The following is a 72,089-nucleotide window of genomic DNA, read 5'->3' on the forward strand; positions in this document are numbered from 1 at the left end:
TCCAAACTTTTCCTTTCTTTTTCCCGCTTTCTGCGTCTTAAAAAAAAACGTTGCTTTTAAAACACATATTGTTTTTTAAAAAAATGATTTCGAAAGTAATTAACTTATCTAATCTCATTAATTTTCCAACCTTTCCCCGTTTTTCCAGGTAGGCCTAGACGCCTCGGCGTCTCCTCCGCACCCACGCCCGAGCTAGGCACCTCCCGGCCCCACTCGAAGGCTGGAGGGCCGAGCCTCAGCCCAGCGCTGCTAGGGTGTGCGCGCAGCAGGGGCTGAGACGCGGCGTCTCTCTCTGGCTCGGCCGGGGGGCGGGGCTTGCTGAGCGTCAAGCGTTACCCTGGCAACCGGGCCCGCCGGCCATCTCGCACAGCCGCAATCGGCGGTCTTCACCTCGGGGGGGGCCGCGACCCTCGGGGGGGGGAGGCCGTGCGCGCAGCAGGAGCAGCTGAGACGCGGCGTCTCTCTCTCTGGCTCGGCCGGGGGGCGGGGTTGGTCAGCGTCACAGTTACCCTGGCAACCGGGCCCTCCGGCCGTCTCGCACAGCCGCAATGTTGAAGCCAGTTTGGGAGGCCAGTGCTCGGAAGATCGCGCCTCCGGAGTTCGGTGCTTGGTTGGTGGGGGGGGGCGAGTCTTGGGGGTGGGTGGGTGGTGGGCGAGCCTCGGGGATGGGGGTGGGTGGTGGCCGAGCCTCGGGGGTGGGGGTGGGGGTGCGAGTCTCGGGGGGGCCAACCTCTGGAGTTCGGGGGTTGGGGATCAGGGGGCTCGGGAGTTTGGGGGGACGGGGATCAGGGGGCTCGTGGACTCTCCCCCTTCCCCTCCCCTCCCCCCCTCCTCTCTCCTCCTCCCTCCTCCCCTCCTCCCCTCCCTCCCCCCGCCCCTTCTTCCCCCCTCCTCTCTCCTCCTCCCTCCCCTCCCCCCCGCCCTCCCTTCCCCTCCCCCCCTCCCCCTCCCCCTCCCCCCTCCCCCTCCACCCCCTCCCCCTCCCCTCCCCCTCCTCCCCCTCCCCTCCCCTCTCTCTCTTCCCCCCAGTCGCTCTCTCTCTTCCCCCAGTCGCTCTCTCTCTTCCCCCCAGTCGCTCTCTCTCTTCCCCCAGTCACTCTCTCTCTCTCTTCCAACAACAACATGCTCTCGAAAAAGCCTCGGCACCGCCGGGCACTTCAGCTAGTCTATATATATAAATCGGTCCATCTGTCTGACTGTCATTCTGTCTGTCTGTCATCGCGTGTGCGTCTGTCGGGTATGCGCTCGAAAGCTACAGGGCGTACCTACGCGCGCGTTACCTCCAAAGAAAGCTTACGCTTCCGAGACGGTTTTAAGCGTATTTACGTTTCGGCCGGCCTAAAATCGCGCCCGCGGTATCCAAAAAACCTTAACATTCCGCTCATTAGCATCTCATTATCCGCTCATTAGCGACAGAGTGACCTCGAGCTCGACCAATCATACGCCGGGTTGCTGGCGTGTGCCGCCGGGCCAATCGGTGCGTGTGTGGCCGGGCCTTATCCTTCTGAACCGAGGTGAGTCGCCGCCATCTTGATTCCAAACTTTTCCTTTCTTTTTTCCGCTTTCTACGTCTTAAAAAAAACGTTGCTTTTAAAACACATATTGTTTTAAAAAAAAATAATTTAGAAAGTAATTAACTCATCTAATCTCATTAATTTTCCTACCTTTCCCCATTTTTCCAGGTAGGCCTAGAAGCCTCGGCGTCTCCTCTGCACCCATGCCCGAGCTAGGCACCTCCCGGCCCCACTCGAAGGCTGGAGGGCCGAGCCTCCGCCCAGCGCCGCTAGGGTGCGCGCGCAGCAGGAGCTGAGACGCGGCGTCTCTCTCTGGCTCAGCCGGGGGGCGGGGCTTGCTGAGCGTCCAGCGTTACCCTGGCAACCGGGCCCGCCGGCCGTCTCGCACAGCCACAATTGGCGGTCTTCACCTCGGGGGGGGCCGCGACCCTCGGGGGGGCCGCGACCCTCGGGAGGGGCCGCGACCCTCGGGGGGGGGGGCCGCGCGCACAGCAGGAGCAGCTGAGACGCAGCGTCTCTCTCTCTGGCTCAGCCGGGTGGCGGGGCTTGTTCAGCGTCACGGTTACCCTGGCAACTGGGCCCGCCGGCCGAGCCAGAGAGAGACGCCGCGTCTCAGCTCCTGCTGCGCGCGCAATCGGCGGTCTTCACCTCGGGGGGGGGGCCACGACCCTCGGGGGGGGGCGCGACCCTCGGGGGGGGGCTGCGACCCTCGGGGGGGCTCCCCGCCCTCCCTTCCCCCCCTTTTCCCCCCCCGCCCTCCCCCCTCCCTTCCCCCCGCCCTCCCTTCCCCCCTCCCTTCCCCCCTCCCTTCCCCCTCCCTTCCCCCTCCCTTCCCCCCCGCCCTCCCCCCCACCCTCCCCCCTCCCCTCCCCCCCGCCCTCCCGTCCCCCCTCCCCCCCTCCCCCTCCCCCTCCCTTCCTCCCCCTCCCCTCCCCTTCCCCTCCCCCTTCCCTCCCCTCCCCCCTCCCCTCCCCTCCCTCTCTTCCCCCCAGTCGCTCTCTCTCTTCCCCCCAGTCGCTCTCTCTCTTCCCCCCAGTCACTCTCTCTCTCTCTTCCAACAACAACATTCCCTCGAAAAAGCCTCGGCACCGCCGGGCACTTCAGCAAGTAGAGTATATTAGGGACGGGTTCCTTGAGCAGTATGTAACTGAACCAACCAGGGGGCAGGCAATCTTAGATCTGGTCCTGTGTAATGAGACAGGATTAATAAAAAATGTCCTGGTAAAGGATCCCCTTGGAATGAGTGACCATAATATGGTTGAATTCCATATTCAGTTTGAGGGTGAGAGAGTTGGATCTCAAACCAGTGTACTAAGCTTAAATAAAGGAGACTATGAAGGTATGAGAGTAGAATTGACTAAAGTGGACTGGGAAAACAGATTAAAGTGTAAGACGGTATAAGAGCAGTGGTCTACATTCAAGGAGATATTTCACATCTTTCAAGATAAATATATTCCACTGAGGAAAAAGGGGAGTAAAAGAAAAGACAGCCATCCGTGGCTTAGTAAAGTAATAAAGGATAGTATTCAACTGAAAACAAGGGCATATAAAGTAGCCAAATCTAGTGGGAGGATAGAAGATTGGGAAGCATTTAAAAGCCAGCAAACAATAACTAAAAGATTAATTAAGAAAGGGAAGATAGATTATGAAAGTAAACTAGCAAAAAATATAAAAACAGATAGCAAGAGTTTCTACAGCTATATAAAAAGAAAAAGGGTGGCTAAAGTGAACGTTGGTCCCTTAGAGGATGGGACCGGGAAACTAATGGTGGGGAACATGGAGATGGCAAAGACGCTGAACAAATATTTTGTATCAGTCTTTACAGTAGAGGACACTAAAAATATCCCAACACTGGACAAACAGGGGGCAATGGGGGGGAGGAGCTAAACACGATTAAAATCACTAAGGAGATGGTACTCAGTAAAATAATGGGACTTAAGGCGGATAAATCCCCCGGACCTGATAGCCTACATCCTAGGGTCTTGAGAGAAGTGGCGGTAGGGATTGTGAATGCATTGGTGATCATTTTCCAGAACTCCCTGGACTCAGGAAAGGTCCCGGCAGATTGGAAGACTGCTAATGTAACACCCTTATTTAAGAAGGGAAGTTGACAAAAAGCTGGAAACTATAGACCAGTTAGCCTAACATCTATGGTTGGCAAAATGTTGGAGTCCATTATTAAGGAAACAGTAACAGAGCATTTGGATAAACATAATTTAATAGGACAGAGTCGGCATGGTTTTACGAAGGGGAAGTCATGTTTGACAAATTTGCTCGAATTCTTTGAGGATGTAACATACAGGGTGGCTAAAGGGGAACCAGTGGATGTAGTGTATTTGGACTTCCAAAAGGCATTTGACAAGGTTCCACACAAAAGATTACTGATCAAGATAAAAAATCACGGGATTGGGGTAATATACTGGCATGGGTGGAAGATTGGCTATCTAACAGAAAACAAAGAGTTGGGCTAAATGGTTCGTTCTCGGGCTGGCAATCAGTGACTAGTGGTGTTCCGCAGGGGTCAGTGCTGGGACCCCAATTCTTTACAATCTATATTAACGATTTGGAGGAAGGGACCGAGTGCAACATATCCAAGTATGCCGACGATACAAAGATGGGAGGGAAAGCAGTGAGTGAGGAGGACATAAAAAACCTGCAAAAGGACATAGACAGGCTAAGTGAGTGGGCAGAGATTTGGCAGATGCAATATAATGTTGGAAAGTGTGAGGTTATGCACTTTGGCAGAAAAAATCAAAGAGCAAGTTATTATCTAAATGGAGAGAAACTGCCAAGTGCTACAGTACAAAGGGATCTGGGGGTCCTGGTGCATGAAATGCAAAAAGTTAGTATGCAGGTGCAGCAGGTGATCAGGAAGGCCAATGGAATCTTGGCTTTTATTGCAAGGGGGATGGAGTATAAAAACAGGGAAGTCTTGCTGCAGTTATACAGGGTATTGGTGAGGCCACACCTGGAATACTGCGTGCAGTTTTGGTTTCCATATTTAAGAAAAGATATACTTGCTCTCAAGGCGGTTCAGAGAAGGTTCACTCGGTTGATTCCGGCGATGAGGGGGTTGACGTATGAGGAAAGGTTGAGTAGGTTGGGCCTCTACTCATTGGAGTTCAGAAGAATGAGAGGCGATCTTATCGAAACATATAAGATTGTGAGGGGGCTTGATCGGGTGGATGCGGGGAGGATGTTTCCACTGATGGGTGAGACTAGAACTAGGGGGCATAATCTTATAATAAGGGGCTACCCTTTCAAAACTGAGATGAGGAGAAACTTCTTCACTCAGAGGGTAGTAAATCTATGGAATTTGCTACCCCAGGGAGCTGTGGAAGCTGCAACATTAAATAAATTTAAAATGGAGATAGACAGTTTCCTAGCAGATAAGGGAATTAGGGGTTACGGGGAGAGGGCAGGGAAGTGGACGTGAGTCTAGATTCGGATCAGCCATGATCCTATTGAATGGCGGAGCAGGCCCGAGGGGCCGTATGGCCTACTCCTGCTCCTACTTCTTATGTTCTTATGTTCTTTGTCTGTGATTGGACCAAGGCTGTAATGAGGTCAGGAGCCAAGTGCTCTTGGCGGAACCCAAACTGGGCATCAGTGAGCAGGTTATCGGTGAGTAAGTGCCGCTTGACAAAACTGTTGATGATACCTTCCATCACTTTGCTGATGATTGATAGTAGACTGATGGGGCGGTAATTGGTCAGGTTGGATTTGTCCTGCTTTTTGTGGACAGGACATACCTGCCAGTTTTCCACATTGTCGGATAGATGCCAGTCTTGTGAAGGAATAAGCCAAATAACCGATTCAGAAAAAGACACCATCTTATGAAAGAATTCTGGCCTTATTAAAACAGGACACACTGGGTCTGGAAATCGAGAAACCCAACGATGAAATAGCTGTGAAAGTATTCTGGCTATTGAGATAAGATAAGTTGTTGACACTGAATCAATAACTCTATTGAAACAGAAGGTTAAAGGCTCCCGACAGGCTGACCTTTGGGAATGAAACAATGGTTCACCCTGGATAAGGTGTTCTAATTTACACTTCGTAAAGAAGCACAAATACCTGCCTTCGTAAAAATGACATCAAGTAAAAAACACATCTGCCGTCACACCGTTTTTTATGGTAAACTTAGAACACCTAGAGAGGAGACATAATTCTGTAATGCTACCAGCTGAGGTGACTGTAAAAATTGCAAGTCAGCAGAAAAATGACTAGAGATAATCAGCTTACATCAGCAGTAAACCTTAAAGGAAATACCACTGGAAAAGGATATAAATATTGAACTCTCAAATGGGATAACAGACTCGCTTTAATTGGACAAAGCGATTCTCGGCTTCAGAGGTGGCTCTGTAAGTCTCCAAGTCTTTGTACCTTGGGGATCAAAGGTATTTGATTTTGGTGGATATCCTGTAGAACACTAAAAACTGTAAAACTGTAGCAAAGTTAAGATTTGAGAGTAAGGTTCTCTGATAATAAGATTTTGGAATTATTAATGTTGCAACTGACTCACCAACTGTAAATTACATTTCAGTTCTTTAATAAATCTATATATTTTTATAATTGTCTCACATAAGACTTCTGTATCAAAAACTCGCAAACTCAATCTCTGTACACTATTTGGTGAGGAGTTGCAGAATTCTGGGGGAGTTTTCCAGACCCTCATAATATTCGGAACATTACAGTCTAGCTAAACTTATAAAAAGTGCTATCTGGAGGACAGTAACATTTTCAGTTTGTTCCTTTCCTTTAGGAAGAGATAGTCCCGAACTTTAGACCCAATTGAGCGTCTTTAGGATTCAGCTACCTCAAACTTTAGTTGAAAGTGAACGTCTGAGAAATACGCCTGATCCGGGGTAGCCCTAAAGGGGCTAGGACTAGTAATTATCCCTTCAGTGTTGTAGCTATACTGGAACAGCTTGGCTAGAGGCGTAGCTAGTTCTGGAGCACAAGTCTTCAGCACGATAGCCGAGATGTTGTCGGGGCCCATAGCCTTTGCTGTAGCCAGTGCCGTTTCTTGATATCACGTGGAGTGAATCGAATTGGCTGAAGAGACTGACTTCTGTGATGGTGGGGACCTCAGGGGTAGGCGAATATGGATAATCCACTCAGCACTTCTGGCTGAAGTTGGTTGCAAACGCTTCAGCCTTGTCTTTTGCACTCATGTGCTGGGCTCCACCATCATTGAGGATGGGGATATTCTTGGAGACTCCTCCGCACGTTAGTTGTTTAATGGTCCACCACCATTCATGACTGGATATGGCAGGACTGCAGAGCTTTGATCTGATCCGTTGATTGTGGAATCACGTAGCTCTGTCTATAGCGTGCTGCTTCCGCTTTTTAGCATGCATGTAGTCCTGTGTTGCAGCTTCCCCAGGTTGGCACCTCATTTTTAGGTACACCTGGTGCTGCTCCTGGCATGCACTTCTACACTCCTTATTAAACCAGGGTTGGTCCCCTGGCTTGGTGGTAATGGTACAGTGAGGGATATGCCGGGCCATGAGGTTACAGATTGTGGTGGAATACAATTCTGCTGCTTCAGATGGCCCACAGCGCCTCATGGGTGCCCAGTTTTGAGCTGCTAGATCTGTTCTGAATCTATCCCATTTAGCACGGTGGTATGCCACACAACATGATGGAGGGTGTTCTCAGTCTGAAGACAGGACTTCATCTCTGCAATAACTGTGCGGTGGTCACTGCTGCCAATGCTGTCATGGACAGATGCATCTGCAACAGATAGAATGGTGAGGATGAGGTCAAGTAGGTTTTTCTCTCTTGTTGGTTCACTCACCACCTGTCGCATGCCCAGACTGGCAGTTATGTCCTTCAGGACTCTGCCAGCAGTGGTGCTACTGAGCCACTCTTGGTTCCATTCACCCTACGTGATAACAAGAAACGGCTGAGCGCACTGGATACAGCAAATGCTATGGGCCCCGACAACATCCTGGCTATTGTGCTGGAGACTTGTGCTTCAGAACTAGCTGCGCCTCTAGCCAAGCTGTTGCAGTACAGCTACAACAGTGGCATCTATCCGACAATGTGGAAAACTGTCCAGGTATGTCCTATCATCAAAATGCAGGACAAATCCAATCCGGTCAATTACCGCCCCATCAGTCTACTCTCAATCATCAGCAAAGTTCATTGACAGTGCTATCAAGCGGCACTTACTCACCAATAACCTGCTCACTGATGCCCATTTGACCGAGTGTGTCATCAAGGAGCCCTAGAAAAAGTGAAGTCAATAGGAATTGAGGAGAAACTCTCCACTAGCTGGAGTCATACCTAGCACAAAGTAAGATGGTTGTGGTAATTGAAGGTCAATCATCACAGCCCCAGGACATCGCTGCAGGAGTTCCTCAGGGCAGTGTCCTAGGCCCAACCTTCTTCAGCTGCTTCATCAATGACCTTCCCTCCAACATAAGTTCAGAAATGGGATGTTTGCTGATGACTGCACAATGTTCAGTGGCATTCACAACTCCTCTGATATTGAAGCAGTCCGTGCCCGCATGCAACAAGATCTGGACAACGTTCAGGCTTGGGCTGATAGGTGGCAGGTAACATTCGCGCCATAGAAGTGTCAGGCAATGACTATCCCCAACAAGCGAGAGTCTAACCACTGCCCCGTAAGATTCAACGGCATTACCATCACTGAATCCCCCACCATCAACATACTGGGGTTCACCATTGACCAGAAACTTAACTGGACTAGCCACATGAATACTGTGGTAGCAAGAGCAGGTCAGAGGCTAGGTATTCTGCAGCGAGTGTTTGACCTCCTGACTCCCCAAAGCCTTTCCACCATCTACAAGGCACAAGTAAGGAGTGTGTTGGGATACTCTCCACTTGCCTGGATGAGTGCAGCTCCTAAAACACTCACAGCTGCCAGGGATTTTGGCACACGCATGCATGATGATCTTCCTATGGTTGCAGACCAGCTGCACATTGAGGGAGTGGAAACCCTTGCGGTTCACAAACACTCCTCGGTAATGATGGGGTGCCCTGATGGCCACATGTGTGCAGTTGATGAGACCCAGCACCCGTGGGAGAGCCAGCCAGAGCGGCAAAGCCCAGCACCCGCTCAGTAACACTGGCATCATCAGTGGCAGAGTTTATATTGGTTGACTTGTTAAACAGGGCATCGGTGACCTGTGTGTTGCATCTGTGGGCGGCTGACTGCTAGATGCCGCAAACGTCTGCAGCAGATCCCTGGAAGGAGCCTGAGGCGAAGAAGTTGAGGATGCTGGTGACTTTGACAGCCACTGGTAATGCGTGTCTACCAGGCTCTCTGGGCTGCAGCTCTTGCTCCAGCAATCTGCAAATGTCTGCGACGACCTCGTGCGATAGCCTGAGACTCCTTTGACGCTGCTGCTCAGTCATGTTGAGGAAGCTCATCCTCTGCCTGTATACCCTGCGTTGGGGCATCGCCTCTGGTGCGGTGCAGCCCTGCGCTGGTGCCCTCTGTCCAGTGGAGCAACAGTTGGTTGAGGAGAAGGTTGGTGGTGTTGTTGTTGGTGCTGCTGGTGCGCCTGGTGCTGCTGGTGTTGGGCTTCATCGTTGTCCGATTCTGAGGACCAAGTTGAGACAGATATGCTGATGTAATAGATGGCAGGTCAAGCAGAGATGAGAGAAGCAATCTATCAATGGTGTGATAGGTTGTAGCAATGTTACAAGACAGTGTTTCCCGAATTTGCTGAAAACAAATTCTAGAAATCTAAATCTGTGCGTAAAATGCACTCAGCAACAGCATTTCCCTTAGGAAAGTAAGCAGGTGTCAGGTGGCAGTAATTGTTATGCTTTCCATGCTCTGCATTAATGAGCTGGATCAATTGCCACTGAACTTCCGCCTCAGCTTGAGAGATGTGGTTCCCGAGCTGCGTGATGCCTGTGGTCATGTAGTGAAATTGCAACGGCCTGGTTAAAAAGATGTTTAAGGGCCTGACAACAAGCTAATAATTATCAAAATTAGGTTGCCCGCCTCTACCGCTCGGGTTGCTGCCGCGCTGGCAAACGCACCCAAGTTAAAGGCGCGTGGAGGCGGGGTGACGGTGGGCTCCTGACCCACTCCGATTTATTTCCACTTTCACTCCTGACCAGCCTCCAATCCTGCATGCATGGTAGCGAGAAAATTCCGGCCATAGAAATTACATAGGCCTAGAAATTGGATATAGCCACGAAACGGGCAGTGTTAAGGCCTAACGCTGTTAAGCTGTGCCACCTCAAAATGGTCTAGCACGCAAAATTTGTGCTCACTCCTCATTAACATGATTACAGTCATGATTTCAGCACTAAAACTGCTGTTCATTGGCTTAACGCTCAACAGGTGGACCAATATCGCAGCCAGTCTAATTCCCAGTTATGTATGGCACAGGCTTTTTCCACTAATAAAGGGGAGATGCTTTGCTGCTACAGCACCTCATTGTCAGGGCAGTTCCAACTGCAGCTGTCACAAGAAGAAGAAGCAGAAGAAGGAAGATTAAGGAGCTCCAATGCAATGGCAGGGTGCCCTCAAAGAGAGAGAGCCAGGAGATTTTTGGACACAGCTCTGGAGACACTGGTTGTGGCCATGGAGAGCAGGTGGGCTGTTCTGTTCCCCCAGACTGGCAGGAAGCCCTCACCATACCTCCCGAGTGATGTGGCATGAGGTAGCCGCACATATGACGGCCAGCACTGTGGCGCCAAGGTCGGCCATCCAGTGCCGAAAGAAGTTTAATGAACTCACATGGGTGGTCAAGGTGAGTGAAGACTTCAGCAAATGCCATATCCCACCATCTGCACCACCAGCCTCACACACTGCTCAGTGCATCACATCCCCATCACTCACCTGCCAAAAACCTCTATGTATCACCACACACAGCTCATAATCCTAGCTTCTCTTCACCCTCACAACCTTACCACTGCTGCAACACTCACACCTACATCTCATACCTTTCACACACTGACAGCTATTCAACTATAGCAGGGACATCGCCCAAACACATTGCACCAATCTCACTCACACATTTCTCTTTGTCTTGTAGGTCAAGGTGGCTTGCAGCAGCAGACAGGCAGGGCAGGGGGAGGCTGGAGGAGAGAGTTGTGCAGATCATTGGGCAGCACATCGTAGAAGCCGTGGCAACCAGTGAGGTTGAACCCCTTGGGGACAACAACAGTATGATCATTCCTACTCCTTCTTCTCACATCCCACTTCTCCCTCATCCGACAATCTCTTCTCACTTTCAAGCTACTGATGCTGTATACATGAATATTCCCTCCCCTCCTCCCCTCACCATAACCCGACTCTTGTGCCTTTCTACTTTCAGATAATCAACAACAAACATTGGACCAGCCTGTCCCCAAGGTGATGCAAGAGAGTGAGGAGAGAGAAGAAGAGGAAGAAGAAGACAGTGCGTCACTGCATCTGTCACTCGCAGACACCAGCTCAGAAACTGGCATTATGCTTACTTTAGAGGCTAGTTTAGCGGGATCTGCACAGGGTGAGACACCGGGGATGAGTGAGCTGCAGCAAGGCAAGGGAGAATGGGTAGCTCAGGGGCCAGCTCCCCGGAGGGTGAGTTTGCGCGAGAGTTCTGCTGCACAGTACTCAGATGAGGACCTTGATGGGGTGGCCTTCAGAAGAAGGGTGATGGGCATGCACACCAAATTGAAAAATGCAATGGCAAGCCTGCCAGAGAGCCTCGTGGCAATGTTAAGGAGCATGGAGAAGTCTGCCTCCACCATTGCACGGGGCTTTGCGTAGAGTTTGGAGCCCAAGATTTCCATGATGGAAGACTCCCAAAGAGACCGTGTTGACTCAGACGTGATGATGAGTGTGATGGGCGATGTGGCTGCCATTGCAGCACAAGCGGAAGCAACCCAACATCTTATTGCGGCAGTGGAAGCGCAGACTGCTCTCATGCAGTTTCAGCATGATGACACCCAAGCTCTGACTGCTGTCATCAGTTTACCACTGTTAACCAGGGCTTTGTAGAAAAGGGGGAAGGTGGGGTGTGGTTTTGGTTGCCCCTGGGGTTTGTCTCTGGCCAGTCAGAAGTATCTGAGCTGCTCCAGGCCCCGTGCGGTTTCGAATCGCTCCCCTTTCTGGTTCTGACCGCCGGACTTATTTCAGTAGCAATGTAGACAAAACGAGACTCGTGGTTGGGTGCAAAGAAGACCAGTATTTATTGAAATAAAAAAAATGAATTGAAAATAATGAATACAGCACACTTTTACTTAATACAGCACACCTTTGCTTAATACAGCACACCTTTGCTTAATACAGCACACTTTTGCTTAATACAGTACACTTTTGCTTAATACAGCACACTTTTACTTAATGGGGAGGAGAAACGGACACATCGAGGGAAAATTGACTAAAATTACAATTTAACAAAATTCCCCTTTAATTCCCACCCGTAATACCTATCTAGGTTGCCTTGTAATGGGCCAGAAAGATTATACTCACCAGTGAATGCCTGCTCCGTGCCCCTGCAGTCTGTCTTAGATTCTTCACTGCCCCGAAGTAGAGATACCCCAGTAATTCAAAAGTAACTGCTGGTATTCCACTTCTTTGGGCGGGCTGCTGAGCTGTTCCTCTTGTAGGCAGGGCATCAGAGGGAAGGTGGCAGAGAGAGAGAGAATGGCTTCCTGAGGGGCTATCTTTATACCCCATTGGGAGCCGTTATCTTCGCGCCCAAATCTGGATGTATCTAGGCTATACAAAAGCGACCGATCTGTCCCCATTGACTGTAATGGGTTTGAATGTGTTTCCCATTCATTTAAACTGGTTGGTGCTCAGTTTAAAATGTCCCACTGATCTCTCAAGTGCTGGACAAACAAATCCTTAAGTGTTCAGTCAACAGCACTCAAGTGCTTTGTAAACAATCCATTGTCCTGCGGTCACCGCCCAACCGCAACTGATTGACAGCTTCAAGTGCTTAAGCCCTTGAGTTAACATTGTAGAGAGCTCGTGTAAACAAACAATCCTTTTCTTCCTCTGTTGAACTTCCTAAACCGCAGTTGATTGACAGTTTCAAGTACTTCAACATATTCACACAGGCTGGTATTTTTTTTCCAATTCTTTGTCAGCCAGTGATGGGAGATATACAGGCAGGCTGTCTTTGTCCTTTGCCATGAGGCCTGACAGCCATTTTTGATGCCCTGGGTTTTTAAGGTACATTCCAACCAGGTTTTCTTTAATCAAATAATCTTCAGGGGTCTGCCGAAATTTTGCGAAACCTTACAACTTGCAGGGTGTCGCAGCAGCCCAGCAATCTCTGCTCCAACAGATTACTGTTGTAAGATTCAGAAAAGTGTAATAAAACTGCTGCTACCGTGTGGAGATCGAAATTGCGACGGATTTAAAATGTAAGAAATCAGCATGTGTTCTTTGTTTGTGAAGACACAAAATGGTGGTCAGTATGCCTTCATTGTTTGGGAGGCCACCTGGACAAGAAGGGGAGAACATACATCTCACAGGAACAGGAATGTGTCATGCGGATGGAACTCCAATCAGGGAAGGTTTGGAGTGGACAGACCTATCCGAGGGAGGCAGAGAGTAATTTACAATCAATGAGGCCTTATAACCCAGTGGCAGGAGTTTTCAGAGATAAGGAAAACAGAGAAGACTGAGTAGGAGGAAGATTGAAGTGAGAAAGCTGGCCAGTTCGTGTTTTGACTTACAGTTTCCTTTGACCGATCACCCAGAAATGGAGGAGTATATATGAGAATTGGACATGGGCTTAGAAATAACTAAAAGGGGGTACTTTTATGGACATTTGAATCATTAAAGGGGCACTTTTATATACTTTGAATTGATAAGTTGCAGGCATATTTATTGCCGGGAGTTCTTTGAATTTATTGCCAAAGGTGCTTCTATGTACACTTTAATTTTGAACTATTGTGGCAGAGCCACCAAGGGGACTCTGATCTTATGTACATAATTATCTTTAACTAATTGTTAGCTACAGAATGAATCTGTATCTCTGTTCATATTATCGCATGTACATAGCGCAGTCCCTTTAAGACTGAGACCCAACGCAATGACGTCATCACGTTGATCACGTGATCCTCCAGCGGTGGGAAAACGTGATGACGTCATGACGTCCAACCAGGGAGGGGCTCTAGTCAGTCCTCATGGAGCTAGCAACCAGTACAGGCCTGTTATCCAGCTTTTCATTGTTTTAGTGTTAAACTCTGTTTATTAGTATTAAACATCGTTTGTTTAATAGACTGACTTGATCTCAGTCCTTTAGTTAGGAATCTAGCCATTCCTACAGCGGTGACCCCGAATTTTCGTGGACAATTTTCGCGAAAGAAGCGTAACGAAACATGGAAGCACACGCCGTGGCTTTGAAGCTCCCACAGTTTTGTGAACAACATGCTGCCTCCTGGTTCATCCAAGCAGAAGCACAATTCAAACTCCGTAACATCGCCGCGGATCAGACCCGCTACCTCCACGTGGTCTCCGCACTCGACAGCTCCACGGCCGCATGGATCATCAGCCTGCTCGAAAACCCCCCAGAGGCCAGCAAGTATGATGCTCTTAAAGCGCGATTAATACAGGTCTTCGGACTCACGAAGGCAGAGCGGGCCCGCCGGCTGCTCGCTATGCCCAGCCTGGGCGATTCCAAGCCATCTGAGTTAATGAGCCAGATGCTCACGCTCCTGGGCTCCGAACCCCAATGCTTCCTTTTTCGGGAGTTATTCCTGAGTCAACTCCCCGAACAGGTTCAAGCCGCTCTCGCTAGATCGGACACCGCGGATTGCGCAGCACTGGCTGCAGAAGCAGACACAGTTTATGCGGTCATGCAGCAATACTGCTCCGCCACGAGACAACCCTCCTCCGCAGACGCCGCCCCGACGCCTCCATCCCCCGGCTTGTGTTTTTAACATGCCCGTTTCGGCGCGAAAGCCAGAAGCTGCCGCCCTCCTTGCAGTTTCACGCCTAACAAAAAAAATACAGCAACCACGGCAGCAGCCCCAGAAAAGGAGGATCGAGTTTAAGGTACGGGCTGCGGCTGCGATGGCGATTGGGAATTCCGGGAAGCTCCTCTACATTACCGATTCCCTTTCGGGCCTGCGCTTTTTATGCGACACCGGGGCGCAGTGCAGCATCCTTCCCGCCTCAGCACTTGACATCCAGTCTGGGAGGCACGGTCCCATCCTCGAGGCAGCTAATGGCGGGGCCATTCGTACCTTTGGCAAACGGCAGGTTCGGCTGTGCTTCGGCGGACAACGGTTTCTGTGGGAATTTATTACAGCCAAAGTTTCACAAGCCATCCTCGGTGTGGATTTCTTATGCGCCAACAGCCTCTTGGTAGATGTCCGAAACTGTTGACTGGTCAACGCGGCTACCTTCCATTCCATTCCGTGCTTCCGCAGTTCCGCACCGGCCCATACTCTCTCCTGCGCGTTACCCTCGCCGGACGAATTCACCTGCCTACTAACTGAATTCCCGGAGCTGACCAAGCCCACTTTCTCCACCTCGGCAGCTAAGCATGGTGTCCAACACCACATTACTATGACTGGCTCCCCAGTGTACGCACGAGCTCGGCGACTGGAACCCGGTAAGCTCGCGGCAGCGAAGGCCGAGTTTGCCAGGATGGAGCGGCTGGGGATTATTCACTGGTTGAATAGTCCCTGGTCCTCACCCCTACATATCGTTCCAAAGCCCGGCGGCGGATGGCGGCCATGTGGGGACTACCGTCGACTGAATGATGCTACGACGCCCGATCGGTACCCGATCCCGCACATTCAAGACTTTTCCGCCCATTTGGCGGGAAACTCAATCTTCTCCAAGGTCGACCTCGTCCGGGGCTACCATCAGGTCCCCGTACACCAGCAGGAAATCCAAAAAACTGCGGTTATTACTCCCTTTGGACTGTTCGAGTGCCTCAGAATGCCTTTTGGGCTGAAGAATGCCGCGCAGACCTTTCAACGACTCATGGACTCGGTCCTGCGGGATCTTCAGTTTTTATTTGTCTATCTGGACGATATCCTGATAGCCAGCTCCACCAAAGCGGAGCACGTCGACCATCTCTGCACCCTTTTTCGGCACCTCAGCCAGCATGGCCTCATAATCAACCCGGCCAAATGCCAGTTCGGCCTACATCAGATTGACTTCTTGGGCCACCGCATTACCCAGGAGGGTGCAATCCCGCTGCAGTCAAAGGTTGAAGCATTTTCGGCATTCCCGAAGCCACAGTCCACCAAAGCCCTCCAAGAATTCCTGGGCATGGTGAACTTCTATCACCGCTTTGTGCCGAAGGCAGCACAACTCATGCAGCCCCTCTACGAGGCCCTCAAAGGCAAGATGGGAAAGGATGCAATGACCTGGACGGCGGCAATGGACGACGCTTTCGACAACACAAAAATCGCTCTAGCCAATGCAACTATGTTGGCGCACCCTCTGCCAGGAGCCACCATCGCCCTCACCACGGACACTTCCGACTGTGCCATAGGCGCCGTGCAAGCACAGTGGGTCAATGGGTCGTGGCAGCCACTGGCATTCTTCAGCTGCCAACTCCGGTGCAACGAACGCAAATATAATACTTTCGACCGTGAGTTGCTGGCACTGTTCCTGGTGATTCGCTATTTTCGTCTCCTGTTGGAGGGACGTCCCTTCGCCGCATTTGTAGATCACAAACCATTGACTTTTGCAATGGCCAAGACCGCCGAACCGTGGTCGGCCCGACAGCTAACTTACATTTTGGAATTCAGGACAGACATCCAGCACGTAGCTGGCAAGGACAATTTGGTAGCCGATTGACTTTCTCGCGTGCCCGTACGGGCAGTCCAGTTGGGCATCGATTATGCCCTCGTGGCCACCGACCAAGCATCAGACCCTGAAACGCAGTCGTATTGCGCCGACACCTCTAGCCTCCAACTGGCCGATGTGCAATTCCACGCAGCAGGCACCTCGTTGCTCTGCGATGTCTCCATGGGGGACCCTCGCCCGATCATTCCAGCTGCCTGGCGCCGCCAAGTCTTCGATGCCATCCATGGGCTTTTGCACCCGGGTGTGAAAGCATCCCAAAAATTACTGTCGGCTAAGTTCGTCTGGAGAGGAATGTGTAAGGATATCCATGACTGGGCTAACGCCTGCATCGTTTGTCAAAAGTCTAAGGTGCAGCGCCACGTCAGGGCCCCATTGGCCACGTTCACTGTACCAGAACAGCGATTCGACCACGTCAACGTGGATCTCGTCGGACCGCTGCCACCGTCCCAGAGTTTCACACACATTCTAACCATGGTCGATCGTTCAACAAGATGGCCCGAGGCAGTACCTTTGGCATCGACTACGTCTGCCGATGTAGCCAGAGCGTTCCTCTCCTCGTGGGTCGCACGTTTCGGCCTTCCGGTGGATATTTCTTCAGACCGCGGTCCACAATTCTCGTCAGAGCTCTGGAACGCTGTGGCCCAGGGTCTTGGCACCAAACTCCACCGCACTACGGCCTATCACCCACAGGCAAACGGTTTGTGCGAACGTTTCCACCGATCATTAAAGGCATCGCTGAGAGCCAGCCTCCAAGGCGCCGGCTGGGTGGATAAGCTTCCATGGGTCATGTTGGGGCTGCACATGGCACCCAAAGAGGACCTGCAATCATCTGCCGCAGAGCTCGTGTAAGGTCAGCCGCTCCGCGTACCGGGAGATCTCCTGCCGCTTCCCACCGCACCATGGTCTGCGGCCGACCAACTCAGCAACCACCGGGAAATGGCCAAGGCTTTCGCACCCATTCCGACTTCGCATCATAGCCTGCCATCTTCGCACGTTCCAGCGGAGCTAAAAAATGCTAAATTCGTATTCATTCGGCATGATGCCCATAGCGATCCGCTCAAGGCTCCCTACACAGGACCTTTCCACGTAATAGAGCCCGGCGACAAGAGTTTCTCGGTTGACATCGGTGGTAAACCAGACCACATCTCCATTGATCGTCTCAAACCGGCGCATCTGGACATCGACCGGCCAGTAGAGACTGCACAGCCGCCACGCTGTGGCCACCCTCCAGCTGCACCCGCACCAGTCCGAAGGCTCCCATCCGCCAGCCCGCCCGCTGTTCAACAACGTTCACTCCGAGAATACAGGAGTCGCTTTGACAGGCTTGTCAGACCTCCTAGTCGATTGACTTTTACTGTTAAAGACAATTCTGGGGGGGCGCATGTGGCAGAGCCACCAAGGGGACTCTGATCTTATGTACATAATTATCTTTAACTAATTGTTAGCTACAGAATGAATCTGTATCTCTGTTCATATTATCGCATGTAAATAGCGCGGTCCCTTTAAGACTGAGACCCAACGCAATGGCGTCATCACGTTGATCACGTGATCCTCCAGCGGCGGGAAAAAGTGATGACATCATGCTGTCCAACCAGGGAGGGGCTCTAGTCAGTCCTCGTGGATCTAGCAACCAGTACAGACCTGTTATCCAGCTTTCCATTGTTTTAGTGTTAAACTCTGTTTATTGGTATTAAACATCGTTTGTTTAATAGACTGACTCGATCTCAGTCCTTTAGTTAGGAATCTAGCTGTTCCTACACTATAGTCTGATTAAAAGACCATGGACTCAATTTTAACTCAGCCGTCAGGCGGGCTTTGAGGCACGTGGGAGGTTAAAATCGCAAAACCTGGGGGTCGGGACCCCCGCCGCCGCCTGGTTCCCGACACTTAGCCATTTTAACACAGGCATGTCTGATGGTCCCGAAACAGTCCCGCCTGCAACAGGTGGGACTGGTCTTTAGGGCCCTTAAACAGCACTCATTGGCCTTTATAATCCCATTTTAACAGGCCCTTGCCTGTTTAACCCTTTTCCCACGTAAAACACGCCTGGTGGGGATCACGCCTGTAAAACCTGGCGTGAACACTATTGGCTTGCTGATTATCAGCTGCAGGCCAACCATTAAAGAGGAGATTTGATCAGTCACCATTTGCAGGTGGCAGGACTTTGTTGTCTCAGGCCTGGGGCAACTTTTACCAGGCTTAACCACACCTGTTGAAGGTTGGAGCCTCACACACTTCTCCAGTGTGACCTCCTGCGAAACCCCTCTCGCCACCCTCACTCAGTGCTTCCTCAACTGAGGCATCTACCAGAAGCATGGGTGGCCTTTTTTTCCTTCCCTTCTTGGCATTAGAGGACCTCCAGCACCAGGCGCAGCAGCAGCAGAACCAGGAACAACAGCAGCAACAGCAACAGCAGCAGCAGCAGGAGCGACAGGCTGTTGCTCACCCACCTGAGGCAGCACAGGCCAGAAGGGGCCAGCGCATGGAAGCCCGTCGGCGCAGGAGATACCCCCCAAACAGGGTCTACAGACACAGGGTCAGCTACCTCAATATGACTGAGCAGCAGTGCCAAAGGTGGCTCAGACTTTCGTGACAGGTAGTGACTGACATCTGCGCAATGATACAGCAAGACCTGCTGCCCAGAGGACCAGGTGGACACTCCTTACCAATGGCCATCAAAGTCACCACCGTACTCAACGTTTTGGCTTCAGGCTCATTCCAGGGATCATCAGCAGACATCTGCGTCATCTCCCAGGCGGCCGCACACACTTGCATCACGCAGGTAATCGATGCCCTCTTTGCCCTCGTGCACAATCACATCCATTTAACCAGGGATTGCGCAAATGTGACGGAGCGAGCGGTTGGATTAGCTCATCTGGCCGATTTCCAAGGGTGCAGGGCGTTGTTGACTGCACACATGTGGCCCTTAGGGCACCCCATCACAATCCAGGTATTTTTGTCAACCGCAAGGGCTTCCACTCCCTTAACGTTCAGCTGGTGTGTGACCACAAGAAGGAGATTTTGCATGTTTGTGCCAAGTACCCTGGCAGTTGCCAAGACTCCTTCATACTGCGCCAGTCTAGTGTGCCTCTGCTATTCAGGCTGCCAGACCAACTTCACGGATGGCTACTTGGAGACAAGGGCTATCCCCTGAGGACTTGGCTAATGACGCCGTTGAGGAGGCCAGCCAACAAAGATGAGGAGCGCTACCAACTCCAGCCACATTTCCACCAGATCCATAATCGAGAAAACCATCAGCTTGCTGAAGATGCACTTCAGATGCCTGGATAGATCAGGTGGAGCCCTACAGTACTCAGCAGCCAGAGTCTCCAGAATCATCGTGGTTTGCTGTGCACTCCAAAACATGGCACAGCATCGTGGCTTGCAGATTCCTGAGGACCAAGTGGCTCCTCACATACCCTCCTCAGAGGAAGATGATGATGATGAGGTGGAGGAGGAGGAGGAGGAGGAGGGCGAAAACGAGAATCCTGCAGAGGCCCATCAACCAGCGGCAGCATTACGCGAGAACATTGCTGCCCAGGATGCAAGGAACGCACTCATCCTGGCCAGATTTGCTTAGCCTAGTAAATCAAACTCTTTTGCCTCGCAGCTTCTTACCTGAGCATCGACAATGGCCAAACCCTGCGGATTCCGAGCTATTTGACCAACATCCTGACAACTACAAGTAATCCTAAGCCCTCAATGTGAAAGCCCCATTCACGAAATGACACACGACAGAACTGCAGCAGTTGCCATCAGAATTTTTAGGCAAAACAAACAACTGATGGCATTTTTACAAAATACACAACATTTCACCCAAGTGACTACCCTTGTGACTATTTGTGCTTTATTTTCCTCTTACGCTTGCCCCTACATAGTGGTTCCCCTGTGGCTTCAGCAGATGTGAAGGCCCCTTGCTCACTTTCCTGCTGCTCCTGTCTCAACATCTTTGGCGGGTGTCCTCTGGGGCGGCAAGCCTGTGAGGGCAACATCAGCAGTCTGCTGCTCCTGCAGCTGTGCAGGAGTTGAGGTGTCTATCTCAGTTGGGTGTGGACTCCGGCAGGGCTCTGACCGAGGGCTCTGCAGTGGCATGGAAGTGTGCGCGCTTGGAGAGGAGCCCCCACTTCCTTGAGGTCTGCCACCAACCTCCCTCTCATGGGTCAGGTCCCCCTCAGTGCCTGCAAGTGGCTTGAGAGCACCTTGCTGCACATCAGGGGGGCCATGGGGACTCGTATCTGCAATGGCAGTCCTACTCAGAAGGACTTCCATGAAGGTCTGGTTTCTCTGTTCAATAGATGCCCATCGCTCCGCAAGAGAAGTCATCCTATTCTGAACACTCACCATGTTTTCCATACCCTGGCGACTAACCTCCTCCATGGCCGTAGCCCTCCTCTCCTCTACCGTAGCCCTCCTCTCCTCTACCATAGCCATCCTCTCCTCTATGGTAGCCAGCCTTACCATGGATGCAGCAATCATTTCCACGTAGGTAGCCATCCTTTCCGTGTTGATGCGTTCATGCACCACTGACACCACAAAGGCTCTGCTCATGTTCGCTATGGACTCCTCCATTTGCTCCACACTTGCAGCGACCCTGGAGACAAAACCTGCCAGAGACTCCTGCATCTGTGCATGGCGTTCCATCACCTCTGACCTTACGGATGGACCCAGAGGCAGAGGGTCGACATGCGGCTGAGCCGAGCTGGCAGAGTCCTGCGCCCTCCGACGAGGACTCTCCACTGCTGTCCCTGTTTCCACAATCTGCTGATGCTCACTTGTGAGCTGTGATACACCAGGTGACAACTCTACTTGAGCGGCGGCAGTATAAAAGGTAAGCCCAAGCGTGGGTAGGCCTCAGTGTGGCAGCGGCGGGAACTCGAACGGCGGCAGTATATAAGGTGAGCCCGAGGTGTGGGTAGGCATTCTAATCTCCAATCTCAGAGGGAGAGAAGTAAAAAGTAATCGAGGTGTGACATCACCACCAAACAAGTAAGTGATTGGTTGGGAGTATTTTTCTCTTTTTAAAAAAACTTTAACTCTGTGGTTTATAGTTTTTAAGGTCTCTGTGGTGTAGAGGGGACAGTTTGTAAACCAGGGCCCTTAAATATATCATTTAACTGTAGTGAAATTGGTGGGATTCATTTGTTTAATTTAATTGCAATTAATTAAAGGGTAAGTCATGGCAGGACAGCCCGGTGCCATGGTATACTCCTCCTGCGCTATGTGGGAACTCAGGGACTCTTCCTGTGTACCTGACAACCATGTGTGCAGGAAGTGTGTCCAGCTGCAACTACTGGCAGACCTCATTACGGTGCTGGAGCAGCGATTGGATACATACTGGACCATTCGCAATGCTGAGGACGTCGTGAGTAGCACGTTTAATCAGTTGGTCACACCGCAGGTAAAGTTGGCACAGGCAGAGAGGGAACGGGTGACCAACAGGCAGAGTAGTAGGTGCAGGCAGGTAGTGCAGGGGTCCCCTGTGGACATCCCCCTCTCAAACAGATATACCGCTTTGGATACTGATGGGGGGGATGGCTTACCAGGGGAAGGCAGCAGCAGCCAACTTCCTGGCACCAGGGGTGGTTCTGCTGCACATAACGGGAGGAAAAGGACTGGGAGAGCTATAGTGATAGGGGATTCTATTGTAAGGGGAATAGATAGGCGTTTCTGCGGCCGCAAACAAGACTCCAGGATGGTGTGTTGCCTCCCTGGTGCAAGGGTCAAGGATGTCTCAGAGCGGCTGCAGGACATTTTGGAAGGGGAGGGTGAACAGCCAGTTGTCGTGGTGCATATAGGTGCCAACGATATAGGTAAAAACTGGGATGAGGTCCTAAAAGCTGAATATAGCGAGTTAGGAGGTAAATTAAAAAATAGGACCTCAAAGGTAGTAATCTCAGGATTGCTACCAGTGCCACGTTCTAGTCAGAGTAGAAATAGAAAGATATTTCAGATGAATACGTGGCTAGAGGAATGGTGCAAGGGGGAGGGATTCAAATTTTTGGGATATTGGAACCAGTTCTGGGGGAGGTGGGACCAGTACAAAATGGACGGTTTGCACCTGGGCAGGGCCGGGACCGATGTCCTAGGGGGAGTGTTTGCTAATGCTCTGGAGGAGGGTTTAAACTAAAATGGCAGGGGGTTGGGACCCTGAGCGGGGAGACAGAGGAAAGGGAAACAAGGAAAAAGCAAAAGACAGGAAGGAGAAAAACAAAAGTGGCAGGCAGAGAAATCAAGGGTTTAAATCATACATGGCCACAGTAAATAATAATTCTAAGAGAGTTAAAAAAACAAGCCTGAAGGCTTTGTGTCTTAATGCAAGGAGCATTCGTAATAAGGTGGATGAATTAGCTGCGCAAATAGAGGTAAACGAATATGATATGATTGGGATTACGGAAACATGGCTCCAGGCTGGCCAAGGCTGGGAACTCAATATCCCGGGGTATTCAATATTCAGGAAAGATAGGCAAAAAGGAAAAGGAGGTGGGGTAGCATTGCTGGTTAAAGAGGGGATTAACACAATTGAAAGGAAGGATATTAGCTCTGATGATGTGGAATCTGTATGGGTAGAACTGAAAAATACTAAGGGGCAGGAAACGTTAGTGGGAGTGGTATATAGACCTCCAAACAGTAATGCGGAGGTTGGGGATGGCATTAAATGGGAAATTAGAGAAGCGTGCAATAAGGGCACAGCAGTTATCATGGGTGACTTTAATCTACATATAGATTGGGCTAACCAAATTAGTAACAATACTGTGGAGGAGGAATTCCTGGAGTGTTTACGGGATGGCTTCCTGGACCAATATGTCGAGGAACCAACTAGAGATCAGGCCATCTTAGACTGGGTATTATGTAATGAGAAAGGATTAATTAGCAATCTTGTTGTGCGAGGCCCCTTGGGTCAGAGCAATCATAATATGATAAAATTCTTCATTAAGATGGAGAGTGAAATAGTTGACTCAGAGACTAGGGTCCTGAATTTAAATAAAGGGGACTACGATGGTATGAGGTGCGAGTTGGGTAGGGTTGATTGGGGAATGACACTCAAAGGGTTGACGATGGATGGGCAATGGCAAACATTCAAAGATCGCATGGATGAATGACAGAATTTGTTCATCACTGTTTGGCATAAAAATAAAACAAAAAAGGTGACTCAACCGTGGCTAACAAGGGAAATTAGGGATAGCATAAGATCCAAAGAGAGGACATATAAATTGGCCAGAAAAAGCAGTAAACCTGAGGATTGGGAGCAGTTTAGGATTCAACAAAGGAGGACAAAGGGATTAATTAAGAGGGGGAAAATAAAATATGACATTAATCTTGCAGGGAACATAAAAACTGACTGTAAAAGCTTTTATAGATATGTGAAGAGAAAAAGATTGGTGAAGTCAAGCATAGGTCCCTTGCAGTCAGAATCAGGGGAATTTATAATGGGGAACAAAGAAATGGCTGACCAATTAAATACATACTTTGGTTCTGTCTTCACAAAGGAGGACACAAATAACCTCCCAAAGATGTCGGGGCACATAGGGTCTAATGACAGGGAGGAACTGAAAGAAATCAGTATTTGTAGGGAAATGGTGTTTGGGAAAATGATGGGATTGAGGGCCGACAAATCCCCAGGGCCTGATAATCTACATCTCAGGGTACTTACGGAAGTGGCCCTAGAAATAGTAGATGCATTGCGGGTCATCTTCCAAAACTCGATATACTCTGGAACAGTACCTATGGATTGGCGGGTAGCTAATTTTACCCCACTGTTCAAAAAGGGTGGGAGAGAGAAAACGGGGAATTACAGACCAGTAAGCCTGACATCGGTAGTGGGGAAAATGCTAGAGTCCATTATAAAGATGTAATAGCAGAGCACTTGGAAAAAAGTGACCGGACCGGACAAAGTCAACATGGATTTACAAAAGGTAAATCGTGCTTGACTAATCTACTGGAATTTTTTGAGGATGTAACTGGTAAAATAGATAAGGGAGAACCAGTGGATGTGGTGTATTTGGATATTCAAAAGGCTTTCGATAAGTTCCCGCATAAGAGATTAGCGTGTAAAATTAAGGCACATGGGATTGGGGGCAAGGTATTGACTTGGATAGAGAACTGGTTGGCAGACAGAAAGCAAAGAGTTGGAATAAACAGCTCTTTTTCCGTGTGGCAGGCAGTGACTAGTGGGGTAACGCAGGGATTGGTCCTTGGACCCCAGCTATTCACAATATATATTAATGATCTGGATGAGGTAACTAGATGTAATATCTCCAAGTTTGCAGATGACACAAAGTTGGGTGGGCGTGTGTGTTGTGAGGAGGATACCGATAAACTCCAGTATGATCTGGACAGGTTGGGTGATTGGGCAGAAGCATGGCAGATGCAATATAACATGGATAAATGCGAGGTTATCCACTTTGGTGTCAAAAACAGGAAGGCAGATTATTATCTGAATGGCAATAGATTGGGAGAAGGGGAAGTGCAACGAGACTTGGGCGTCCTTGTGCACCAGTCGCTGAAGGTAAGCATGCAGGTGCAGCAGGCGGTTAAGAAGGCAAATGGTATGTTGGCCTTTGTAGCGAGAGGGTTTGAGTACAGGAACAAGGATATCTTGCTGCAGTTGTACAGGGCCTTGGTGAGACCACATCTGGAGTATTGTGTGCAGTTTTGGTCGCCTTATCTAAGGAAGCATGAACTTGCAATGGAAGGAGTGCAGCGAAGATTCACCAGGCCGATACCTGGGATGGCAGGAATGACGTATGAGGAGAGATTGGGTCGATTGGGCTTGTACTCGCTGGAGTTTAGAAGAATGAGAGGGGATCTCATCGAAACTTATAAAATTCTAACAGGACTAGACAGACTAGATGCTGGAAGGATGTTCCCGATGGTCGGGGAGTCCAGAACCAGGGGTCACAGTCTAAGGATAAAGGGTAAGCCATTTAGGACTGAGATGAGGAGGAATTTCTTCACCCAGAGATTGGTGAACCTGTGGAATTCTCTACCACAGAAGGCAGTGGAGGCCAATTCATTAAGTATATTCAAGAAGGAGTTGGGTATATTTCTTAAGGCTAAAGGGATCAAGGGATATGGAGAGAAGGGAGGAACATGGTGCTGAATTTGGACGATCAGCCATGATCTCATTGAATGGCGGAGCAGGCTCGAGGGGCCGAATGGCCTACTCCTGCTCCTATCGTCTATGTTTCTATGTTTCTATGTCCCGAAGGTCCCACCAAGGTGTGTGTGTCTGCGCTGGTGCTGGGTGCACTTATTTCTGCTGACGCTGCACCCTCAGAGGTTGCAGATTCCTCTGAGGAGTCTGGCATCTCAGGCTCTTCCTCCTGCACACTGGGGACGGGGGCTCTCGATGTTCTTGTGGGGGAGTCAAGGAAAATGTTAGAGATGTGATGCCAAGGTTACATGCACATTGCATTTTGCAGATGATCATAAGTCCATATGATGTAGCTTCAGAATCATTATCAATGACTCATGCAATGCCAATGAGAAAGATGGTAAACTATTCTGTCACCAGCTTGCGGGGATACTCCTGCCTGTCCTTCCCCAACGTTCACATCTCGGTAAGCCCCGACAATCTCCAGGACGGCTTCCTCCCAGGGAGTGAGCTGGGCTAATGAGGGTGGCCCTCCTCCTGTCCTGGCTCGCTCTCTCCTGTTGTGAGCTCTCTTTTCCTGCAATGAGGGAGACAAGTGGATGTTGAGTGAGAATGAAGGAGTGAGTGCAGAGATTGCATAGCATAGATACTTAGAAGGAGACAAAGATGGAGTGAGGTTGCAAGGCCAAGGGCCCTCCCTGTGTGTTGTCAGTTGTGTTCAAAGCATCAGAGCGAGAGGGAGCGTGAGGGCTGCATGGTGGAATAGTTATGTGAATGTGAGCATAGAGAGAGAGGGAATGGCTAAGGGTGCATGGATGTGAGTGTCAAGTGGGATGTGGATGAAGAGATTGCTAAAGCTGAGTGCTGGTGAGGAAAGGCAATAGGGATCAGATTGAGGGTGATGGAAACTTCATACTTGCTTTTCCAGTGCGATGAAGGTCATGGAATCTTCTCCTGCACTGCATCCAGGTGCACCATGTGAGCCCCAAGGAGTTGACTTCCCCAGCCACCTGTAGCCACACAGCCTTGGTCTGACTGGGAGGCCTCTTCCTCCCTGAAGAAGGGAACAGGACCTTCCTGTGGGCCCTAGCACCATCCAGCAGTGCCTGGAGTGAAGCCTCATCAAATTTTGGGGCAGCTCTTGCCCTCCCACTGGCCATCGCTCCTGCAGGCTCCTGTGCCATCTTAATGGTAAAGTTTGGAAGCCTGCAGAAGATGCAAGGCTTGCTGTGGACCTTAAAAGCAGCAGCAATGATGACGTCATACTCTGCGACTTTCTGACTTGAAATACTCAATTGCCAAGGGTTCCCACATGTTGGAAATCAATTGGCCAATTGAGTTAAAATTGCATCAATCTCACAGACCCATTTAGATTCGTGTGGGAAACACTAAATTCGGGGAACTCGACAATTCCCCGCACCTGAGTTAAAATTGATCCCCATATTTATTGATCACATCCTTGTCTGTCATTGTTAAGCTAATTCGTAATCCTCGAGTTCCGAACAGTAGTAAGAGAAAGTGCTACATAAATTGAAGAACCACGAAGGGACCTTGAGGGGAAAAAGCATTTTTATAACAATGCCAGACAAGAAAGTGAGAAGTATGGAGGATTTGGTTGCAAAATATATTAGTTCAAAATTTGATACAGATAAACCATGGGTTAGAGATATTGTGTAGAACGATGACCCGGTACAAAAAGCAAAAGAATGGACGGAAGGTCCATTTGGAAAGGTGCCATGGTATGTAGCGGTATGGCTCTTAGCCTATCACAGACAATTAGTTCAAATAAGAAAGAGATTGAGCAACTGAAACAAAAGGCGAGCGACAGGGAAGCGGTGGTGAACCGTTTGCTAAAGGATTTAGAGGAATTAAAAGAACAGAGACAAGCTGAGTAAGTGAAAGGGGAAAGTAACAGAATACTTGCAGTGTCAGGTGATGGAATATTGGCGAAGAGCTGATAGATGGGAGAAAGAAAGCCATAAGCAACATCGGCAGGCAGCCTCGGCTGAGGAAGAGTTAAACAATGTAAAAACAGCATTTAAGGTGTTGCAGCAACAGAAAGCAGGAGAAGCTGATCACACTAAATGCCGAAAGGAAACTGAGCGATTGAAAGCTTGTCTATCGGTACAAGACCCCAGAGGAAAGGGATATCAAGGGGGAAGGAAAGTGGTCTGACGATGGGTCACAATATGGGGAATTGAGACCCCTGCCAGAAGTACCGGTACCTCCGGTCCCACCGCCAATGAATCCTATGAGGCAGCAGAAATTTGGCCCCCCTGCAGGAGCACAGAATAGAGGGGCGTTACAGAGTGATTTTACCATCCGTATAACACGACGCAATTGAAAGAAATGGTGGGTGATTTAGGGAAACTAAAAATAGGAGATGACCCTACAATTATGTTTCAGGAAGTAGCAGCTGCGGCCGCGATAAATTTGAGTGTGATGAACCATTAAGATGTTACTATTTACACTGTCAATATTGGTCTTAAGTGGCTTACCAGCTGCCACAAAAAGGGGTGCAGGAACATTGCCGGAAGTTAAAGACCAAATCACGATAGCACTAGGGTATGGATCAGGTAATCCATTCGAACAGGTGGGCAAAACTAAGCAAAGACCCAGGGATAGTCCTGAAAGTTATGCAGAAAGGTTGTGGCCGGTATATAACATGGCCTGTGGGGGGATACTTACTAGAGCTAACCTTGCAGCAGGGCCCCTGAATCATTGGCTGCGAGCATTAATAGCCAATAGCCTGCCACATATTAGAGCAGTGACAGAAGCATGGTATGACCCACAAGGCAACCAGACTGAGGTACAGACCTTGCGGAAAATGACCCTAGCTTTTGAAAGAGAAAGACAGGAAGAAGTAGAGGGAGGCCTAATTAAGTCAAGGCAAAAGGATATGGTGTGTGAGACAAGGGGATGGAAACAGGAAGGAGATTACCCCCCTAAGAAGGATAAGCAATGCTTTAATTGTGGAGGAAAGGGACATTTTATTAGAGACTGCAGAAGACTGAGGAAAGATAGAAATGAAGAGCCGATTAAAAGGCCCACTGTGCCTACAGAGCAGACAAAGGCAACCGTAACCGATCAGGCGGTGCTGGCCTTAGTGGAAGCCCTGAAACAACTAGGGGTCACGGGGAAGGTGGATGCTGCAAAAGGAAGCGATACACTACTAAGATTACAATGAAGGGGCCGCGCCCAGCCTGAGTATCTGGTGCGACAATTGGGTACAACCATGTGTGAAAGTAGAAGTAGAACATACAAACGGGATGTGTCTAGTGGATACCGGAGCCTCAAGCAGCGTGATTCACTCGGAATGTCCTGATAGTTCCCCATGGGCGGTATCAAGACCTTTAAAAGTTAAGGTAGGGGGACTAGAATCGAAGTGGGAACGTGTTCTTATGAATTGGGATAAGGAAGGGCATGGAGTGCTAGGCTCTGATTGGAGGCTGGCCCACATTGTGATAGTGGACCGGCATAATGATTGTTTGTGGGGTGCAGCAGAAGAGGATAAATCAGGGGAGGTGCGGGTAATCCCAAAGGGAAATAAAGGGGACAGTTGGAGCTGCATGATGCAACCGCAAGTGAGATATAACTGGGAGAATAAGTTGTGGAGGCAATTTAAGAAAAGGAAAAAGAAGGGAAAAATTTCAAGCTTTACTGACACGAAGCTATTAGTTTCTGTCCAAAACAAGTAAAACACAAGGTTTGCTGAGTGAAAGGATCAGAAAGGAATGCTGAAATTTCAGTTTGTGTGAAAATGTGTGTTAAAAGTGTGGTAGTTTTCTGTCTTTGAAAGAAAGTATCTGGTGTGTTTGTTTCAGCTCCATCTACTTTCCTGTACTGAGAGCTTGTCTTGTCTTGAATGACGGACAAGTGTGCTGTTTTAAGTTTGTTAATTGTTTTACAAAAGATAAGCTTCATCCTGGAAGTTAATGTGCCTGGAATAAAATGAATAGAACATTTCCAAAGCATGTGTGAATGTTTAACTCCACAAGCAGATGTGGGTTTTGTAAACATTTTGGGCATTGTTAAATTTTTAAATTTTAAACTTGAGTGCATTGACGAATTAACCCATTTGGCTCTTAGGAAAGCCGCAATGGATTGTCTGTTTTTTTCTTTTAAGCAGGGGGCCAGATGAGTGTTGATGGTGCAAGGTTACCAGCTCCAGGATGGGGAAACTCCTGTACGCATTGAGCGCTTTGATGCTCGTAGTGGATGGGATTGAACTATATCAGGAATCACAGCAGCTTGGAAGCAGCACCAATGAAACCATAACCTCACTGGATACAAGGTTTCCTGTTGTAAATGAGATGAATGTAACAATTAAAAATCAAATTATAACATATTATAATTGGGCAGTGAGGGTAACGGAGCAGAGGGTGCACGAGAGGCAAAGGATTTGTTTAAAATGCTCAAATTAAAAATCATTATGATAATATTCAACGTTCTGATCAGTCCAAAGAAACCATTCAATTGAAGGAGAAAGAGAAACCAGTGCCACCCAATGAAGGGAGTGAAGAATGCCCCACCCCATTCCCTGCTCCGATTAATGGATTGGTGTTGGTTCCGAGTGAGTTGTCAATGTTACATGATGTTGTATTAGATGAAAGGGAGGTTATAATCAATATGTCTGGTATCTAACAGTACTATGTGTATTAAACCTAAAAGGATGGTAAAAATCGGGAACAGGGCTATTCTGCCTTTAATGGATCAGAATCCAAAGCATGTTAAGGCATTAACCGAGATAGACGATTTGGGGAAATACGTGTCCATTTTTGGATATGGGTTACCTTGGATGAATGAAAATCTCGCTGAGTTTGTGAAACGGATTGGAGAAGTGGGAAGGACATTCTCAGTATTGAAAGGGAGGAATGATGCTAATGTCAGAATAATAACCTCGTTAATGAATGAGGCGACTTCTTGGTGGGATTTGGGATTTAATCGTATAGACATAGCTCCATGGGTAAGACTGTGCTCACAAGCTCTGTTATGGTTACAGCTAGTGTGTGTGATCGTGCTTATGTGGGAGTGGAGAATGCGGGCAAGGCGTAACCAAAGAAAGAACAAGGGAAGACAATTGGGGCATATGAGGTGATTGTTCTCGAATTAGCTTTAATAATGTGAAATGGGGTATAGATATCGTATTATAGGGGATAAAAAGGGGACTATGTCCGATTAGAATACATACTGCTCCAACTCTGGTGAAATGTCTGCAAATGCATAAACATGAGAGACATTTGAGGGAGGACTATAAGATTCTAAAAAGTGTAATAAAACTGCTGCTGCCGTGTGGAGATCGAAATTGAGAACAAATTGTAAGATGATAACGAACGGATTTAAAATCTAAGAAATCAGCATGTGTTCTTTGTTTGTGAAGACACAAAATGGTGGTCAGTATGTCTTCATTGTTTGGGAGGCTACCTGGACAAGAAGGGGAGAACATACATCTCACAGGAACAGGAATGTGTCATGCGGATGGAACTCCAATCAGGGAAGGTTTGGAGTGGACAGACCTATCCAAGGGAGGCAGAGAGTAATTTACGATCAACGAGGCCTTATAACCCAGTGGCAGGAGTTTTCAGAGATAAGAAGGAGAACAGAGAAGACAAAGCAGGAGGAAGATTGAAGTGAGAACGCTGGCCAGTTCGTGTTTCGACTTACAGTTTCCTTTGACCGATCACCCAGAAATGGAGGAGTATATATGAGAATTGGACATAAGCTTAGAAATAACTAAAAGGGTACTTTTATGGACATTTGAATCATTAAAGGGGCACTTTTATATACTTTGAATTGATAAGTTGCAGGCATATTTATTGCTGGGAGTTCTTTGAATCTATGTACACTTGAATTTTGAACTATAGTCTGATTAAAAGACCAATTTTATTGATCACATCCTTGTCTGTCATTGTTAAGCTAATTTGTAATTCTTGAGGTCTGAACAGTAGTAAGAGAAAGTGCTACACTGGGAATGCTTAGGCGCCATCTCAGGGAAGTGGCAGTGGGTCATGTTGTGTATGTCCCTTTAAGGGAATAACTGGTCTTAGACTGCAGTACCGGCAGTGACCACCCCTGTATAAAAGGCCCTAGCAGGCTTCTGTAGTTTCAGCTTCAAGCTGCCTCTTGTTCAGTAAAGTACCTGTTAAACTGTTCTCCCGAAGCCCGTGTATTATTGAGGCGCGGACTTAACAGTGGCGACGAGTAAGTTCGAACTCACCTGCAGTGTGGCATCATCTCACGGGGATCTCGCCTGAAAGGAAGGTCCTGGAAGGTCGTAGTCTGAGCAACGGGCATCGACCGAGGGCAACTGCCCGAAGAATCCATCGGTGTTTGAAGAATTGTGGGAGAGACTGTGGTTCCAGCGAATCGTGCTGGTAGCAGGTAGCGCGCTGACCTTTCCGGACTGCGGCGGGCTCAAGCTCGATCGAGCGGCTCTACAAATCGGGCCGTGCAACGTCGCCGGGAAAAGAAAACAAGAGAGAGAGGGTGGAGCACACAGGGCGCGGTCGGTGCTTGAGAACAGGACAGCGGAGAGAAACTAAACGGGGGGGAAGGAAAGCGAGACGCGCCGAAGCTGCAGGTCGCCGCCATTACCCCGTAGAACGCTACGAGCAGCGTGGCAGTAAGGGGAAGAAGCAAAAGCGCGGGAGGCACCATTTTATTCCATTGGGGAAGAAGCAAAAGCGCGGGAGGCGCCATTTTAAATCGCCCAAGATGCCGAAAAGTGGCAGTATCACTGCTTTCGACAACGAGGTAGAAGACTGGACCACGTATGTGGAAAGAATTGAGGTGTACTGCAAGGCAAATGAGGTGGCTGATGGAAAGAGGGCGTCGGTATTATTAAATCTGATGGGTGCGAGTACGTACGGCCTATTGCGGAATTTAATTACCCCAGCTAAACCAATGGAGAAAAGTTTTGAGGACATTGTTCATGTCTTACAGGAACATCTAAGCCCTACACCACTGCTGATAGCAGAAAGATTCAAGTTCCATAAAAGAAACCAGGACAAAGCTGAGAGCAATGCTGACTGTCTTACGGAACTACGCAAGTTGTCGAAGCACTGCCAGTTCGGAGCAGGACTGGCAGACACCTTACGGGATAAGTTTGTCTGCGGGCTCCAGAGTGAAGGAACCCAGAAACGACTACTTTCAAAAAAGGACCTGAAGCTAGAACAGGCTTTCAGCGTGGCAGTATCCTACGAAGCAGCAGCACGGGGAGCTGCGGAAATACAACAGAAACCACAAGAATACAGCGCTAACGAAATGGCGTATGGAGCCGAAAAGTGCTATCGCTGCGGCAGAACAACCCATGAGCAGAAGGACTGCTGGTTTAAAGACAAAATATGCAGGCAATGCGGGAAAATGGGACATATAGCAAGAGTCTGTAGGTCGGGTAAGAAGACCAACATGACAAGAACTACTAAGGAACAGTACAGGAAAGTAAAGAAACTGACAGATAGTAGTTCAGAAGATCAGGAGAGTGATAAGGACTCCGGGAGCAGGCGACTAAGTTGTTTAAAGTTACACAACGTGATCGCAAAAGAAGATCACCGAACCATTTGGGTCACCCTCATGATAGCAGGGTCCCCAGTGAAGATGGAATTGGACACAGGATCAGCCCTAACTGTCATGAATCGATGAGACTATGAGCGGCTATTCTCACACATACCCTTAAAGGACACGTCCATTGTATTGAAGACATACACGGGGCAAAAGGTCTACCCCAGAGGAAAAATAAGGGTGCCAGTTGAATATAACGGAAAGGAAACACAGAAACTATACATGTATATACTACGAGATGGAGGACCACCATTATTGGGACGTGAATGGATCCGAAGACTACAATTGGATTGGCATTCCATTCTGGCACTAACTGTGACTGACAAAAAAGATGATGACGTCGCACCTGGACGTCTGTCACAAATTCTATCTGATGCGGAAGAGGTGTTCCAACAAGGACTTGGGACTCTAAAAGGAGTAAAGGCAACCATAAAGATTGAGGATAACGCAACCCCAAAATTTTTCAAGGCCAGACTGGTGCCATGCGCGATACGCCCAGCTGTGGAAGCTGAACTGGAGAGTCTGGAGCGTTCGGGGGTGCTGTCTAAGGTGGACTGGAGCGAGTGGACCACACCCATTGTTCCTGTAATGGAGAAAGCATTGAGCAGCACGCCTGGGGAGCCAAGGAAGGTTCGCATCTGTGGGGACTTCAAGGTGACTGTGAACCCAGTCCTGCACACAGTACAGTATCCGCTTCCGCGGAGAGAAGATATTTTCGCCTCACTATCTGGAGGGAAACGTTTTACAAAGATTGACCTGGCTCAAGCGTATCTACAAATGGAGGTGGAAGAAGCATCTAGGAAATACCTCACGATAAACACTCACAAAGGCCTTTACCAGTACAATCGACTGGTATTTGGGGTAGCATCGGCCCCGGCTATGTGGCAGAGGGCAATGGAACAAGTCCTGCAAGGGATCCTGGGGACCCAGTGTTATTTGGACGACATCCTGGTTACGGGCGAAAATGACAATGAACACCTTGCCAACCTGGAACAGGTGCTCACGAGATTACAGGAATATGGGCTACGAGCCAACCGTCCCAAATGCGAGTTCTTCAGGAGAAAAATCTCGTATTGTGGCCACATGATTGATGAGGAAGGGTTGCATAAGTCGCCGGACAAGATTGAGGCTGTAGTCAAGGCTCCAGCACCAGAAAATGTGTCGCAACTGAGGTCGTTCCTCGGGTTGGTGAACTACTACCATAAGTTCTTGCTGAATTTATCTACAATTCTGCACCCACTGAATGCCCTCCTTCAAACTGGGGTAACATGGAAATGGAGTGATGAGTGTAAGCGTGCCTTTCAGGAATGTAAATGCCAAATCACTTCAAAAGAAGTATTGGCCCACTACAACCCAACACTACCGATTCGGTTGGCATGTGATGCGTCACCTTACGGCATTGGAGCGGTGTTGTCACACAAATTCCGTGACGGTTCAGAGAGACCAATAGCCTTTGCATCGCGCTCGCTAACCTCAGCCGAGCGTAACTACGCCCAGATTGACAGGGAGGCCCTCAGCCTGGTGTGGGGGGTGAAGAAGTTCAATCACTATCTGCATGGGCAGAAATTCACCCTACTGACTGATCATCAACCCCTGGTCTCAATATTTAACCCAAAGAAGGGCGTTCCGGTGATGACGGCGCAACGGCTGCAAAGATGGTCACTTTTTCTAGGGGCACATCAGTATGACATAGAGTACAACGGTACAAAACAACATGGAAACGCTGATGGGCTGTCGCGCCTACCGTTGCCTACGGCGGAAGAAGCACCTGCAGTGGACCCGGTGGAGAAATTTCATGCGACCATAGTCGAATGTTTGCCTGTTACAAACATAAGTATTGAGAAGGAAAACCGAAATGACCCGACACTCTCTCGGGTCTATGATTTGACGGTGATGGGATGGCCAGCATATGGCGACTCACTGTTGCCAGCATTCTCGCCAAGGAGGGAACAGCTGTCAGTGTGCCGGGGAACCTTGATGTGTGGATCCCGAGTGGTAATTCCACCCAAGTTGAGAGATAGAGTACTCAATGAGCTTCACGAGGGTCATCTGGGAGGGGTAAAAATGAAGAGCCTAGCCAGGGCATTTGTGTGGTGGCCGGGAATCGATAAAGAAATCGAAGATATGACCAAGAGATGCACAGGATGCCAGAAGGTCCAAAACGCTCCACCACAGGCCTCGCTACATCCATGGGAGTAGTCCTCATCTCCCTGGCAACGAGTACACATTGATTTCGCTGGTCCATTTATGGACTCAATGTTTCTAATCGCTGTGGACGCCCATTCGAAATGGCCAGAGGTCATTAAAATGTCCTCCACCACCACGGAGAAAACTATTGCAGTCCTAAGGACCATCTTCGCCAGGAATGGGTTGCCAGAACAGATCTGTTCCGACAATGGCCCACAGTTTGTGTCTGAGGATTTCCGGAGGTTCCTGAAGAATAATGGGGTGAAACATTACACATCTGCCCCATATCATCCAGCCACAAATGGATTGGCTGAGCGGTTTGTTCAGACCTTTAAAAAGGCCATAAAGGCAATGTATAATGACGACATACCACTGCAACACAAGGTGGATAACTTCCTGTTTGCTTACCGGAATGCTACACATGCAGTAGCCAACCAAACTCCAGCCGTACTGTTTTTCAACCGGAGACTAAGATGTCGCTTGGATTTGCTCAAACCAAACATAAGACGAGATGTTGAGGATAAGCAGTTCCAGCACATAAATGAGAAGCCAACCAGGAGCTTCAAGATAGGGCAACCAGTCTTGGCCCGCAACTACCGAACAGAAAAATGGCAGCCAGGCACGATATGCACACAGCAGGGACCACTAATGTACACAGTGGACGTTGGAGAGAGCATCGTGAGACGCCATGCTGACCAGATTCTAGAGTCACAGGAACAAGCCAAACCTGTACCACAAGCATGTGCACCTGGTAATGAGCCCGAAGTACAGATTGCGTCTACCTCAGAAGCAGGGGTATTGGAAGCTGACGAACCAACCAATGACAATGAGCCAGAATTGACTCCACCGCCAGAACAGGATACTCGAGAAAGGCGCTATCCAGTCTGGATCAGGAAGCCTCCTCAAAGACTGAACTTATAAATGACTATTTCAGTTGATGTATATATTACTGAGAAAATTGTAATTGTAATTAGTTATTATTTAGTTGTTAAATGAATGTTATGTCCTGTTTATCTAAAAGGGGAGGAATTGTTGTGTATGTCCCTTTAAGGGAATAACTGGTCTTAGACTGCAGTACTGGCAGTGACCACCCCTGCATAAAAGGCCCTAGCAGGCTTCTGTAGTTTCAGTTTCAAGCTGCCTCTTGTTCAGTAAAGTACCTGTTAAACTGTTCTCCCGAAGTCCGTGTATTATTGAGGCGCGGACTTTACAGGTCAGTGGAGCACGACCCTGCTGTCCTCTCTCAAGATGACAACATTCCTGTTCCTATCACTGCCACTCCACCATTGCCCTTGCTGCTGCCTGCCGGCCAGCCTGCCCAGGCTGCTGCCGCCCATGCCGGGGTAGTGCAGTCTGCAGTTGGGCCTTCTAGGGCCAGAGCTGCTTAAGGTCGTCCTGCAAGGCCATCTGAAGTCTCCCCCATGCAAACTCAACAGCCTTCCACCAGCCATGCTCCAGCCACTGGGGGAGCACTTCGTAGGAGCACTAGAGTAGGAAAAGGCACCCGATCGACAGGCACTAAGGGATTGCACAAAGGTGATTACTTCATATTGTTGCTGTAAATATGTGTGAAGTGATTTTTGATAAATGTATTAATTTTGTTTGGAATCTTTTGTGGTGTCTCTCATTTCACCTTTGTGCCCAGGAGGACGCTGTAATATTCTGTGACAGAGGGATGGTATGATGGGGATGTGGTGAGCAATGGGGATCTGAGGCTTCATTCATTGGAAGCGGACTCTGATGAGCTGTTCACAGAAAGCCTGTCTGGAAGGGGGATTGGCTGCCTGCTTCCTCGCTCTCTCCTCGTCCTCTTCCGCTTCCTTTTGCTCCTTGTCCTTTTCCTCCTCCTCCTTCTCCCCCTTGTCTTCCTCCTGAGGTGCTCCTGCAATCCCTGGTGGCAAATGCTGTGCCCTCATGATGGCCAGATTGTGAAGCATGCAGCAAACCATCACAAAATGGGACACCTGCTCCGACCTGCACTGGAGGTTACCTCCCGAGTGGTCGAGGCAGCGGAACCATTGCTTCAGTAGCCCGATGATCTGCTCAATGATGTTCCTGGTGGCAGCATGGCTCTCATTATATGAGTGCTGGGCAAGAGTGATGGAGTTGCGGAGGGGAGTCATGAGCCAGGTGCAGAGCGGATAGCCCTTGTCTCCGAGCAGCCACCCTCGAGTTTGCTGTGGTGGCTGGAAGATTGAGACAGGATGAAGGCATCATGGCTGCTGCTAGGATAGCGTGCATTGACCATCAGGAATCTCTGGACACGGTCGCATACCAACTGCACATTAAGAGAGTGGCAGCCTTTGCAGTTATGGAGGATCTCAGGATTGTTATACATTGCTCGCAAAGCCACATGGGTGCAGTTGATGGTGCTCTGCACCATAGGGAAGCCCGCAATCCTGGCAAAGCCATTTGTGTGCTCCTCCTGCTTCTCCCTGCTCAGAAAGAAGACAATGTAATCCCTTCTCCTGGTGTAGAGAGCCTCAGTGATCTCCTGGATGCAGCGATGGATGGCGAACTTCAAGATGTTGGCTATGTCTCCTGCTGCAGACTGGAAGGATCCAGTGGCAAAGAAATTGAGGGCCATGGTGACCTTGCTGCCACTGAGAGAGCTGTGGCCACCCTGCTCTCGGGCTGCAGGTCTGGGTACAGGAGGTGGCAGAGCTCTGTGACCACCTCCTTGGTGAAGCGTAGCCTCCTAAGACACTGCTCCTTGCTTAAATGGATATAAGAGAAGTGCTCTCTGAAGACCCTAGGTGGGTAAGGCCTCCTGTTGAGAGCCCTTCTGGCCCTTCCCCTCCTCCCTCTGTGTGCATCTTTTCCCCTTTTTCGCTGCCTCCGCTCCCTCTCTCGAAGATCCTCAAGTGCAAGGTGGACTGTCAGTTGCAGAAGGTTGCACAGAGCCAGTCAACATGCAGAAACATGCCAGGTACAAGTGATTGCTGATGGTCCCTTTGAATACCGCTGCTGGAGCCTCCTTCCTGTTTCTCAATGTTTGCTCAGCTCATCGTAGTTAAGTCATGCCAGTAAGTGGAGCAGTGAAGCCCAAACTAGCAGTTCGGGTGTCAAGTGAGCATTGCACACTCACTGACGTCACGATCTGCTTCATTTCAATGATTTTCACGATCGCTGCTATTGACAGCACTGCTGGCCACCCCAAAATGGCCATTTTTTCGCCCAGTTATGGCGTTAAGAGGTGGCGATAAACCACCCAATTTCTATGGCATAGAATTTACAGCAGAGAAACAGGTTATTCGGCCCAACTGGTCTGTGCCAGTCTTTATGCTCCACATGTGCCTCTACCTACCCTAGTTCATTTAACCCTATCGGCATACCCTTCTATTCCTTTCTCCCTCATGTACTTATCTAGCTTCCCCTTAAATGCATCTGCTTTCCGCCTCAAATACACCAAGTGGTAGCAAGTTCCAGATTCTAGCCATTCTATGGTAAAGAGGTTTCTCCTGAATTCCTTAGTGGACTTATTAGTGACTATCTTATATTTATGACCCCTAATTTTGGATTCCCCCACGTGTAAGCATCCTCCCTATGCCTACCCTATCGAACCCCATCATAAGTTTAAAGACCTCTATTAGGTCACCCTTCAGCCTTCTGTTTTCTAGAGATAAGAGGCCCAGCCTGTTCAGTCTTTTCTGATATTTATAACACCAACATTCTCTCCACTGAGAGTGTGCCAAACACCCTGCATGGTCTGAGGGCAAGTATGAAGGAGTACACTATCTGTATCTGTGCAGTTGTGAATGACTGTTTCTTGGAATTGCAGTCCACCAGAGAGAATATGGCAACACTATAGGCATCTGTGCAGAGCTCTCAGCAGCAGAGGTCCTAAGCCCAGTCACAGTATCACCATTGACATGCTCAGACTACTGCTGTTGAGGCCTACTGCTCCAATCTCCAACAGACTCTCTTTTCTGGCTTCCGCATGCTGGGGGATCCTGTTGAGAGAATTGTTTTGGCAAGGCATCACTGACCTCATTGCTATTCCAAGGTCTGTATATTGGTGAGGCAGAACCTAGCAGCAGGATCATGCTGAAGTTGCACAGATGAGGTTGTTGCCTCTCAGGGCAATGCCACATATGGTGCTTCCAGCCATCGAACTCAAATAACAGTAGACATGCCAGAAAGTGAGCAGGACCAGGCAGCTATTGCAGCAGCAGATATGAGGTGGAGTCATTTGCAGGGCCATCTCACAACCCAGCACAAGGAGACAGAAGGCCACCTGAATCTAGGCTGACCATATGTCCCTGTTTTCCAGGGACAGTCCCCTGATTAGGTACCCTGTCCCCTGGACAGACAACGTCCCAGAAGACTCCCCGGTTCAGGAAACACGTCCCCGAATAGAGCCATATTCATTGATTTGCTGGTCAGCAGGAGTTAGATTTTAACTTTATTTTTGGATAAACCAGAAAAATTCAATCTTTGTTTTTTTTAAACATGAATGTACTGAAACCCCGGGGAGGGCGTCTCATCCCATTCGTGCTTGGTTTGAGCTCAGGAACGAATTCCATGAATGGAAGTGACGGTAGTGGCCCCGCCTTCCCACAATGCGCCGTGGCAGAGAAATGACCCCATCGATAGCTCAGGCCACACTGCATTCTGGGGGATTGAGTCACCTAAACCCGTGTTTCTAGTGACTGGCCGGAGAGCCGAACATTTAAAATGCACTGGAGAAGCCTAGGACGCGCTGAGAGCTGGTGGGTGAATGGATTTACTTTACCTCAGAGATCAGTATGCTGCATTATGTTTTTTTTACTGAATAAGGCCAGCCCACCAGGAAGAGATTTCTGAAACCTTCTGAGACAGAGGGTGTTTCAAACCTTATATGGAAAATCTCAGTCTGTTTGGAACAGATTTAAAATTGAGAAATTAAAAGTCAGGGATGAGTATAGATGGTACAGCACTATTGCCAGATCACACGCAAGATTCAAGATTCGGTGTAAAGTGAAAATGGCATTGTCTCTATGCGTATTCCACTAGCAGAAGCAACAAGGCCGTCATGCTGGTTTTCTTGAAACACATCCTGGCTACTTTGCTGTGCTCCCACCCGTGTGTCCCCGGATTTGGTTTAGAAAATATGGTCACCCTACCTGAATCCCAGATGCTCCCACTGGTATCCAGTAGTGAGCCACCTTTATTACTTTTGCCTTTGGGACAGCACGTACAAATCGCACCAGGCTAGGTTCTACAGCTGTAAAACAGAAACACTGGGGTAAAAACACGAGACAGTTACATAAATAACTTCTAATGTACTAAATTTGGTTGCATTTTATTTCAACTGTGTCTAGAGGGTTTTCTTAGGATGGTGTTTAAGAAGTAATAGTAAATGAAAGGAATGGTATCCACGGTGGTTGAATTAGTGTAAAGGCTAATGTTGGTAAAGGTGCATGTGCCATTGTTCTGTGCATATATAGGGAGGACTGTGCATACATTGGGCATATGGGCCTTTAGCTGAAACACTTATCAATGAGGACCTACCATATGACTCTTATTGCAAAAATGGTTCAGTAGAAATATATTTAACACAATAGTAAGGAAGGATATTAGCTCTGATGATGTGGAATCTGTATGGGTAGAGCTAAGAAATACCAAGGGGCAGAAAACGTTAGTGGGAGTTGTATACAGACCCCCAAACAGTAATGTGGAGGTTGGGGATGGCATTAAACGGGAAATTAGAGACACGTGCAATAAGGGCACAGCAGTTATCATGGGTGACTTTAATCTACATATAGATTGGGCTAACCAAATTAGTAACAATACTGTGGAGGAGGAATTCCTGGAGTGTATACGGGATGGTTTCCTGGACCAATATGTCGAGGAACCAGCTAGAGATCAGGCCATCTTAGACTGGGTATTATGTAACGAGAAAGGATTAATTAGCAATTTTGTTGTGCGAGGCCCCTTGGGGCGAAGCGATCATAATATGATAAAATTCTTCATTAAGATGGAGAGTGAAGTATTTCACTCAGAGACTAGGGTCCTGAATTTAAATAAAGGAAACTACGATGGTATGAGGCGCGAGTTGGCTAGGATGGATTGGGGAACGTTACTTAAAGGGTTGACGGTCGATAGACAATGGCAAACATTTAAAGATCGCATGGATGAACTACAGAATTTGTTCATCCCTGTTTGGCATAAAAATAAAACAAAGAAGGTGACTCATGTGGCTAACAAGGGAAATTAGGGATAGTTAAGATCCAAGGAGAGGACATATAAATTGGCCAGAAAAAGCAGCAAACCTGAGGATTGGGAGCAGTTTAGGATTCAGCAAAGGAGGAAAAAGGGATTAATTAAGAGGGGGAAAATAGAGTATTAGAGTAAGCTTGCAGGGAACATAAAAACTGACTGTAAAAGCTTCTATAGATATGTGAAGAGAAAAAGATTGGTAAAGTCAAGCATAGGTCCCTTGCAGTCAGAATCAGGGGAATTTATAATGGGGAACAAAGAAATGGCAGACCAATTAAATAAATACTTTGGTTCTGTCTTCACAAAGGAGGACACAAATAACCTCCCAGGGATGTCGGGAACATAGGGTCTAATGAGAGGGAGGAACTGAATGAAATCAGTATTTGTAGGGAAATGACGGGATTGAAGGCCGATAAATCCCCAGGGCCTGATAATCTACATCCTAGGGTACTTAAGGAAGTGGCCCTAGAAATAGTAGATGCATTGCTGGTCATCTTCCAAAATTCTATAGACTCTGGAACAGTTCCCATGGATTGGAGGGTAACTAAGGTAACACCACTATTCAAAAAAGGTGGTAGAGAGAAAACGGGGAATTATAGACCGATAAGCCTGACATCGGTAGTGGGGAAAATGCTAGTGCCCATTATAAAAGATGTAATAGCAGAGCAATTGGAAAACAGTGACAGGATCCGACAAAGTCAACATGGATTTACAAAAGGTAAATCGTGCTTGACTAATCTACTGGAATCTTTTGAGGATGTAACTGGTAGAATACATAAGGGAGAACCAGTGGATGTGGTGTATTTGGACTTTTAGAAGGCTTTTGATTAGGTCCCGCATAAGAAATTAGCGTGTAAAGTTAAAGCACATGGGATTGGGGGTAAGGTACTGACTTGGATAGAGAACTGGTTGGCAGACAGGAAGCAAAGAGTTGGAATAAACGGGTCTTTTTCCGAGTGGCAGGCAGTGACTAGTGACGTACCATAGGGATCGGTGTTAGGACCCCAGCTATTCACAATATATATTAATGATCTAGACGAGGGAACTAGATGTAATATCTCCAAGTTTGCAGACGACACAAAGCTGGGTGGGCGTGTGTGCTGTGAGGAGGATGCCGAGAAACTCCAGTATGATTTGGACAGGTTGGTTGATTGGGCAGAAGCATGGCAGATGCAGTATAATGTGGATAAATGCGAGGTTATTCACTTTGATGGCAAAAACAAGAAGGCAGATTATTATCTGAACAGCAATAGATTGGGAAAAGTAGAAGTGTCCTTGTGCACCAGTCGCTGAAGGTAAGCAGGCAGGTGCAGTAGGCAGTTAAGAATGCAAATGGTATGTTGGCCTTCATAGCGAGAGGATGCGAGTACAGGAGCAAGGGTATCTTGCTGCAGTTGTACAGGGCCTTGGTGAGACCACACCTTGAGTATTGTGTGCAATTTTGGTCGCCTTTTCTGAGGAAGGATGTTCTTGCCATGGAGGGAGTGCAGCGAAGATTAACCAGACTGATACCTGGGATGGCAGGAATGACGTATGAAGAGAGATTGGGTCGATTGGGCTTATATTCGCTGGAGTTTAGAAGAATGAGAAGTGCTCTCATTGAAACTTATAAAATTCTAACAGGACTAGACAGACTAGATGCAGGAAGGATGTTCCCGATGGTGGGGGTGTCCAGAACCAGGGGTCACAGTCTAAAGATAAGGGGTAAGCCATTCAGGACAGAGATGAGGAGGAATTTCTTCACCCAGAGAGTGGTGAACCTGTGGAATTCTCTGCCACAAAAGGCAGTTGAGGCCAATTCATTAAATATATTCAAGAAGGTGTTAGATATATTTCTTAAGACTAAAGGGATCAAGGGATATGGAGAGAAAGCAGGGACAGGGTATTGAATTTGGATGATCAGCCATGATCTCATTAAATGGCGGAGCAGGCTCGAGAGGCCGAATGGCCTACTCCTGCTCCTATCTTCTATGTTTCTATGTTTCTATATTCTGGCTCCTTGTCTTAATCTTACTCTGTTCTTGGCTGCAGGTGAATATACTTCTCCTCCTGCTCTGTGCTTATGTCTCTTATGTCCATAAGGGATGGAAAAGTATCTGAAGTGTCTGTATGTCTTTGGCCTAGAAATGAGTCTGGACCCGACCAGTGTGCGCCCAAAGCAAAAGGCCCAATGACCAATGGAAATCGATCCTCAGGCCTCATCAGCTTACTTGGCATAAGGTGCCGGCACTGGCCGCACCTCAACAGGTAGCTGCCTCGCCAACAGCAGCTCTTAGGTAAGTCCTGGCAATTTTTTCTCACTCTCTCTTTGATAAGCACATGAGTCAGCTAGGTGTGGTTAATGAAGGTGGGTTTGATTTGCCTCTCGGGTGCAAGGTATGTCTGAAAGGTTAAGAAGTGATGCTAATCCCTCCTCAGTGGTAATGTGCCAACAGCACTCCTAGGTCAGCTCATTTGCTTCATTAATCACAGATCCAGGTACTGAGGGACACAAGTGTAAGAAGTACACTATTAGTAGAAAAAATTGCATGTAAGTAAAATTTAAAGGAATGGGAACAGTTAAAAACGAGTGTTGCATGAAAAAAAACATTTCTGAAAGCCTTTCGGGGAGCTCAAAAGGCATTTAAACCCATTAGCAGCCTTTGTCAAGGCTGAAGGTGGCAGTGAATTAAGAAGCGACACACTAAGGGACAGGAAGCCCATGTCCAGGCTTTTGACCACAGCTGACTGGGTCTGTCACAGGCCGTGCCAGCCATGTGATGCATGTGAGCAGCAAGTGTCATTACAGTAGATGGCACAGTTCCAAATCTGGCTGTGCTGACCCACACCCTGTGAGGACACATCCTTACAGCTGACAAAAGTTCTGATGAAAGGCCATCAACCTGAAACGTTGACTCTGTTTCTCTCTCTGCAGATGCTGCCTGATCTGCTGAGTATTTCCAGCATTTTCTGTTTTTATTTCAGATTTCCAGCATCTGCAGTATTTTGCTTTTGGTTTGTAGTATCCTGATCAGTGCAACTAAGCAGACGTTGCTTCTTTCATGTAGTAAAGAAAGAACTTGCATTTATATAGCACCTTTCATGACCTCAGGATGTCCCAAAGTGCTTTACAGCCAATGAAGTACTTTTCAAAGTGTAGCCGCTGTTGTAATGTAAGTACTATGCAAAGCATGGCATGCTATAACTAGCGTGCTTCTGAAGGGCCATCCAACATAATGGTTAGTCAGGCTTCCACATATATCTGTTCCATTGGGTTTTCTGTCACAATTTCTCTTGAGAGTTGAAGTTACAGCATGCACTAATCATCTGACAATGTGACATCTAATGATCTCTGGCTGCAGGTGCAGGTGTGTGAGTACCGATGGGCAGGCACAACACATCTGTCATGCGGTCCAAACTGCCTCCATTCCATCTAATATCTTTTTCAAAGGCGGATAAGTAGAGTTCATAGAATCATAGAATCATAGAATGGTTACAGCACAGAAGGAGGCCATTCGGTCCATTGAGATTATGCCGGCTCTCTGCAAGAGCATTTCAGCTAGTCCCACTCCCCCACCCTTTCCCCGAAGCCCTGCAAATTTTTCTCCTTCAGATACTTATCCAATTCCCTTTTGAAAGTCACGATTGAGTCTGCCTCCACCATCCTTTCAGGCAGTGAATTCCAGATCATAACCACTCGCTGCGTAAAAAAAGTTTTTCCTCATGTCGCCTTTGTTTCTTTTGCCAATCACCTTAAATCTGTGTCCTCTGGCTCTTGACCCTTTTGCCAATGGGAACAGTTTCTCTCTATCTACTCTGTCTAGACCCATCATGATTTTGAACACCTCTATCAAATCTCTTCTCAACCTTCTCTGCTCTAAGGAGAACAACCCCAGCTGAAGGGGGAGGGGGATCAGCCAGTTGTCGTGGTACATGTAGGTACCAACGATGTAGGTAAAAAGAGGGAGGAGGTCCTACAAGCTGAATTTAGGGAGTTAGGAGCTAAATTGAAAAGTAGGACCTCAAAGGTAGTAATCTCTGGATTGCTACCAGTGCCACGAGCTAATAAGTTTAGAGAGAGTAAGATAGATAAGCTAAATACGTGGCTTGAGCAGTGGTGCAAGGGAGAGGGATTTAAATTCTTGAGGCATTGGAACCAGTTCTTGGGGAGGAGGGACCTGTACCAAGGGGACGGTCTACACCTGAACTGTGAGGGAGCCGATGTCCTCGGGGTAATATTTTCTAGGGCGGTTCGGGAGGATTTAAACTAATTTGGCAGGGGGATGGGAACCTAGGTAGTGGAAAAGAGGGAAGTCATATGAAGTCAGAAATAGATGGTAGAAAGGTGAGAAGCAATAAGCAAAGGAGAGAAACACAAAGGGCCAAACTAATTCATAATGAGAGTGTGAAAAAAGCAAGCCTGAAGGCTTTGTATCTTAATGCTAGAAGCATTAGGAACAAGGTGGATGAATTAGTTGTGGAAATAGAGGTAAACAAGTATGATTTGATTGGGATTACAGAAACGTGGCTGCAGGGTGGGCAAGGCTGGGAACTTAACATCCAGGGATATACAATATTTAGGAAGGATCGGCAAAAAGGTAGGGGAGGTGGGGTAGCATTGCTGGTAAAGGAGGGGATTAATGCAATGGAAAGGAAGGATATTAACTCGGATGAAACGGAATCTGTATGGGTAGAAATGAGAAATAGCAAGGGGAGGAAAACGTTAGTGGGTGTGATATATAGGCCTCCAAATAGTAATATGGAGGTGAGGGAAGGCATAAAAAGGGAAATTAGAGAAGCGTGCGATAAGAGCACAGCTGTCATCATGGGTGACTTTAATTTACATATTGATTGGACTACCCAAACTAGTAAAAATTCTGAGGAGGAGGAATTCCTGGAATGTTTTCGGGACGGTTATCTGGACCAATATGTCGAGGAGCCGACTCGAGATCAGGCCATTTTAGACTGGGTATTGTGCAATGAGAAGGGACTTATCAGCAATCTTCTTGTACGAGGCCCCTTGGGTCAGAGCGATCATAATATGATCGAGCTCTCAGTCGAGATGGAGAGTGAGGAAATTGAATCAGAGACTAAGGTCCAGAACTTAAATAAAGGGAATTACGAGGGTATGAGACGGGAATTGGGTAAGATTGATTGGGTGGTGTTTCTGGGGGGATTGACAGTGGATAGACAATGGCAAGCATTCAAAGATAGAATGGAAGAATTCCAGAACATGTTTATACCGGTTTGGCACAAAAATAAACCTAAAAAGGTGACTCAACCGTGGATAACGAGGGAAATTAGGGACAGCATAAAATCAAAAAAAAGGGCATATCAACTGGCAAAAAAAAGCACCAGACCGGAAGATTGGGGGCAGTACAAGATACAGCAAAAGAGGACAAAGGGATTAATCAGGAAGGGGAAAATAGAATACGAAAGTAAACTTGCAGCAAACATAAAGACAGACTGCAAAAGCTTTTATCGGTATATCAGGAGGAAAAGACTGGTAAAATCCCAAGTCGGTCCCTTGCAGTCCGATTCGGGAGAATATATAATGGAGAATAAGGAAATGGCAACCAATTAAACTCATACTTTGGTTCTGTATTCACAAAGGAGGACACAAATAACCTCCCAGGAATATCGGCAAACATAGGGACTAATGAGAGGGAGGAGCTGACAGAAATTAGTATCTCTAGGGATATGGTGCTGGGTAAGTTGAGGGGACTGAAGGCCGACAAATCCCCGGGGCCTGATAAACTACATCCTAGGGTACTTAAGGAGGTGGCCCTGGAGATAGCAGATGCCCTAAGGATCATCTTCCGGAACTCCATTGACTCGGGAACAGTACCCGTGGATTGGAGGGTAGCTAATGTTACCCCAATATTTAAAAAGGGGGGTAGAGAGAAAGCAGGGAATTATAGACCAGTAAGCCTTACATCGGTTGTGGGCAGAATGCTAGAGTCCATTATTAAGGATAAAATAGCGGAGCACTTGACAAATGGGGAAAGGATCGGACAGAGTCAACATGGATTTACAAAGGGTAAATCGTGTTTGACTAATCTGCTGGAATTTTTTGAGGAAGTAACTGGTAAAATAGATGGGGGAGAGCCAGTGGATGTGGTGTACCTTAACTTCCAGAAAGCCTTCGATAAGGTTCCACACAAAAGATTATCATGCAAAATTAAGGCTCATGGGATTGGGGGCAAAGTATTAACGTGGATAGAGAACTGGCTGGCGGATAGAAAACAGAGAGTTGGAATAAACGGCTCGTTTTCGGAGTGGCAGGCAGTGACCAGCGGGGTGCCGCAAGGATCTGTCCTGGGACCCCAGCTGTTCACAATATATATAAATGATCTGGATCAGGGAATTGGATGCAATATTTCCAAATTCGCTGACGACACTAAACTAGGAGGAGGGGTGGGCTCTGATGAGGATGTCAGGAGGCTACAGTGCGATTTGGACAGGTTGGGGGAATGGGCGGATACGTGGCAGATGCACTATAATGTGGATAAATGCGAGGTTATCCACTTTGGGGGTAAAAACAGGAGGGTAGATTATTATCTAAATGGCAATAGATTGGGAGATGGGGAAGTGCAGAGGGACCTGGGTGTTCTTGTGCACCAGTCACTGAAGGAGAGCATGCAGGTGCAACAGGCGATTAAGAAGGCAAATGGTATGTTGGCCTTCATATCAAGGGGGTTCGAGTATAGGAATAGGGATACCTTACTACAGCTGTACAAGGTGCTGGTGAGACCGCATCTGGAGTATTGTGTACAGTTTTGGTCGCCCCATCTGCGGAAGGATGTTCTTGCCATGGAAAGAGTGCAACGGCGATTCACCAGGCTGATACCTGGAATGGCGGGAATGACCTACGAAGAGAGATTAAATAGTTTGGGCTTGTACTCACTGGAGTTTAGAAGATTGAGAGGGGATCTCATCGAAACATATAAAATTATGGCAGGCCTGGACAGGCTGAATTCAGAGAGAATGTTTCCAATGGCCGGGGAGCACAGAACCAGGGGCCACAGTCTAAAAATAGCGGGCAAATCATTTAAAACAGAGATGAGGAAGAATTTCTTCACTCAAAGAGTGGTGAGCCTGTGGAATTCCCTGCCACAGAGGGCTGCGAAGGCTAATTCAATAAATATTTTCAAGAGAGAATTGGATATATTTCTGAAGGCTAAGGGGATTAAGGGTTACGGAGAAAAGGCGGGGACAGGGTACTGAACTGGTAAGATCAGCTATGATCTCAGACGAAGATCAGCCAGGATCTCATTGAATGGCGGAGCAGGCTCGAAGGGCCGAATGGCCTACTCCTGTTCCTATCTCTATGTTTCTATGTTTCTCTTGTCTATCCACGTAACTGAAGTCCCTCATCCCTGGAACCATTCTCCTAAATCTTTTCTGCAACCTCTCTAAGGCCTTCACATCCTTCCTAAAGTGCGGTGCCCAGAATTAGACACAATACTCCAGTTGTGGTTGAACCAGTGTTTTATAAAGCTTCATCATAACTTCCTTGCTTTTGTACTCTGCCTCCATTTATGAAGCCTAGGATCCCGTATGTTTTTTTAACCGCTTTCTCAACCTGCCCTGCCACCTTCGATGATTTGGGCACATACACCCCCAGGTCTCTCTGTTCATGCACCCCCTTTAGAATTGTACCCTTTAGTTGATATTGCCTCTACTCGTTCTTCCTACCAAAATGTATCACTTTGCACTTTTCTGCATTAAATTTCATCTGCCATGTCCGCCTATTTCACCAGCCTGTCTATGTCTTCTTGAAGTCTATCACTATCTGTTACGTCCGTGTATAATAAGAAACGGACTGCGGAGAACGGTACAATAGGTGTTTACTCAACGTGGCTCAAACTGCAACTGAAACAACAGATTACTACTCAGCGTTATATACAGGTGTGGTCACTGCCGGTACTACAGTATACATGAGCTGTAGAAAGTAGTTCCCCCCTTAAAGGTACATACATTACACTATCCTCCTCACTGTTCACTATACTTCCAAGTTTTGTGTCATCTGCAAATTTTGAAATTGTGCCTTGTACACCCATGTACATGATCGAATTGAATGGCTGAACAGACTTGAGGGGCTCAATCACCCATTCCTGTACCTATGTTATTTGGTTCCATGTCCATTTTTTGACTGTGCCTCTGCAAAGCGCTTTGGTATATTCTTCTACGTTAAAAGAACTGTATAAATGCAACTTATTGCTGTTTAGTGGTCCTCTTACTCCCAGCACCTTAGTTAGTGGGATGGGGGTGAGCTGAATTCCCACTGGAAATGCCATTGATGGCAGTAATACATTTCAGCAATTCAGTAATTCAGCAAACAAGAAAATAATGAATTGGAGATGAACAACCAGTTCATCTGTTTTTCTTGGATTTATTGGTTGAGCAAGGAAGATTAACTTGGACGTTGGATGAATGCCCTGCTTTCTTCATGTCATGAGATCTTCAACTTATATCTAAACCAATGAAACAGGGCCTTGACTTAATATTGAATCTAAAAGATGGTATCTCCCACAATACAGCATTCCCTGAGTGCTGCACTGGGGTGGTCGGGAATGGGAAATGTAAGGCTGAGCTGTTCTGCTGGCTCCCCAGCATCCACTGGCAGTTCCAGGACTTTTCGTTGGAAGTGATGGCGGATGTTGAATACACTCTCCCATATTTGGACAGATATATTAAGCTGATGACATAATGGCAGGAATATGTGATGTAATGTACATTCATTCATTCGCACTTTAGCAATGCTGGTCATCAGGAATGCTGCTGTGTTCCTGGCATTGTAAGGATGGCAGAGGGGCTTCAAAAATTAAAGGGCTGTCTTACCTACTGCAATCAATCACGGAGTGGGCAATTGCATTATGCAAGGTGCAGTATTATTATTTTATTTTTAAATTTAACATTTTTGCTGCAGCCATTGGGATCACCGGTCATGCTGCATTGCGGCAATTGCTGCAATGCTTATTCTTCTCTCCCACCAAGGCCACCAACCTGTCAGCAATGGAAATACTTTCAAATGACCATCTGAATAAGATGAACTCGGCCTAACCCTGGAAGATCTGCTGAGATCAGCACTCGAGGGAACCGGTAGGCACTAAGCCCTGCCACCAATCCAGTGGAATTTTCTAATCAAACAAAAAATCAACCCAAAAACTCTTAGATAAATCAAGATATACAAACTCCAATGGTGGGGGGTGGGGGGATATGATGGTCTTACAAAGAGAGAGGGCCGAGACTGACACAGATTGAATTACAGAGACAATTGGAGGAAGAGAGTTTAAAAAAAATTCAATGCAGGCAATGCCATGGGAGATTAAGTAAGATCATAAGAACTAGAAGCAGGAGTAAGTCATACGGCCCCTCAAACCTGCTCCGCGATTCAATAAGATCATGGCTGAACTTTCACATCAACTCCACTTTCCTGCCCTATCCTCATATCCGTTAATTCCCTTAGTGCCCAAAAAATCTATCGATCTCAGTCTTGCATATACTCAATGACTGAGCATCCACAACCCTCTGCGGTAGAGAATTCCAAAGATTCACAACCCACTAATTGAAGAAATTTCTCCTCATCTCAGTCCTAAATGGCCGACCTTTTATCCTAGACTCTCCAGCCATGGGAAACAGCCTCTCAGCATCTACCCTGTCAAACCCTCTAAGAATTTTATACATTTCAATGAGATCACCAAAACTGCAGAGAATATAGGCCCGTTCGACTCAATCTCTCCTCATGTGATTCTCTTCCAGGAATCATAGAATCATAGAATAGTCCAGCACAGAAGGAGGCCATTTGGCGCATCGAGTCCATGCTGGTGCATTCGAAGAGCAGATCAGTAAGTCCCACCCTGCCGCTCTTACCACATATCCCTGAAAAAATTTGCTTCAAGTATTTATCCAATTCCCCTTTGAAGGCTACTATTGAATTTGTATCCACCACCCTATCAGGCAGTGCATTCCAAATCCTAACCACTCATTGAGTAAAAACGTTTTTCCTCATGTGACCTCTGGTTCTTTTGCCAATCACCTTAAACCCGTGGCCTCTCGTTATCGACCCTTCAGCCATTTGAAACAGTTACTCTTTATTTACTCTATCTAAACCCTATCAAATTTCCTCTTAGCCTTCTCTATTTTATATTAGTTCCTGGGATTTGTGCATTGCTGACAAGGCCAGCATTTATTGCCCATCCCTAATTGCTTTCGAGAAGGTGGTGGTGAGCCGCCTCCTTCAACCGCTGCAGTCCGTGGGGTGAAGGTACTCCCACAGTGCTGTTAGGGAGGGAGTTCCAAGATTTTGACCCAGCAACGATGAAGGAACGGCGATATATTTCCAAGTCAGGATGGTGTGTGACTTGGAGGGAAAGTTAGAACTGATGGTTTTCCCATGCGCCTGCTGCCCTTGTCCTTCTAGGTGGTAGAGGTCGTGGGTTTGGGAGGCGCTATCAAAGAAGTCTTGGCGAGTTGCTGCAGTGCATCTTGTAGATGGTACACACTGCAGACATGGTGCGTCAGTGGTGGAGGGAGTGAATGTTTAAGGTGGCGGATGAGGTGACAATCAAGCGGATTGCTTTGTCCTGGATGGTGTCGAACTTCTTGAGTGTTGTTGGAGCTGCACTCATCCAGGCAAGTGGAGAGTATTCCATCACACGCCTGACTTGTGCCTTGTAGATGGTGGAAAGGCTTTGGGGAATCAGGAGGTGAGACACTCGCTGCAGAATACCCAGCCTCTGACCTGCTCTTGCAGCCACAGTATTTATGTGACTGGTCCAGTTAAGTTTCTGGTCAATGGTGACCCCCAGGAAGTTGATATTGGGGGATTCGGCGATGGTAATGCCGTTGAATGTCAAGGGGTAGTGGTTAGACTCTCTCTTGTTAGAGATAGTCATTGCCTGGCACTTGTGTGGCGTGAATGTTACTTGCCACTTATCAGCCCAAGCCTGAATGTCATCCAGGTCTTGTTGCATGTGGGCATAGACTGCTTCATTATCTGAGGAGTTGCGAATGGAACTGAGTGCTATGCAATCATCAGCAAACATCCCCACTTCTGACCTTATAATGGAGGGAAGATCATTGATGAAGCAGCTGAAGATGGTTGGGCCTAGGACACTGCCCTGAAAAACATCTGCAGTGATGTCCTGGGGCTGAGATGATTGGCCTCCAATAACCACAACCATCTTCCTTTGTGCTAGGTATGACTCCAGCCAGTGGAGAGTCATTCCCCCGATTCCCATTGACTTCAATTTTACTAGGGCTCCTTGGTGCCACACTCGGTCAAATACTGCCTTGAAGTCAAGGCCAGACACTTTCACCTCACCTCTGGCATTCAGCTCTTTTGTCCATGTTTGAACCAAGGCTGTAATTTGATCTGGAGCCGAGTGGTTCTGGCGGATCCCAAACTGATCATCGGTGTGCAGGTTATTGGTGAGTAAGTGCCGCTTGATAACACTGTCGACAACACCTTCCATCACTTTGCTAATGATCGTGAGTAGACTGATGGAGCGGTAATTGGCCAGATTGGATTTATCCCATTTTTTGTGGCCAGGACATACCTGGGCAGTTTTCCACATTGTCGGGTAGATGCCAGTGTTGTAGCTGTACTGGAACAGCTTGACTAGAGGTGCTGCTTATTGTGGAGCACAATTCTTCATCACGATAGCCGAGATGTTGTCAGAGCCTATAGCCTTTGCTGTATCCAGTGCGCTCAGCCATTTCTGGATATCACGTGGAATGAATCGAATTGGCTGAAGACTGGCTTCTGTGATGGTGGGGACCTCAGGAGTAGGCCGATATGAATCATCCACTCGGCATTTCTGGCTGAAGATGGTTGCAAACACTTCAGCCTTGACTTTTGCACTCACATGCTGGGCTCCGCCATCATTGAGGATGGTCATGTTCATGGAGCCTCCTTCTCCCATCAGTTGTTTAATTGTCCACCACCATTCATGACTAGATGTGGCCGGACTGCAGAGCTTTGATCTGATCCGTTGATTGTGGGATCGCTTAGCTCTGTCTATAGCATGCTGCTTCCACTGTTTAGCATGTATGTAGTCCTGTGTTGCAGCTTTCCCAGGTTGGCACTTCATTTTTAGGTACAACTGGTGCTGCTCCTTGCATGCTCTTCTACACTCCTCATTAAAACAGGGTTGGTCCCCTGGCTTGATGGTAATGGTAGAGTGAGGGATATGCCAGCCATGAGGTTACAGATTGTGGTGGAATACAATTCTGCTGCTGCTGATGGCCCACAGTGCCTCATGGATGCCCAGATTTGAACTGCTAGATCTGGTCTGAATCTATCCCATCTCCACAAGGACTGTGCGGTGGTCACTGCTACTAATACTGTCATGGACAGATGCATCTGCGACAGACCCAGTCTGATAGCTATGTCCTTCAGGACTCGGCTAGCTCAGTCAGTGGTGCTGCTACCAAGCCACTCTTGGTGATGGACATTGAAATCCTCCATCCAGAGTACATTCTATGCCCTTGCTACCCTCAGTGCTTCTTCGAAGTGGTGTTCAACATTCAACGCGTCGGCGGGAAAGTCGAGCGGCAGACTGGGGCTATAAAAGCCCCAGAGACCAGGTAAGGCCTCAGAGCGTCGGCGGGAATCTCGAGCGGCAGAGCGGGGCTATAAAAGGCCCCAGAGACCAGGTAAGGCCTCAGAGCGTCGGCGGGAATCTCGAGCGGCAGCAGAGGGGCTATAAAAGGCCCCAGAGACCAGGTAAGGCCCGAGAGACCAGTCTCCGGTCTGGGAACTCGGAGGGAAGGAGAGAGGTAAAAAGTAATCCAAGGGTGACGTCACCAGAAAGCGGGTAAGTGATTGATTGGTAAGTATTTCTCCCTTTTTAAGCTTAAATCTCTTTGGTTTATAGTTTCTAAGGTGTGATATTCACCATCTAGAATCGGGGCAGAGGGTATTTAAGAATAATATTAATAAATGTAATTAATTACATAGAATGGGAGATCAGGTGATGTGTTGCTGCTGCAATATGTGGGAGCTGGTGGACACCATTGATGCTCACGGTGATCACATTTGCAGTAAGTGTTGGCTGCTCGAGGAATTCCGGCTCCGTGTTGAAGAGCTGGAGTCCGAGCTTCAAACACTGAGACACATCAGGGAGGGGGAGAGTTATCTGGACTCTGTGTATCATGAGGTATTCACACCAATTAGATTAATTAATTCAGATGTAGTCCGTGGCCAGGGTCAGGATGGTGTGACTAGAAGTGAGGCAGGTACGGGGATCCAGGAGGTAGTGTTGGAGGAACCGCAGCCCTTGCACTTGTCCAACAGGTTCGAGGCTCTTACTCCCTGTGAGGATGGGAACAGGGACTGCGGGGAGGATGAGCAACCTGGCCACAGCACCGTGGAGCGGGGTGCCATTCAAGTGGGGGGAGTTAAAAGAAATGTTGTAGTGGTAGGGGATAGTATCGTTAGGGGGATAGATAGAGTTCTTTGCAGCCGAGAGCGAGAGTCCCGAAGGCTGTGTTGCTTGCCCGGTGCCAGGGTTAAGGACATCTCCTCTGGACTGGAGAGAAACTTGGAGTGGGAGGGGGAGGATCCAGTTGTCGTGGTCCATGTTGGTACCAATGACATAGATAGGACAAGGAAGGAGGTTCTGCTGAGGGAGTTTGAGCAGCTAGGGGCCAAATTAAAAAGCAGAAGCACAAGGGTTACCTGAGCCACGAGCGAATTTGGCTAGGACAAATAAAATTAGAGAGTTAAATGCGTGGCTCAAAGACTGGTGTGGGAGAAATGGGTTTTGCTTCCTGGGACACTGGCACCAGTACTGGGGCAGGAGGGAGCTGTTCCGTTGGGACGGGCTTCACTTGGCCAGTGCTGGGACTAGAGTCCTGGCGGATCATATAACTAGGGCTGTAGAGAGGGCTTTAAACTAACTAGTGGGGTGGAGGTTCCTAGAGAGCAAATAATAAAAATGACAACAGAGAAGGTCATAGACTTAGGTAGCAGTGGGGAAATTAAAAACCAGAGCGTGTCAGGAAGAGGCAGAAGGTATGGAGTAAAAGGTAAAGTAATAAAAAGGGCAAAAGCAGAAACTAAGTGTCACAAAACATCTTTGAAAGTTCTCTATCTGAATGCATGTAGCATTCATAACAAAATAGACGAGTTAATGGCACAAATAACTACATATGGGTATGATCTTGTGGCCATTGCAGAAACATGGCTGCAGGGTGACAATGCCTGGGAATTAAACATACCAGGTTATTTAACGATCAGGAAGGACAGGCAGGAAGGAAGGGGAGGTGGGGTGGCTATGTTAATAAAGGAAGGAATCACTGTAATACAGAGAAATGATATTGGGTCAAAAGATTAGGATAATGAAACAGTTTGGGTGGAGGTAAGGAATAATAAGGGGGAAAAAACACTAGTGGGCGTAGTCTATAGGCCTCCGAACAGTGGCAACTCTGTTGGACGGAGTATCAATCAGGAAATAGTTGAGACTTGTAATAAGGGAACATCTATAATTATGGGGGATTTTAACTATCATATTAATTGGACAAATCAAATTGGGCAGGGCTGCCTTGAGGATGAGTTCATTGACTGTATTAGGGATGGGTTTCTTGAGCAGTATGTAACTGAATCGACCAGGGGGCAAGCAGCCTTAGATCTGGTCCTGTGTAACGAGACAGGATTAATTAAAAATGTCCTAGTAAAGGATCCCCTTGGAATGAGTTACCATAACATGGTTGAATTCCATATTCAATTAGAGGGTGAGAAGATTGGATCTCAAACAAGCATGCTGAGCTTGAATAAAGGAGACTATGAAGGTATGAGAGCGGAATTGAGTTGAGTGGATTGGGAAAATAGATTAAATGGTAAGACGATACATGATCAGTGGTGTACATTTAAGGAGTTATTTTACAACTTCCAAAAAAATATATTCCACTAAGAATATCCCAACACTGGACAAACAGGGGGCTAAAGGGGGGGAGGAGCTAAACACGATCAAAATCACTAAGGAAGTGGTACTCGGTAAAATAATGGGACTCAAGGCGGATAAATCACCTGGACCTGATGGCTTACATCCTAGGGTCTTGAGGGAAGTGGCGGTAGGGATTGTGGATGCATTGGTAATAATTTTCCAAAACTCCCTGGACTCGGCAATGGTCCCGGCAGACTGGAAAACTGCTAATGTAACACCCTTATTTAAAAAGGGCAGTAGACAGAAGGCTGGAAACTGTAGACCGGTTAGCCTAACATCTGTGGTAGGTAAAATTTTGGAGTCCATTATTAAGGAGACAGTAACAGGACATTTGGATAATCATAATTTAATAGGACAAAGTCAGCATGGTTTTATGAAGGGGAAGTCATGTTTGACAAATTTGCTGGAGTTCTTTGAGGAAGTAACATATAGGGTGGATAAAGGGGAACCAGTGGATGTAGTGTATTTAGACTTCCAAAAGGCATTTGACAAGGTGCCACACAAAAGATTATTGCTTAAGATAAAAAATCACGGGATTGGGGTAATATTCTGGCATGGATAGAGGATTGGCTATCTAACAGAAGGCAGAGAGTTGGGATAAATGGTTCATTCTCAGACTGGCAATCAGTAACTAGTGGTGTTCCGCAGGGGTCAGTGCTGGGTCCCCAACTCTTTACAATCTATATTAACGATTTGGAGGAGGGGACCGAGTGTAACATATCAAAGTTTGCAGATGATACTAAGATGGGAGGGAAAGTAGTGAGTGAGGAGGACATAAAAAACCTGCAAGGGGACATAGACAGGCTAAGTAAGTGGGCAGAGATTTGGCAGATGGATTACAATACTGGAAAGTGTGAGGTTATGCACTTTGGCAGGAAAAATCATAGAGCAAGTTATTATCTTAATGGCAAGAAACTGGAAAGTACTGAAGTACAAAGGGATCTGGGGGTCCTGGTGCACGAAACTCAAAAGGTTAGTATGCAGGTGCAGCAAGTGATTAAGAAGGCCAATGGAATGTTGGCTTTCATTGCTAGGGGGATAGAATATAAAAATAGAGAGGTATTGCTTCAGTTGTACAAGGTATTGGTGAGACCGCACCTGGAATGCTGCGTACAGTTTTGGTGTCCATACTTAAGAAAGGACATACTTGCTCTCAAGTCAGTACAAAGAAGGTTCACTCGGTTAATCCCGGGGATGAGGGGATGGACATATGAGGAGAGGTTGAGTAGATTGGGACTCTACTCATTGGAGTTCAGAAGAATGAGAGGCGATCTTATTGAAACATATAAGATTGTGAAGGAGTTGGATCGGGTGGATGCGGGGAGGATGTTCCCGATGATAGGTGAAACTAGAACTAGGGGGCATAGTCTTAGAATAAGGGGCTGCTCTTTCAAAACTGAGATGAGGAGGAACTACTTCACTCAGAGGGTGGTAGGTCCATGGAATATGCTGCCCCAAAAAGCTGTAGAAGCTACATCATTACATAAATTTAAAACAGAAATAGACAGTTTCCTAGAAGTAAAGGGAATTAAGGGTTATGGGGAGCGGGCAGGAATTTGGACATGAGTCTAGGTTCGGATCGGTCATGGTCCTGTGGGTAGCGGAGCGGGCCCAGGGGCCATGTAGCCTGATCCTGCTCCTATTTCGTGTGTCTAATTCTGTTAGATTCAGGAGATGGTTCTGTGATAGTGGATTGGCGGTTAGGATCAGATCAGCCATGATCTTATTGAATGGCGGAGCAGGCTCGAGGGGTCGATTGGCCTACTCCTGCTCCTATTTCTTATGTTCTTATGTTTATGTTCTTATGTTCATCAGCTGAGGGAGGGCAGTAGGTGGTAATCAGCAGGAGGTTTCCTTGCACATATTTGACCTGATGTCATAAGACTTCATGGGGTCCGGAGTCAATGTTGAGGACTCCCAGGACCTCTCCCTTCCGACTGTATACCACTTTGCCACCACCTCTGGTGGGACAGGACATACCCAGGGATGGTGATGAAGGAGTCTGGGACATTGGCTGAAAAGTGTAATTTTTTTTATTTGTTCCTGGGATGTGGGCATCACTGGCAAGGCCAGCATTTATTGCCCATGAGACTGTGAGTATGACTATGTCTGGCTGTTGCTTAATTAGGCTGTGGAACAGCTCTCCCAATTTTGGCACAAGTCCCCAGATGTTGTTGAGGAGGACTTTGCAGGGTCGACTGGGCTGGGTGTGCCATTGTCGTGTCCGAAGCCGGTGCCGATGTCAATGCCGGGTGGTCTGTTTGGTTTTATTCTTATTATTGTTTCTTGTAGCAGTTTGTTGCAACTTAGTGGCTTGCTAGGCCAATTCATAGGGCAGTTAAGAGTCAATCACACTCCTGTGGGTCTGGAGTCAGAAATAGGCCAGACCAGGTAAGGACGGCAGATTTCCTTCCCTTAAAGACATTATTGAACCAGATAGGTTTTTACGACAATCCGGTAGTTTCACTGTCACCATTACTGATACTAGCTTTTTATTCCAGATTTATTTAATTAACTGAATTTAAATTATAACACCAGCTTCTCCCATCTATCCACGTAACTGTATTCTCTCATTCCTGGATCCATTCTAGTAAATCTCTTCTGTACCCTCTCGAAAGCCTTCACGTCCTTCCTAAAGTGTGGTGCCTAGAATTGGACACAGTACTCTGGCTGGGGCTGAACTAGTGTTTTATATAGGTTTAGCTTAACTTCCTGGCTTTTGTACTCTACACTTCTCTTTATAAAGCCCAGGATCCCATGTGCTTTATTAACAGCTTTGTTAACCTGTCCTGCCACCTTCAAAGATTTGTGCACAAACACCCCCAGCTCTCTCTGTTCTTGCACCCCCTTTAAAATTGTACCATTTAGTGTGTATGGTCTCTCCTCATTCTTCCTACCAAAAGGTATCACCTCACATTTCTCTGCATTGAATTTCACCTGCCATGTGTCCACCCATTCCACCAACCTGTCTATGTCTTCTTGAAAACTATTACTATCTTGCTCACTGTTTACTACACTTCCAAGTTTCGTGTCATCTACAAATTTCTAAATTGTGCCCTTTACCTCCCAACCTCCAAGTCCAAGTCATTAATGTATATCAAAAACAGCAGTGGTCCTAGTATTGAACCTTAGGGAACGCCACTGTATAGCTCCCTCCAGTTCGATAAACAGCCATTTACCACAACTCTCTGTTTTCTATCCATTAGCCAATTTTGTATCCATGCTGCTACTGTCCCTTTTATCCCATGGGCTTCGGTTTTGCTAACAAGCCTGGTATGTGGTACTTTATCAAACACCTTTTGAAAGTTCATATACACAACATTAACTGCACTACCCACATCCACACACTCTGTTACCTCATCAAAAAACTCAATCAAATTAGTCAAACACAATTTGCGCTCAACAAATCCATGCTGGCTCTACTTTATTAGTCCATGCTTGTCCAAGTGGCTGCTAACTTTCTCTCGTATTATTGTTTCTAAAAGCTTCCCCACCACCGATGTTAAACTGATTGGCCAGTAATTGCCAGGTTTATCCTTCTCCCCTTTTTTGAACAAGGGTGTAACATTTGCAATCCTCCAGTCCTCTGGCACCACGCCCGTATCTAAGGAGGATTGGAAGCTTGTGGCCAGCACCTCTGCAATTTCTACCCTTACTTCTCTCAGTAACCTAGGAAGCATTCCATCCAGACTGGGTGACTTATCCGCTTTAATTACCGGCAGCCTTGCCATTACCTCCTCTTTATCTATTTTTATCCCATTCATATCCCAACAACCTTCTTGTTTACCATAGCTTTGGCAAAGTCCTCTTCCTTAGTAAACACCGTTCCAAAATACTCCTTTAGTACCTCAGCCATGCCTTCTGCCTCCACCAATAGTTCTCCATTTTGGTCCCTAATCAGCCCCACCACTCCTCTGACAACCCTTTTACTGTTAATATGCCTGTAGAAGACCTTTGGATTCCCCTTTATGTTAGCTATCAATCTAGTGGCCCTTCGTTGCACCTCCCTCTTAGGCAAGTATATCCTTCCTTTGGTAAGGAAACCAAAACTGTACACAGTACTCCAGATGTGATCTCACCAAAGCCCTATATAATTGCAGCAAGATGTCCTTACTCTTATACTCCAATCCCCTTGCAATAAAGGCTAACATACCACTTGCCTTCGTAATTGCTTGCTGTACCTGCATGTTAATTTCCTGTGATTTGTGTACAAGGACACCCAAATTCCTCTGAATCCCAACATTTACTAGTCTCTCACCCTTTACAAAATATTCTGCTTTTCCATTCTTGCTACCAAAGTCGATAATTTCACACTTCCCCACATTATACTCCACCTGCCACCTTCTTGTTCAATCACTTAACCGGTCTATATCCCTTTACAGCCTCTTCGTGTCCTCCTCACAGCTTATTTTCCCACCTAGCTTTGTATCGTCAGCAAATTTGGATACATTACACTCAGTCCCTTCATCTAAGTCATTAATATAGATTGTAAATAGCTGAGGCCAAGCACTGATCCTTGCGGCACCCCACTAGTTACACACTGCCATCCTGAAAATGACTCATTCATCCCTACCCTCTGCTTTCTGTCTATTAACCAATCCTCAATCCATGCTAATATATAACCCCCAACCCCATGAATTCTAATCTTGTGTAACAACCTCTAGTGTGGCACCTTATCGAATGCCTACTGAAAATTCAAATACACTGGTTCCCTCTTATCTACCCTGCTAGTTACACCCTCAAGAAACTCTAATAGATTTATCAAACATGATTTCCCTTTCATAAAATCATGTTGACTCAGCCTAATCATATTGTGATTTTCTAAGTGCCCTGTTACCACGTCCTTAATAATCGATTCTAGCACTTTCCATACTACTGATGCCAGGCTAACTGGCCTGTAGTTCCCTGTTTTCTTTCTCTTTCCTTTCTTGAATAGCGGAGTTACATTTTCTACCTTCCAATCAACGGGGACCATTCTAGACTCTAGGGAATTCTTGAAGATCAAAAATAATGCATCCACTATCTCTGCAGCCACCTCTTTTAAAACCCTAGGGTGTAGGCCATCAGGTCCAGGGAATTTGATAGTTTTTAGTCCCATTAATTTCTCCAGTTCTTTTTATTTACTTATATTAAATTACTTTAAGTTCCTCACTCTCATTGGACCCTTGGTTCCCCATTATTTCCAGTATGTTTTTTGTGTCTTCTACTGTGAAGACAGATATAAAATATTTGTTTTACATCTTTGCCATTTCCTTGTTCCCCATTATAATTTCTCCTGTCTCTGCCTCTAAGGGGGACCCATGTTTACTTTTGCTAATTGCTTCCTTTTAACATACTTGTAAAAGCTCTTACAATCTGTTTTTATATTTCCCTGCTAGTTTACTCTCATATTCTATTTTCTCCCTCTTGATCAATTTCTTCATCATCCTTTGCTGATTTTTAAAACCCTCTCAATCCTCAGGCTTAGCACTCTTTTTGATAACCTAGCACACCTCATCTTTTGGTTTAATACTTCTCTAGTTAGCCATTGCTGTGCTACTGTTCCAGTGGAATTTTCATTCCTCACGGGAATGTATATTTGTTAAGGCAGTTGAAGTAGTATCATAATGAATAATTTATGATTCACCGGCACAAGCTAAGCCACCTTTTACTTGAATATACAAATGCAAGCAAGATCCAGAGAGTAAAAGAACATCCTAGCATAAAAACAACTGTTGCCATAAAGCAACACAGCAATTGTGCAATACTGGCCTTCGAGTTCAATTGATTTACACCCACTCTCAGTCGTCTGTCATGAAATTGCTGTAGGGGATATGAATTGGTTTGTACTACAGCATATAAATTGTACTTTAGGCGTGTCCTGCATACAGATTGGAGGATTATTGTTTATTCAGGAGTGAGTCCATAAAATTGTTCTTCTTGCAGATTCTCGCCCGTCAGGAATCAGAAGGCAGCATAGATTGTTGGAGTCATAAATTTTACATTGGTTGGATCGTTTCCAGTGCCTCCTTTCACTTGACTTGTACGTGCCAAAGTAGAGATCTGGCAAAAGCTGACACAGCCCCAAGAAGCTGGAAGCTCAAAAACAATCCTAAATATAAGCTTAAGACATGTGAAAACAGGTAATTACACTGAAAGTGCAGTAACACACAGGCTTGCAATTTGAGCCATAGGTACACCCAACAACTCCTCACTTGTACAGATAAGCACATGAATGCATTAAGAGTGATACAAATGCTGAAGGAATAAGATTTATATTCCCAACGTGTATAGGGTCAAGTTCCACAGAAAATGTTAATTCTTGATACTTTATTTGGTGCATTTTCTATATATTTGTTAATTCATTCTCAGGATATGGGCATCGCTGGCATGGACAGCATTTATTGCCAATCCATAGTTACCCTTGAGATGGCGGTGGTGGGCCTCCTTGAACTGCTGCAGTCTATGTGATGAAGGTAGGCCTACAATGATGTTAGGTAGGGAGTTACAGGATTTTGACCCAGCAACAATGAAGGAATGCTGATATGTGTCCAAGTCAGGATGGTGTGTGACTTGGAGGTGGTGGTGTTCTCATACTGGGTCATCTATGGCTCAGTTGGTAGCACCCTCGCCTCTGCAACTGTAAGGATTTTGCAATAATTTTGAGATTTCCTACAGTTCCGAAGATTGATTTTGATTAAAGAATACCTGGGTAATATACCTTTAAAAATCCAGGGATCAAAATGGCCGTCAGACCTCGTGGCAGAAGACAAAAGACATTGAAAAGGCAGCTTGTGTGTGTCTGTGAAAAAGGGGTAATCAAAGATGGCTGCCCGACCTCATGTCAGGACACAGACTGTGGACATATGAAAAGGGAAGATCAAAGATGGCTGACTAAACTGCCAATCAAAGGCAGTTCAGGGAGTTCCCCTCCCTGCAGAGACAATCGACAGAAACTGCTACTATGTTTACACAAAGGATTAACCACTTGAGACTGCGGTTTCAATTTGACCACAGGACAATGACTTTTGTTTACACTAACTTCCAAAGCTGTTTACTCAGCAATTATAGAAAGACATGTTTTTTTTCAAACCAAGACAGCTCCATTCAAACTCAGTACGATGAATGGGAATACATCCAAACCCATCACAGACAATGGGGACCGTTTGGATCCCTTTTGTTCAGCCCAGATGCACCTGGATCTGGGCGGGAAGGCTTTGGCCCCAATTGGGGTATAAGATAGCTTCTCAAGAAGCCACCTCTCTCTCTCTCTCTCTCTGCCACCTCGCCTCCATGCTCTGCCTACAGAAGAACAGCTCAGAAGCCTGCCTAAAGGAGTGGAATACCAGCAGTTTACTTTTAAATACTGGGGTATTTTCTACTTCAGGGCAGTGAAGATCATAGACCACAGGGGGCACGGAGCAGGCGTTTTCATTGGTGAGCATACCTTTTCTGGCCCATTACAAGGCAACTTAGAATAGGTATTATAGGGGTGGGAATTAAGGGGAATTTTGTTAGAACTGTAATTTTAGTCGATTTTCCCTCATTGTGTCCATTCTCTCCTCCCCTATTTAAGTAACAGTGTTGCACTAGCAGAGAAATGCTGCAGTGAACACTGAGTTCTGTATTAAAAGTGCTGTATTTAAATAAAAGTGTTGCACTAAGCAGGGAAGTGCTGTAGTGAACATTAAGTGATTTGTAAGAAGTAAAGGCCTAGAAATTCGGTTGGTTGCGCCAGTGCAACCGAAAGGGCTTCCACTCCCTTAATGTGCAGCTGGTCTGTCATCACCGGCAGATGATCATGGCGGTGAACGCACAATTCCCTGGCAGCAGCCATGACGCCTTCATCCTGCGGCAGACATCAGTGGCTGACCTTTTTGAGGCCCCGGCTCACCCACGAGGCTGGCTTCTGGGTGACAAGGGCTATCCGCTCTGCCCATGGCTCATGACCCCGCTCCGTTTGCCCAGGACCCCGGCAGAAGAGCTTTACAACAGCAGTCATCAGGCCACCAGGAACATTGTGGAGCACACAATTGGTGTGCTGAAGCAGCGTTTCCGCTGTCTAGACCATTCGGGGGGCACCCTACAGTACTCGCTGGAGCATGTGGTGTGCATCGTTGTTGTCTGCTGCATGCTCCACAACCTGGCCATTTGACGCACCCAGCCAATGCCAGGCGACCCTCAAGGTCCAGCAGAGTAGGCAGACAAGGAGGTGGAGGAGGAGGAGGAGGAGCATGCGGGCGAGGAGGATCAGGAGGAGGAGGAGGAGCAGGAAGATGGGAGGGCTTCAGAAACTGGAAGGGCCGTTCGTCAGAGGCTCATAAGGACTCGGTTCTAGGCCCCTCGGAGGGAATGGTGGTTGTGATTCAAACAGCACCCTCCGGTTCGCTGTAAGACTATGAAGGCATCGATGAATGTAAATAGTGCACAGGTCGATTGTAATTATAACGTTTTCTTTATTTTCGAACAAGTGCTTCCTTCCAGCATGACAACGTAATGGCAACAGAAATCATAACTAACAAACTAACAGATAACTGTGTGGCAACCCGGCAAAACTAACCAAACCATAACAAACAAACACAACAGGTGTGGACTGCCTCAAAACCGGAAAAAGAGACGTCTTAGCACCTCCCTCTACTGGTGACCCCTTGATGGAGACCGACTCCTCTTACGAGGTCGGCCCCTTCCCTCCCTGCAGCTCCTCCGTAATTGGACCCCAGTGGCTGCGTCAAGGCTGGGGGACACCTGCTGAGTGTCTGGAAGCGCTGAAGCCCCTGAGGGACGGCCTGGTCGACCTCTGGGCTTGGAGGTTCCGCAAGCAGGCTGCTCCAACTGGGCATGTCTGCTAGCAGTGTGCCGTGCAGGTGGTGGCAGCTGCTCTGCTGACGTGCCAGCGGTGGCATCAGGACTGCTCACATGCAGAGAGAGGACACCTGCACCGTTGTTGGCCGACACACTGGCACTCTGACGGTGCCGCTCCGGATCATCCTCCGCTATCGACTGCTCCACAGATTCATGGCCTGCTGTGGTGCAGCAAGGGCCTGGGGTGATCCTGCCTGATGCAGCTAGGGTGGCAGCAGTGTGTGTTCGCGTGACCTCAATCTGCATGTGGACGAGGCCAGCAAGTGACTGCGTGGCAGCAGTGAGGACCTGCGTGGCAGGTTCCAGTGCTTCGGAGAAGCCATGAACAGTCCTTTCCACTGCTTCGGACAAGGCCGGTGCTGACCGCTCCACTGCCTCGGACAAGGTCGGAACAATCCTTTCCACTGCTTCGGAGAAGCCATGAACAGTCCTTTACACTGCTTCGGAGAAGCCATGGACAGTCCTTTCCACTGCTTCGGACAAGGCCAGAACAGTCCTTTCCACTGCTTCGGACAAGGCCGGAACAGTCCTTTCCACTGCTTCGGACAAGCACTGGACAGACCTTTCCATTGCTGCCCCAAAGCCCTGGACAGACCTTTTCATTGCTGCCCCGAAGCCCTGGACAGTCCTTTCCATTGATGCCCCAAAGTCCACCACACTCTTTGCCAGTGTGTCGATGAACTCAGGCATCCTCCCCACTGCAGCCATAAGCTCAGTGTGCCTGAGCCGGGCCTGGGCGCTCATTTTGGCAAGGCACCGCACCTCCTCTGCACTCTGTGCAGCAGTCATGGTGGCCTGCCTCGCCCTCCGGGGAGATGGCCCCCGAGCGTCCCTACCCCCCGCGCGTTGCTACAGGCCGCTGGTCCCTGCAACTGGCTCCTCATCAGAGCCCCCCCCTCCCCTCAAGGGAACTACTATCCCCAGTCTCCACATGCGGTGGCTCCCCTGAGGCTGGCACGGATGGTCCGGCTTCCTCCTGGTTGTCGCCTCCGGAGGCACTTGCACTGGCAGCTTGAGGGGCCGGCTCCCGAGCTAGTGATGCAGCATCTGAAAGCAGGGAGGTTGAAGAGTGGCTTTAGCAAAAGGACAGTTTGGCAGCAAGGGATGCAACAGTGCGGCAATGCTATGACATGGGTCCACATTGAGAAAGCATGCTGGCGGGGGAAACAACTGAAAGGTGACAGCTGTAATAGTTGAGAACCTTACCATCGCTGTGGACAATGGGGTCGGCAGTTGCAGTGGTGACAGGACCACTCAGACGTCCTCCCACAATCTGGTGGACTCTCTCCTCCAGATCCGTCAGAGGCTTCACTTGAGGACGGCCGCCTCCGGTGCGAAGCTGCTCCTTTCGGTTCCGCGCCAGCTTGGCCTGCAGGGCAAAGGATGGGAAGTGATGTTACATGATGCCCTGAGTTATCATCTCATGCCCCCCATGGTGGAAGAGCCCTTACATGATGCCCTGAGTGATGATCTCATGCCCCCCATGGTGGAACAGCCCTTACATGATGCCCTGAGTCAAATGTGGATGTGTGTGACCAGAAAGGGCCATGGGTGCTTCCTGACAGATGGCCATTGGGGTATCGCGCACCCTGTAGCCATAAAGTCAGGTGCTCATGGAGGGATGCATAAGGTTACATTAACTCCACTCACCCTGGCGACCTGAGTGAGGTCGCTGAATTTCTTCCTGCACTGGACAGGGCTCCTGGTTGCCATGCTGCTGGAGTTGACCCTCTGAGAAACATCCCTCCCAGCTCGTTGGTAGTCCTTATGATTAGGCCTCCTGCCATTGTCTGGGTATAGGACATCTCGCCGGCGCTCCACTGCGGACACCAATTCCTCCAGAGACTCAGTGCTGAAGTGCTCTGCTCTCTGCCTCACCCTCTCCATCTGATCCAAGTTTTTTGCGCCAGAGAAGGACCTGCGCCGATTTGCAGGCCTACAAGGTGCAGAGTGTGGATGCTGGAGCTGCCTGACCCACCCCTTTAAGAGCTGGCCGGCGCCTGCAAGTCTCGTGGTCATGGGTAATTGAGAGCACCTGCGCTGCGGCTGGACGCCCTGATATTGGGTTGCGCCGGCATGTTAGCGCCTTAGGTGCCCCGTGTAACGCCTGAACTCGCGCCTCAATCACCTTTGGGCAGCATGGTGGCATAGTGGTTAGCACTGTTGCCTCACAGCGCCAGGGACCCGGGTTCGAATCCGGCCTCGGGTGACTGTCTGTGTGGAGTTTGCACATTCTCCCCGTGTTTGCGTGGGTTTCCTCCGGGTGCTCCGGTTTCCTCCCACAGTCCAAAGATGTGCGGGTTAGGTTGATTGGCTGTGATAAATTGACCCTTAGTGTTAGGGGGATTAAATACATGGGGTTACGGGGATCGGGTGGGATATGTGTCGGTGCAGGCTCGATGGGCCAAAATGGCCTCTATCTGCACTGTGGGGTTTCTGTGATTTCTGTGATTTCTGTGAACCCAATATTGCACGAGGTGTTGATAAGTTGCGCCTGGCTATAAAATTTGTGCTCCGCCAATTCTAACGCCCCAAGTGGGGCTATACCCAATTTCTAGGCCAAAGTGCTGTATTTAAGTAACAGTGTTGCACTAGCAGAGAAGTGCTGTAGTGAACACTGAGTTCTGTATTAAAAGTGCTGTATTTCAATAAAAGTGTGTGCACTAAGCAGGGAAGTGCTGTAGTGAACATTAAATGATTTGTAAGAAGCAAAGTGCTGTATTTGAGTAACAGTGTTGCGCTAAGCAGAAAGGTGCTTCAGTGGACACTAAGCAGCTGTATTAAAGTGCTGTATTTAAGTAAAAGCCACTAAGCAGAGGTGCTGTAGTGAGCTAAGTGTACTGTATTAAAGGTGTGTTGCACTAGTTAAAGGTGCTGTATTTAAGTAAACCCACTAAGCAGAGGTGCTGTAGTGAGCTAAGTGTACTGTATTAAAGGTGTGTTGCACTAGTTAAAGGTGCTGTATTTAAGTAAAGCCACTAAGCAAAAGAGTGCTGCAGTAAACGATAAGTGAACTGTGTTAAGCAAAAGTGCTGTACCAGGCATAGGTGTGTTGTATCGATTATTTTTAAGTTGTTTCTTTCTTTTGTTTCAATAAATACTGGTCTGTTTTGCACCCGAACCATGAGTCACGTTTTCTGTCTACATCGCTACCGAATAAGTCCGGTGGTTAGAACCAGGAATAGGGGAGCGCTTCGAAACTGCACGGGGGTCCCTGGAGCAGCTCAGAGGCTTCTGACTGGCCAGAGACAATAACCATAACCCCAACCCCGCTTGTTTAATTCCTACACAACAGAAGGCTGTGGGTTCAAGCCTCACTTCTGAAACATTAGCACAAAATCTAGGTTGATGTTGCAGTGTGGGACTGATGCACTGTCAAAGGTGCTGTCCTTTGGATGAGATGTTAAACTGAGGCCCTGTCTGCCTTCTCAGGTGGGTGTAAAAGTTCCCAAGGCACTATTCGAAGAAGAGCAGAGGATTTCTCCCCAGTGTCCTAGCCAATATTTTCCCTCAACCAACACCACCAGAACAGATTATCTGGTCATTATCTCATTGCTGTTTGTGGGACCATGCCTGGTGCAAATTGGCTACTGCAACTCCTACATTACAAAGGTGCCTGCACTTCAAAAATACATAATTGACTGTCTAGTGCTTTAGGGTAGCCTGAGGTTGTGAAAAGCGCTGTAAAAATGCAAATCTTTCCTCTTGTCATTGTTCTTTTAGGTGTTGGTGGTCATATGTTTGGGAGGTGCTGCCGAAGAATCCTTGGCAACTTGCTGAAGTGCATTCTGTAGATACTATACACTGTAGCCATGGTACGCCAGTGGTGGAAGGAGTAGTCGTTTAAGCTGGTGGATGGGGTGCCCATCAAATGGGCTGCATTGTCCTGGATGGCGTCAAGCTCCAAAAGTGTTGTTGCAGCTGCACCCATCCAGACAAGCATAGGAACATAGGAACAGGAGTAGAACATTCAGCCCCTTGAGCCTGCTCCACCATTCACTTAGATCATGGTTGATCTGTATCTTAACTCTATTTACCCACCTTGGTTCCATATCCCTTAAAACTTTTGCCTAACAAACATCTATCAATCTCAGTTTTGAAATTTTCAGTTGACCGAGCCTCAACTGCTTTTGGGGCCAGATTTTCAGATTTCCATTATTCTTTAAGTTAAGCAATGCCTCAATTTTAAAATTCTCATCCTTGTTTTCAAATCTCTCTGCCAATCCCTCTCTCCTTCCTATCTCTGTAATCTCCTCTAGCACCACAATCCTCCTAAATATCTGCACTCCTCTAGTTCTGGCCTCTTGAACATCCCCGATTTTAATCACTCCACCATTGGTGGCCATGCCTTCAGATGCGAGGCCCTACACTCTGGAATTCCCTCCCTAAACCTCTCCGCCTCTCTACCTCTCTTTCCTCCATTAAGACGTTCCTTATAACCTACTTCTTTGACCAAGTCTGCCCTAATAGCTCCTTATGTGGTTCGGTGTCAAATTTTGTTTTATAACACTCCTGTGAAGTGCCTTGACATGTTTTACTACGTTAAAGGTGATATATAAATACAAGTTGCTGTTAATATTTTTCAAGAAGTGCAACCTTTCCTCATAATTTAACCCTTTTAGACTTGGTATCATTCTGGTGAATCTGCGCTGCAACCCTCCAAGGCAAATATATCCTTCCTGAGGCACGGCGCCCTAAACTGAACGCAATACTTTAGATGCGGTCCAACCAGAGCTTTATACACCTGTAGAATAACTCCCACCCCTTTGTATTCCAGCTGCTGGAGATGAAGGCTAACATTCCATTTGATTTTTTAATGATTTTTTGTACCTGTCCACTAGTTTTTCACGATTTCTGTACATGAACCCCTAAATCTCTTTGCTCTTCCACTGTTCCTAGCTTTTCACCATTTAGCAAATACTCTGATCTATCTTTCTTGGGTCCAAAGTGGATGACCTCGCACTTCCCCACGTTGAACTCCATTGAGTATTCCAGCACACTCCTGACTTGTGCCTTGTACGTGTTGGAGAGGCTTTGGTGAGTAAGGAGCCACTTGTGGTGTATTTGGACTTTCAGAAGGCTTTCGATAAGGTCCCGCATAAGAGATTAGTGTGCAAAATTAAGGCACATGGGATTGAGGGCAAGGTATTGACTTGGATAGAGAACTGGTTGGCAGATAGAAAGCAAAGAGTTGGAATAAACGGGTCGTTTTTCGAGTGGTAGGCAGTGACTAGTGGGGTACCGCAAGGATCAGTCCTAGGACCCCAGCTCTTCACAATATATATTAATGATCTGGACGAGAGAATTGGATGTAATATCTCCAAATTTGCAGATGACACAACACTGGGTGGGAGGGTATGCTGTGAGGAGGATGTCGTGAAACTCCAGTACGATTTGGACAGGTTGGGTGATTGGGCAGAAACATGGCAAATGCACTATAATGTGGATAAATGTGAGGTTATCCACTTTGGTGGCAAAAACAGGAAGGCAGATTATTATTTGAATGGCAATAGATTGGGAGAAGGGGAAGTGCAACGAGACCTGGGTGTTCTTGTGCACCAGTCGCTGAAGGTAAGCATGCAGGTGCAGCAGGCGGTTAAGAAGGCAAATGGTATGTTGGCCTTCGTAGCAAGAGGGTTCGAGTACAGGAACAAGGATGTCTTGCTGCAGTTGTACAGGGCCTTGGTGAGACCGCACCTTGAGTATTGTGTGCAGTTTTTACCGCCTTATCTGAGGAAGGATGTTCTTGCCATGGAAGGAGTGCAGCGAAGATTCACCAGGCTGATACCTGGGATGGCAGGAATGACGTATGAAGAGCGATTGTGTAATGTATGTACCTTTAAGGGGAGAACTACTTTTTACAGCTCCTGTATACTGTAGTACCGGCAGTGACCACACCTGTATATAAACCCTGAGTAGGGATCTGCATGGTTAGTTCTAGAGTAACCCTCATTAAGTAAACACCTGTTGATCGTTCCCTGCAGTCTCTTGTCTAATTATTGAAGGACACAACATCAAGATACACGGATCTAACATTGGCGACGAGCAGATTCAAACCTACCTGCAACTCTGCATCACCTCCCAGGGATTCGCTCCTGGAGAACAGTGGAAGAAGGCTGAGTCCAGAAGCACGGGCGTCGACCACGGGAAACCCCCCAGTCATCCAGCGGAGATTGAGCATCGCAGGGGAGGCTGTCGAGAGCCAGGCTTGGCTTTCCAGCATGGTGGTCCAGCGAAACGGGCTGGCAACAGGTACTGCGCAGACCCTTCCCGGACAGCGGCGGCTAGAGCTGACCGACGGCACAGAAAAAGGCCGAGCAGCATCGACGGGGGGGGGGAGAGAGAGGGTAGAGCGCACAGGGCGCAGCTGGTGTTCAGGACCGAGCGGCGTCAACGAGAGAGAGCAGAGCGCAGCGGTGTTCAAGGGCCGAGCAGCGTCAATGGGGGAGAGAGGTGCGCAGGATAACGCGCAGAGCGCAGCCGGTGTTCAAGGGCCGAGCAGCGTCAGCGGGGAAGAAAGGAAAGCACGGGAGACGCCATTTTAAGCTGCAGCGGGGAAGAAAGGAAAGCGCGGGAGAAGCCATTTTAAGCCAGACTAACCACACCCAAAAATGCTGAAGAGTGGCAGTATCACAGCGTTCGACAATGAAGTTGAAGATTGGACGACATATGTCGAACGCATAGAAGTATACTGCAAGGCGAATGAAGTGCCAGATGACAAGAATGAGCTGGTATTGTTGAATTCATGGACTCAATGTTTTTAATAGCTGTGGATGCACACTCGAAATGGCCTGAGGTGATCAAAATGTCCTCCACCACCACGGAGAAAACTATTGCAGTCCTACGGACCATTTTTGCCAGGAACGGCTTGCCAGAGCATATTTGCTCTGATAACAGACCACAGTTTGTGTCCAAAGAGTTTCGAAGATTTATGAAAAGGAATGGGGTAAGGCATTACACATCCGCCCCGTATCATCCAGCCACAAATGGAT

This window comes from Somniosus microcephalus, chromosome 9, assembly GCF_052327205.1.
Source record: "Somniosus microcephalus isolate GS21.2 chromosome 9, FLI_Smic_1.0, whole genome shotgun sequence".
NCBI classification, from domain to species: Eukaryota; Metazoa; Chordata; class Chondrichthyes; order Squaliformes; family Somniosidae; genus Somniosus; species Somniosus microcephalus.